Source organism: Primulina eburnea, chromosome 8 (assembly GCF_022965805.1).
Source record: "Primulina eburnea isolate SZY01 chromosome 8, ASM2296580v1, whole genome shotgun sequence".
NCBI lineage: Eukaryota > Viridiplantae > Streptophyta > Magnoliopsida > Lamiales > Gesneriaceae > Primulina > Primulina eburnea.
The window spans coordinates 14,465,110-14,537,198 of record NC_133108.1 but is presented as its reverse complement, the minus strand read 5'-3'; the positions used below and the strand labels follow the sequence as shown (position 1 = coordinate 14,537,198).

Genomic DNA, 72,089 nt, shown 5'->3' with positions numbered 1-72,089 from the left:
TCTGATCAATCTCAATCAATACTGAATCTGATCAATATAACTCAACTGATGTTTCGACGGCATAACAATACAATCTGAATAACCCCGTCAACTAAACATCACAAATATAATACTGGAACTCATAATCTGTATCCATACAATTCATAATCTGAATACTAACACAATTCTGATATAGAATCTCAGTCAATATCTTTCACAAATCATAACAATTACGTAACCAGTCTGTTCTTTAATCTGAATTCAATTCTACAATTTCTACGATAGTAGAAACGCCATATCTGATTCATATTCAGTTCTGACAATATCTCAAATTCAAAACATGTCTAAACGTAACAAAACTTACGTCCTTGTGTAGCTCGTAGCTAGAGGAACTCAGAACTGAAGTCGGATTTGAATTCTGATGGACGGATCTTCCACAATCGCCAATCTAAAAGGCGTAAGGATTTTCTATCAAAATCTTCGCCCCTTTCTCCATTTTTCTGATGAATTACGTGCCATTCATCTGTATATATACTGCATGCACAATCTGAAACGTGGCATCATTTTTCAAGCAACACGAATGACCGTGGGTGCGGTCATGACATGCACCGCGGGTGCGGTCGTGCAATGCCTATCCTGGCATTTCTCGAAAGCTCAGACCGCGGGTGCGATCCTTCCAATACCGCGGGAGCGGTAATGCTACGGGATTGCCACCGCGGGTGCGGTCTATCTTGCACCGCAGGTGCGGTGTGGCTACGGGCAAAATTCTCAACTTTCTGTCCAGGCACCGCGGGTGCGGTCTTGTCTGGTACCGCGGGTGCGGTGATGCTTCGACCTTTCTTGCAAAAATCCACAATTGCATGACCGTGGGTGCACTCATGTTCTGGGCGCGGGTGCGGTCTTGCAAACCCTATTTCCTCATGTTTTTCTTCCCTCATCGCATGTCATACATTCTCATATCTTCCAAGTCTTACGTTAAAGAAGATTAATAATCTTGGTTATCGATACTGTAATTCTTGGGCCTTACAGATATAATGATTCAAATTATATTTATAGTTACCATTGAAGAGAATCCTATAAATAGGTGAGAAGAGCAGTTGAGCAAAAAATCAATCGATTTATCTATTCTCAAACTTGTTGTTACCCTGTTGAATTTATAGCTCTTAATCAAGAATCGAAAAACTCACACTTATCTGATTTATTCATAGCATTTGAGGCTACCTTTCGAGCTTACAAGCACAAATCTTTGTATTGTTTATTTTGATCTTAACTAGATAAGTTGTGCTAAGTTCAGTCGAAGAACTGAGAGATATTTAGTAAACTAAGAATTTCAGTTTTGGCATTGTTAGGTCAAATTTGAAGTAGGTCTGTACAAGTCTTTTACCGATCAAAGTCTTTTAGTGCATATAATATCCTTGTGATAGAAGGGGTGACGTAAGAGTTATTTCATTCTCCGAAATCCATAAATCTTCGTGTTATTACTTCAGTTATTTATTCTATCTTTCAGTTAGTTTATTTCCGCAACTGTCATCAGTTAAACTGATTGTCATTGACTGACAAGATTCCTAATTTCAGTTTGTCACAGAACTGACACTTCATTCGAAAAGATTCAAAAATTGTGAGTGTTTATTCAACCCCCCTTCTAAATACTTCTCAACCTATTAACCGATCCTAACATAGGGGTTGAGATAAGGATTAATTGTTTAGGGTATTACTAGGATAAAAGTCAAAATTCGAGGTTTAATAAATAGAACTAAGTCACCATAGGTCGTTTTAAGATGCGATTTGCAAACGAGGATGCCCCAAAAATTTGAAGGTTGACGTGAACCACATGCATGCAAGATTATCAAATTTCTTATTTGTATTTATTAAATTTAGTAGGCATGTTTGCATATTTAAAATATGGTTTTCAACTAGAATGCATAAAACTGCGTTTTAAAGGTTATTCGAGATGCGATCGACGAACGGAGACCGGGGGCCCCCTATGAAGGAAAATATTTTATTAAATAATTATTTTTAATTGTTTAATATGTGCTGTATTTTAAATAAAATTTTGAATATGAGGTGTTTTGATGTGTTTTTACACGCCAAGACGTATTTTTAAACGGTATTCGATTTTTTATGAAAACATAAACTTTTCGAGAACTCGGCTAATATTTCAAGAATTTTCCTAAACAAAATAATTTAAATATTTACTAATAGGTTTAATGGGCCTATTATACTATGATAATGGGCCTAATCTTGCGCCATTTTTATATATCAAGTATTAAACCAAAAACCCTCCCCAAAACCCACCATAAACTCACGCCCTTTCACCCTAATACAAACTAGGACTCTCCATCAGCATCCAAGCCACACATCAAACGAAATTTTAAGGAGGAAACTCAAGTTTTTGAGGAAAAATTCATCAAACTTCTTCCCTTGTCTGTCCGTCATTGTCCCTCGCATCGCAATTTGTTTTCCTAGTGTGAAATATGCAAAGGCCCGTCTTAATCTCCTCTTTCTCATCTATCACACCATATTACATGATTGATGTATGTTTTCATGGAAAATATTGAAAGCGGACCGGTTACGGTGGCCGGAAGCGCAACGGAAGCACAAAAATCGAATTTTTGAGGAAAATTTTCGGCCACCATAGTATTGTGCAATATTTACAATAAAAACACATTCATAGTGTGTTTTAGAATTTTTTACCTATCAATCTTTAAAAGATTGATTGTGGCTCCAACTTTGTTGTCAAACAACAAAGCTCTTCAAGGCATGAGGATCTACAAGCTCCTCCTCCAAGTCCTTGAATCTTTCCTTCAAATTAGGCCCACCACCAACTAGGTAGATCCCCTCTTAATTTGCACTAGAAAACTAAGAGGATTTTTCAAAGAGAAGTATAGTGTTCCTCAACAAATTGAAGAACAAGAAAATGAAGAAAAATGGAGAGAATTTTCAAGAGAGTTTCGGCCATCTCATGTTGGAGGGGAAGGAGAATGAGTTAATTTTCTTGTCTTGGTTGTGAGAAAAGCAAAAAGCAAAAGGTGCATGCCTTGCATTATTTTAATAAAAAGTAATCTCCAACCCTTCACCTCCCATGCATGCATATAATATAGTTTTTAATCAAATTAAAAACTTTGGACTAAATTTAATTATCTCAAACATATTTGAGACTATTTAAACATTACTTGAATTTACCCAAGTCTCACTAGTTAAATAATTATTTTAATTGAGCTCTACAAGACTCAATATTATTTAATTAATTCAACACTTGAATTAATTTAATTATTTGGACTCTACTAGGTCCACTAGTGTCTAATTAATTCAACACTTGAATTAATTTAATTTAGTCCATAATAATGTTTATGAAAATCACAATTTTCAAATACATTATTCACTTGGCCAAATTTTAATTTTAGGAACACTTCCATAAATCAAAATTTACATTTCTCTCATAGAAGTCATACTTCTATTTTTCTTTGCACTTATAAACTCATTTATAAGTCGTTCAACACATTGAACTATTTTCTCCTTTATAGAAGTCATACTTCTAATTTTCTTTATGCTTATAAACTCCTTTATAAGCCGTTCAACACATTGAACTATTTTACTTCTCAACGGGATCTAGAAAGCTAGCACTTGTGTGGCCCTCAATGGTTCATTGATACGACTAGCCGTGGGTTCACATCTCCATGTGATTCGGACTAAACATGTCCTTATATGAGCATACCCCAATTGCTCCATTCTTACTTATCAACACCTTGATAACAAGAACGTCAGAACTCAAGTCTGATAGTACCCAACCAATCATGTTAAACGCCTAGCAGCATCGCTTACATGATTCCCTAGATATCAAATGATAGTGCCTGCAAGAACCATTCAATTATGGTTAGCGTACAGTACGGTCCCTTCAACTCATATATCCCGATCGATTCGACAACCATTGGTTTATCGAGAGTTGTCCATGAATCGATACTATGTGTCATGTTGTAGTTGCATCAATGGTGTAATCTATGAAACCCCTTTCATAATTACAACCATACTCTGGCCAGAGATTTCAACCTACATACACATGATAACACATAGGATATCCATACCCGAAGGTAAGCGGTGAATCCCCGACTACAATGCATCGACTCCTATGTGTTTCGACAGAACACCCAACCTTGCCACCTGATGATCCCATGAGAGTCGGTAAACAAGTCAAAGTGTAATTCTAGCACATAGAGTCTCAATGTTGTCCCGGGTCATAAGGACTAATTCTGTACCACCATAAACCAGGACTTTTCCACTCGATAAGTGAGAACCACTTGGAAAGTCCTTTTATGGAGGGTTGTTCAGTGCACTCTACAAGGAGCACCTATCTGCATGTTCGGACATCACAATGTCCCCTACCAATGAAACATGGTACTCACATCGCAGATACTAGTCTCTAACTCGAGCGGCCTATATCCTTCTTAGTGGCGGCTGAATCGACTAGGAACCGTTTAGAATATACAGTATTACAAATATGAGTTTCATGATACTCATCATATGAGCATCTCATATTCTTTCTACTATTTGTATATTCAAGGGCTTTATCTATGCAACTAGCATGGGTATACAGATAAAGATGTGCCAAAGTAATAATTTCAAATATTAATAAAACAAAGATTGCTTATACATAGAGTTTCATTGTGAACACTCGGTCAACACTTGGCTCGACGGGCACCTACTCTAACAATCTCCCACTTGCACTAGAGCCAACTACCCATATGCTTAAAACCCATTGATTCGCGATGCATGTCGAATAATGGTCCAGGTAAAGGCTTAGCTAGTGGATCAACAACATAATCTGCGGAGCCGACTTTGTCAATAGACACTTCTCTTCTTTCCACAATCTCTACGAGGATGTGGTACTTTCTCAATACATGTTTGGACTTCTGATGGGATCTTGGCTCCTCTGCTTGAGCTACAGCTCTCGTGTTGTCACACAACACCGGGACAGGAGCAACTCCATTAGGATTGACGTCCAACTCTTAGACGAAATTCCTTATCCAAACAGCCTCTCTTGCTGCATCTGATGCAGCAATGTATTCGGCCTCTGTGCTGGAATCCGTAATATTGTCTTGCTTGGAACTCTTTCAAGAGACAGCAGCACCGTTGAGCATGAATACAAAACTAGAGGTTGACTTCGAGTTATCGATATCGCTTTGGAAGCTAGTGTCGGTATAGCCTTCCAATTTCAGTTCTCTACCCCATAGACCAAGAACAACTTATTGGTCCTTCTCAACTACTTGAGGATGTCTTTCACAGCTTTCAGGTGTGGAAGACCAGGGTTCGATTGATATCCTTTCACTTCACATAGTGCAAACGCCACGTCAGGACGTGTAGATATCATCCCATACATGATATTACCAATTTCCGAAGCATACGGAATGCGTGTCATCGCCACTATCTCTGCATCTGTCTTGGGAGACAGACTTGGATAGGGACACGCCATGACACACTGGTAGATATCCTCTCATGGACTCATCCATCGAGAACCGCTTCACGATGGTATCAATGTATGTGGACTGGGTGAGACCAAGTCATCTTTTCGATCTATCTCTATAGATCTGCATCCCAATACAAAAGATGCTTCACCCAAGTCCTGCATCGAGAACTTACTCGCTAACCATATCTTAGTTGATTGCAAGCATTCCTACATCATTCCCAATGAGTAGAATGTCATCAACATAAAGCACCAGGAATGTCACAACACTCCCATTGACCTTCTTATACACACAGGGTCCCTCATGATTCTTAGTAAATCAAACTCTTTGATTGTACTATCGAATCTAAGGTTCCAACTCCTTGATGCCTGCTTCAGATCATAAATAGATCTCTGAAGTTTGCATACCATATGCTCACTTTCGATAGATGTAAACCCTTCAGGTTGAGACATGTAAATCACTTTCTTAAAATCCCCATTAAGAAAGACTGTCTTAACATCCATCTGCCATATCTCATAGTCATACCATGCAGCTATGGCTAGCAAAATCCTTATGGACTTGAACATTGCGACTGGGAAAAGGTTTCCTCAAGGTCAAATCCTTGTCTTTGAGTACATCCTTTTGCCACCAATCGCGCCTTGAAGGTCAATACCTTCCCATCCGCCCCAAGTCCCTATGGGAACAGTTCCCTCAGGTGGATCCACAAGATCCTACACTTGGTTCGAATGCATGGAATTCAACTCAGATTCCATTGCATCAAGCCACTTGGATGAATCGGCATCAGATAATGCTTCCTTGAAGGTCCTTGGATCACATCCATGGTTAGGCTCAACATGGCCCTCTTCAAGAAGCTGACCATACCTCATAGGTGGTCTCGAGACTTTCTCGTATCTGCTAGGAGCTTGTATCTCCTCTCTTGGCTCATCGGGCGTGGGTTCTATAATTGCGGGTTTCTCTCGAACTTCTTCGAGTTCTATCATCTCGCTTTTTTCTATCCAATAGAAAATCCTTTTCCAAAAAGGTTGCATTCCTAGAAACAAACACCTTTGTTTCTTGGGGATGATAGAAATGATATCCCACTAAGTAACATAAAATTGGATCAACAATCCAATTTATCTCCCACTACCTACTTTACATTAGCAGGGCTCCCCATATTCTAAGATAAGAATATTTGGGAGGCTTACCCATCCATATCTCATATGGTGTCTGCCTTTAAATGGACATTTAATGGAATATCTTTTAATTTTAAGTTATTGAGATCGTTTTCAAGTTCACCAGTACCAATCAAACATTCATTCATGTAAATGTTGCAAACACCTTTGCAAAATAAACAAGAATATCCATTTTTATCAGCATAGAAATGGAAACAATGTTTTTACAAAATTAGGTGCAAACAAAACATCTCATAAAATTAACTTAAACTATTGTTCAATAATAAGTAAACATCATCAATAGCCTTGGCAGCAACTCTTGCTCCATTGCCCATCCTCTAGAAGGTCACACCTTCCTTAAGCATTCTACTTCTTCCCATCACCTGTAACCCATTACAGAGATGTGAGTTACAACCGGTATCTAATACCCAAGAAGTAGAGTTAATTGAAACGTTTACTTAAATTTAGAACATACCGTTTCCAGAACACTTCTGGGCCAGATATTCCTTGCAATTTCGTCTCCAATGTCCAGGCTTCTTGCAGTGATGACAAACATCACTAGTCTTGTCAGCCCTAACTGGTGAGGCTGCCACAACGGGATTCGGAGATTGCCTCAACAAGGGCACGTTCTTCTCGGGACGTTGGAAAGAACTCTTCTTTCCCTTCCCATGTGGATCAATCTTCGTACTAGATGAAGAACCCACATAAAGAACCAACTTCTCTTTCTTGATGGTGGATTCAAACGTAACAAGCATGTTTACCAACTCCTCAAGGGTCGGTTCCATCTTGTTCATGTTGAAGTTCACCACAAAAGGATCAAATGAGCTAGGCAGCGATAACAGCAACACGTCGGTGGTCAACTCCGAAGGCAAGATCAGATCCATGCCAACGAGCTTGTCCACGAGCCCGATCACCTTTAGGCCATGCTCATGGACCGAGGCCCCATCTCGCAGGCGTAAAGTGATCAGCTCCTTGACGGTAGCATGCCTGAGAGGACGCGTTTGCTCTCCAAAGAGCTCCTTGAGGTGCAAATGAATGTCAGCAGCACTCTTTGCACCCTCAAAACGCCTCTGCAGCTCATCATTCATAGAAGTCAGCATATAACACCTGGCTATCAAGTCATGGTCACACCATTCCTTGTAAGCCTGCAATTCCTCAGGAGTGCAGTCAGTCGGAGCCTCAACAGGGGGCGACTGAGTCAGTGTATATGTTACCCTTTCCGAATTCAAGACTATTTTCAAATTTCTTAGCCAAGTGAGGTCATAAGGTCCAGTTAATATGTGTTTGCCGAGTATTATAGATATCGAATTGCGCATCGAAGACATTGTCGATTTGTACTGAAAAGTAAAAACAGATAAATGTTGATGACTATTTTAAATATTTAGTAAGATATGAAGTTTGGACTTTTACTTCATAAATATTTGCTCCCACTGTTTTGACATCTTTCACTACCCTCTAGTGAAAACGGGAAACTCCTTTCCTCAGTAGGTACGTAAGGTCCAATTAGCGAATTGTGATCCCGAATAATATCGGCCAATCACAATTCCTAAAAGGTAGTTTCCAATTGCATCGCCATGCAACCCTCTACGTATACTTTTGTCTCACGTTTGATTAGGACCCAATAATATGACGTCGTTCATCTTTACGTGTCAAGCCTAACCCATCGATATTGAACCTTAATGGACGGTCGCCATGAGTTCCCTCAATAATATGAGCCGAAATCATGGGAGTTCCACGTAGTTCACATCACTATGTCAATGGATGTCACAGCTTTCCGGTACCCAAGGCTCCCCCAATAATATGAGCCGAGCCCCGAGTACGGGTAGCGTTCAACATGCACCCATTGTCGATGGAAGACAAGGAAATTATAAACAATTTTATAATTCCCCTTTTCGGACTTGATATTAATTTTGAATCTTATTCAAAATGAGGGTTTTTAATTTTGAAAGGTCTCATCATTAATTTTATTTTAAAAGCTCGCCATGTTTGATCGTATGTTTGCCGGATTCATGCAACTTTGTTATTATAATAATAATAACGCACATACTCATTATTTATAACATATCATGCATATATTATAAATAGAAAAACAATACAAGGATGATCAATCGCCCCAAAACTAATGGCCAGTGTGAGCTAAACACGGGCCTAGGTCCAATCCTAGGGTAAATGCACGGGATGCAATGCAACTATTACATTTGCTTCCAATATTTACATGTCTTCGATCTTCATAATCATCATGGCCACCATCTTCCAATCTTGATCATCCACTATTCTAATATTTACAAATAAATATCCATGACACATAGGGATACATCTCATGGGGTGGGAACGGGCCATAAACCAAGCCCACTTTATAAATTGATAATTATTACAATCATTCAACATCAAATATCCTAGCATACACCTAGCAAATTGGGCTTGGGCTTTTGATCATCCTTCATGCACAATATCACATATCATACACCATCAATTAATTATCACTATAATTAATTGATCCAATATTATATATCTTGATCCAATCACTAACCGCCACAATTATAAATTAAATTAACAAAGTATACAAACACCTTTGTGTACTTTCAAATTAATTTATTTATAATCGAATTTCTTGTAAATCACAATTTACTATAAATAATTAAAGTCTCACTTCAATTATTTATTTTATGAGAAAATATATGCAACAATTGTAAATTTAAACTTAAGGGCCCAAAACTCATTTTTCACCAAAAATACTTTGGCCCATTTAAATTTCACAAAATATGTTGACCATCTAATGGCCCAACAACACAAGGCCCATGACACTAAGATTGTCCAAAACACTTTTGGAAAACCTAGTCGTCATCGCCGTCGCCGGAGCTCCGTCGCCGGATTCCGGCAACACAATTTTTTTTTTTTAAAAAAAAAAACTGTAACACTCGGGCTGCCCTTTGCTGCCCGAAATTCTCGGGCAGCCCCTCGGGCTGCCCGACAAAATATTTTTTTTTTGTTTTTGCTACAAAAATTTCGGCCCTTGTGTATCTTTGCAAGAAATATTTCTCAAGCGGTTAGAAATCGATCTCAACATAATATTATGTAAATATTACACAAAAACCATAACCTAAGCTCGGATACCACTTGAAAACGGACCGGTTACGGTGGCCGGAAGCGCAACGGAAGCAAAAAAATCGAATTTTTGAGGAAAATTTTCGGCCACCATAGTATTGTGCAATATTTACAATAAAAAACACATTCATAGGGTGTTTTAGAATTTTTTACCTATCAATCTTTAAAATATTGATTGTGGCTCCAACTTTGTTGTCAAACAACAAAGCTCTTCAAGGCATGAAGATCTACAAGCTCCTCCTCCAAGTCCTTGAATCTTTCCTTCAAATTAGGCCCACCACCAACTAGGTAGATCCCCTCTTAATTTGCACTAGAAAACTAAGAGGATTTTTCAAAGAGAAGTGTAGTGTTCCTCAACAAATTGAAGAACAAGAAAATGAAGAAAAATGGAGAGAATTTTCAAGAGAGTTTCGGCCATCTCATGTTGGAGGGGAAGGAGAATGAGTTAATTTTCTTGTCTTGGTTGTGAGAAAAGCAAAAAGCAAAAGGTGCATGCCTTGCATTATTTTAATAAAAAGTAATCTACAACCCTTCACCTCCCATGCATGCATATAATATAGTTTTTAATCAAATTAAAAACTTTGGACTAAATTTAATTATCTCAAACATATTTGAGACTATTTAAACATTACTTGAATTTACCCAAGTCCCACTAGTTAAATAATTATTTTAATTGAGCTCTACAAGACTCAATATTATTTAATTAATTCAACACTTGAATTAATTTAATTATTTGGACTCTACTAGGTCCACTAGTGTCTAATTAATTCAACACTTGAATTAATTTAATTTAGTCTATAATAATGTTTATGAAAATCACAATTTTCAAATACATTATTCACTTGGCCAAATTTTAATTTTAGGAACACTTCCATAAATCAAAATTTACATTTCTCTCATAGAAGTCATACTTCTATTTTTCTTTGCACTTATAAACTCATTTATAAGTCGTTCAACACATTGAACTATTTTCTCCTTTATAGAAGTCATACTTCTAATTTTCTTTATGCTTATAAACTCCTTTATAAGCCGTTCAACACATTGAACTATTTTACTTCTCAACGGGATCTAGAAAGCTAGCACTTGTGTGGCCCTCAATGGTTCATTGATACGACTAGCCGTGGGTTTACATCTCCATGTGATTCGGACTAAACATGTCCTTATATGAGCATACCCCAATTGCTCCATTCTTACTTATCAACACCTTGATAACAAGAACGTCAGAACTCAAGTCTGATAGTACCCAACCAATCATGTTAAACGCCTAACAGCATCGCTTACATGATTTCCTAGGTATCAAATGATAGTACCTGCAAGAACCATTCAATTATGGTTAGCGTACAGTACGGTCCCTTCAACTCATATATCCTGATCGATTCGACAACCATTGGTTTATCGAGAGTTGTCCATGAATCGATACTATGTGTCATGTTGTAGTTGCATCAATGGTGTAATCTATGAAACCCCTTTCATAATTACAACCATACTCTGGCCAGAGATTTCAACCTACATACACATGATAACACACAGGATATCCATACCCGAAGGTAAGCGGTGAATCCCCGACTACAATGCATCGACTCCTATGTGTTTCGACAGAACACCCAACCTTGCCACCTGATGACCCCATGAGAGTCGGTAAACAAGTCAAAGTGTAATTCTAGCACATAGAGTCTCAATGTTGTCCCGGGTCATAAGGACTAATTCTGTACCACCATAAACCAGGACTTTTCCACTCGATAAGTGAGAACCACTTGGAAAGTCCTTTTATGGAGGGTTGTTCAGTGCACTCTACAAGGAGCACATATCTGCATGTTCGGACATCACAATGTCCCCTACCAATGAAACATGGTACTCACATCGCAGATACTAGTCTCTAACTCGAGCGGCCTATATCCTTCTTAGTGGCGGCTGAATCGACTAGGAACCGTTTAGAATATACAGTATTACAAATATGAGTTTCATGATACTCATCATATGAGCATCTCATATTCTTTCTACTATTTGTATATTCAAGGGCTTTATCTATGCAACTAGCATGGGTATACAGATAAAGATGTGCCAAAGTAATAATTTCAAATATTAATAAAACAAAGATTGCTTATACATAGAGTTTCATTGTGAACACTCGGCCAACACTTGGCTCGACGGGCACCTACTCTAACAAATATGTTAGTATATTTTCGTTTTTATTCCATAGCATGTCAATAACTCATGTTTTTGTGATCCAAAACATATGATAACTTTTCACACAGGGGCTGCCATGGTAGGGGATTCATAGGGGACATTTTCTACTGGATTTAGAGTCCTTAAGGGCATGATCAAAGGCTGGACATGACCAAGTAGAATAAGAAACTTAATTAAGAGTCCTAGTGGGTGGGGACTCTTCGGCCAGGGTTTTTTTGTGAGCCATGGTCGTAGCTGCTCTTAGGTATGGCTAGGATTCCTACGAGGGTTGTATGTTGGTCCTAAGGTTGCGGCACAAGGAGTGGTGTGAGGGCTCGTGCTCCTGATTAATTTTTAATTATCAAACAACCATGATTTATTAGCGTAAACAGCGAAAACGAGTAAAAAATTTCCATTTTGGGCCAACAGAAATTTCGGCATGACCTCCCCGTAAATAGGACATACCAAAATTCCAAAAACACACAACAAAACATTTATACTTGAAAATAGAGTCTGTTAAAACAAACAGAATACCAATCCCACACAGAGCCAGCCAGGCTCAATCACACCAAATAGGATCTAACACTCAATAAAACAACCATACAAATACACGAGGCATCTCCTCCGTAAATGAATCAATATATAGTATAAATATCTGGGGACTCCCAACTCAAACCTACTCACTGGACTCCACTGGCAGACGCTTTACCAGCTGCATCAGAACCACCTGTATAACCTACTATGGAATCACAAAACAAACCACAGCAGTCCCGAGGGATAGAGGTCAAATCCCAGTACGAAGATCAAATAAATTATAGCATAAATAAATGACATGCAATGAAATCAATGCAATGCAATGCATGTTGGGTGCAAATAATCTCGGATATCAAATTGGATCCAAAGAAACGATAGCAACAACTGTGGCCACATGTTCCAGGGGTGTGACGTGTCAAATACGCCCTTGGCCCTGCACATCTGCCTCAAGGGTGTCAGTCTACAGAACTGCTCGGCCCGTCCTCTAGTCATCAGAGGTGTGACGCTTAAACGCCCTCGGCTCTGATGTCTAAATAACTCATACAAGAGTAAACAGAAATCTCGGAAACAACCACTACAAGAAATTATGAATTTAAAAACACTCAAATGACAACGGTTTTATCAGAAACTGTTGTCTTTTTGAATTTTTTCCTGTCAAAGACAACAGTTTTTTAAAAACCGTTGTCTTTTATGCGTCAACGACAACGGTTTTATGAAACCGTTGTCTATGGGCGTGATTTTTGGGTGAAAAGACAACGGTTTTCAAAACCGTTGTCTTTGTGCTGGTTTTAAATTTAGCTAAGACAACGGTTTTTGTTAAAACCGTTGTCGTTTATGGTTTACAACAATGGTTTCTAATAACCGTTGTATATGAGCGTGCTTTTATGTAGCTAAGACAACGGTTTTAAAACCGTTGTCTATTAACGTTAGTGAAAGAAAACGGTTTTTGTAGTTGCTACGACAACGGTATATAAAGTCGTTGTCTATGTACTTTTTTAGGGTCTAAGACAACGGTTTAAAAAAAACCGTTGTCGTAATACTAAAAAAAATAACTTTCAAAGCAACATTTTTATTTCTTTAACAACAGTGTTTAAAAAATCGTTGTTAAAAAAAACCAATTATCCCAACTTTAAAAAAACCGGATGACAACGTAATTCTCTCATTACAGTTTACACATTTAATAAGTTAAACAGGATCGAAGTCGCGTCGCTCGTTTTTCCCAAACCCTCTCCCGTCGCCCTCGTTTTTCCCAGCCGAATCAAAGCCGTCGTCCGTCCGTTCGCCGTCACCGAGGACTGGCGAAGGTAGCCCAGGTCCAGTCGACCTTGATTGCAACTGTAATCCGGAGTTTTGAGCAAGGCAAGGTCGTGAATCTTAGTCCTATTTTGGCGCGATTTGTCATCCCTTTGGGTAAGAATTTCACTTGATAATTTGGGTCATTTGAGGTTGTTTGAGATGTATTATAGTAGTTTTAAGTAGCTGCTGGATTTATGCTAGGAGTATGCTTTTAAGTTATGAGTATGAATTTATGTTATGAGTATGCCTTTTAAGTTACGAGTATGAATTTCACATTAGGATTGACGGATTTGGTTTTAATCTTTCTTTTCTGGTAAGGGTAGCCTTCTTATGCTTAAACGGATTAGTTCATCTTTCCATTCCGTGAGGCTCTTTTCAGAATTCAGTATGACAATGTTAAACAATGAATTTCATGCCACATAATAATGTCGGGGTAGTTAATGAAATGTTGTATATTTTAGTTTTTTAACGACTGGGTACTTTAAAGATAAATATAGTGCATGTTATTCCATGATATGAGGATCTAGTATTTTAGAGAAATTATGAAAATTTTAACTAAGAATTCTGTTTGTGTTGGTTAATGTGAATGGCGTGAAATTTAATTTTTAGAGTAGAAATTTAAAACGAGATAGTAATTCTTGATTTCAGAAGAAAAATCTTCAAAAATCTTTTTTTTTTCCTTTTAATTTAAAGAATGACTGGAGAATGACTTAATTGAGAATGATGGTTCATTTGAAAACGTTTCTAAGATGCTTGTTTCTTCTTCCTGCTTCTGGTTTATGTAGAGATGAATTAAACCACAGAAAATCGATCAACCAGCAGAAAGACGACTTGGGGACGATGACAACGGGTCATTAATGATTACACGAAACAAATCCTTAATGTCACAGCATAGAGGTGAATTTCATCTGCAGAAATCATTTGTGCACTAGGATTCATATAATATTACAGACGAAATATATTTCTCATTCCCACATTTCGCTGACTGATATAGATAATTTTTTTGTTGTTGATGGTTATTGTTATTTTGTTAGATTATGACAAGATAATAATATAAAGATATGTATTATATTAATTTTTTTTAGATAAAAAATTATTACTTTTTAATTGAGGTATCCATGAAAAATTATTACTTTTTAAGCTAAGAGTATTATTTTTTATTGTGAATATCGGTAGGGTCGATAGAGATTCGTGAGATCGTCTCTCAAGAAACTTACTTCTTTTAATATAAACATATTGATTGAATATAATGAAAATTGTAATTGATTATTGATTTGTCTATCTTTTATTGTGATTTATAACATATTATTGGTACGAAGGGGTAACAAAATGGGAATACTTGATTTTACAATATATTAATTGATGTTCTACCGATAACAATATTATAGTTATTTATAAATAGTTGTATGTGAAAATCATTATTTTATCATTTGAATGTTAATTTCTTTGGAATAGTTCAACCTGATTTCATAATGAAAATATAAAGAAATTTGTAATTAAAATCTGATATGATATTTGTCTCAATCTCAATTTACTTTGCAAATTAATATATTACAGACATGATGAACTAATTAACCAAAATCTTATGAAAACGACCTTAAAACTCTTTATGTGTGTGTATATATATAGATTTAATCATTATTTATTTATGTATATTTTAAGAGTGAACTACTTGAAAGAGCAGTGGAGCCCTGCATTAACTATTTCAAAGGTCACTTTTGCTTAATATAAAATAGCGACCCTCTTATGTTTAACAATCTGTTTAGACATGAAACATTTTGGTTAGTTGTCAGTTGCGGTTTTGTCATACTACATTCTTTAAGTCATCCTTTGGATCTAGATGCATTTCAAGTGTTCATGTATTTGCAGTTTGTGTTAGTTTGCATGTAGTCAAACAAACTTGCATCACTGATCCGTTAAAGTGGAAATATGATGTTTAAACATTTCTTTAATGCACTAGTGAGACGGTTAGAGATCTTCTAGAATCTGTAGTCTACATTTATTGAAATATACCAGCATCACCTCGGTTTATAACCTCATTTTCTTTCCTTTGTTATTCAGAACATGCTATTATAAAGTGCTGAAACCTACTGGATTTGTTCATGAGAATATTTTACAATTGCTAGAAAATGTACCTGTTGCAGGTCTTGCAAGAATGTGAACTACTTCCAGCCCCTTAGGTGTATGCTGATCTGGGAAGTTCGCAGGAGTCTAACTAGCCTACTTTGGGTAAGGAGTAGCTACATGAATTCAATCATTTACCAACTTATATAATATAAATATAAAGTTTAAAACAATTTTTGGTGTTTGTAACAAAATTCTCTTTATGTATACATGTGTGTGTATATATATATATTAAAAAAATAGGCTATCAATAAAAGATTTTTTTATATTATTTAAAATTGTTTTGAAGGGATTTGGCTCATTGTTAGCTGAGTAGTTGTACCGAGAATGAACAAAGAATGGATGTCAAAAGATAGGCTATCACATGAAATTGATGTTGGAGTAGAGTCTTTCTTGCAGTTTGCACTAAAAAATGCTATCCATTCTGATGCAATACCTTGTCCATGTGCAAGATGTGGTAATCTAAGGAAGAAAAATGTTGAAACTATCAGGGCACATTTGTATTGTAATGGTATGGATTTGACATATCATACATAGATATGGCATGGGGAATCTACGAAAGAGCACTCAATGACTTCTAATGATCGAGTAGGACAAGATGAACACAAATCATTTAGTGAGGAACCTATAGATATGGTTCATTGTGTATATGAAAGTTATGCTGAGAATCCAAGCCAATTCAGTAAGCTACATTAAGATGCAGATAAACCTTTATATCCTGGATGTGCTAAATTCACAAAGTTATCTGCAGTTGTAAAATTATTTAACTTGAAGGAAAAAAATAGTTGGAGTGATAAAAGTTTCACTGATCTACTTATTTTGTTTGGAGAAATGCTTCGAGATCACAATGAATTGCCTTCAACATTGTATGATGCAAAGAAAAGCTTACGCGCATTAGGGATGGACTATGTGAAAATTTATGCTTGTCCTAATGATTGTATCTTATACCGGAAGGAGTACGAAGATTTTTCAAATTGCCCTACTTGCGGTACGTCAAGGTGGAAGTTGGGCAACAAATCGAAGGTAAATGAAGGAATTCCTGGAAAGGTCTTGTGGTATTTCCCACCTATTCCAAGATTTCAAAGAATGTTTCGGAATAAGGTGATATCCAAGGAGTTAACTTGGCATGCTGATAAAATAATTCGTGATGAATACTTGCGTCATCCAGCTGATTCGCCCTCCTGGAAATTAGTTGATCGCATGTGGCCAGATTTTGCTTAGGAGCCAAGAAATCTTAGATTGGCTATATGAGCAGATGGGGTCAATCCTCATAGTTTGATGATTTCAGCATATAGTTGTAGGCCTGTTTTAATGAACATACAATCTTTCACCATCGTTGTGTATGAAGAGAAAATTTGTGATGCTCACTTTGTTGATATCTGTTCCTAGACAGCCGGGTAATGATATTGATGTTTACTTAGCACCTCTTATTGACGACTTAAAATGCTTATGGGATAAAGATGTTGAAGCGTATGATGCATATCGAGAAGAAAGTTTCTCTCTTAGAGTTGTTCTACTATGGACAATCAATTATTTTCCTGCATATGGGAACATGTCAGGATGTGTTGTGAAAGGGTATCATGCATGTCCTATTTGTGCAGAAGAAACATATTCGACAAGGTTGAAGCATTGTAGAAAAATTTCACATACAGGCCATAGAAGGTTTCTACCTTCAAGTCATCCTTATCGAAGACAAAAGAAGGCATTTAATGGGAAGCAAGAATTTAACCTCGCACCAAAACCATTGAGTGGCAATGAAATTTTAGAAAGAGTTCAAAGAATTAATTATCATTGTGGAAAATTCAGCAGAAAGCTTCAGTCAAAGAACTATGACGGGATAACATGCTGGAAAAAGAAATCAATATTCTTTGAACTTGAGTATTGGAAAGATCTACATGTTCAACATGTTCTTGATGTGATGCACATTGAAAAAAAATGTTTGTGAAAGTCTCATCGGTACGTTACTTGACGTTCCCGGAAAAACAAAGGATGGAGTAGCAACAAGATTAGATCTTTTGGAAATGAATTTAAGAACTGAATTGGCACCAAGGATTGGGGAGAAGAAAACGTTTTTGCCAGCAGCATGTTACACACTAAGTAAGGATGAGAAAAGAAGTATTTGCAATTCTTTGTCGGGAGTAAAGGTACCTGTAGGTTACTCATCCAATGTTAGAAACCTTGTGTCGATGAAGGATTTGAAACTTGTTGGCTTGAAGTCACACGACTATCACACTTTAATGCAACAATTGTGTGAGAACCCGAATTTCCAGCAAAAGCATTTCAGTAAGCAAATGAAAATTCCAGCAGAAGTTAGCAATTCCAGCATCAAGCTAACATTTCAGAAGTTGATATTTTCCAGCAGAGCAGACATGTAATTTCCAGCAGACAGAATCCAGCAGCGGAAGAGCGAGAAAGCAGCAGTAGCAGAAGAGCGAAGAAGCAGCAGACAGTTGCTGATTCAGCTTAGACTTTTAACTGAAGCATTAACATGGAATAAAGGCTGTTAATGGCAGATTATGGCCATTTATTTGGGAGGCTAACAGTCAGATTTTTGGCCTATAAATAGCACACTCAACTTCTGAATTGGTGTTACACAAATCTTGAGATTATAACTTGAAATTAGAGCTAAGATAGTGCATTTTCGAAGCTGTAAAATCCAGTAGCGAGGCAAGAAGATTTCCAGACTTCAACCGAAAACACTTTTAGCAAATTACGGTAAGTGGGCTTATATATAAATATATTGAAATCTGTTTGATAATTCCGTTTTAAAGTTCAGTTTTTGTATGTTTGATTTCTGATTTTGAAGCACTGAAACTCCCTAGTGAACTAATGGTAGGAATATATATTCTGAACATTTCTGAATTCTGATTCTGATTCTGGCCTCACCCCTTAGAGGAGAGAACATATAGGGGACTGATATCAGTTTAGCCATGAAATTCACTAACGTGCTCAGTGCTTACCAATTCTGATTTCTGTTCTGAAACCTGCAATTTCTGAATTCTGATTTCTGTTATGAAATACGAGTTTTTCTGTTTATTACTGTATTACGGTTTCTGTATTAAAATGATGTTCGAAAACTGGGAGTTATTTCCGCCCTTGCTTACTGAGTGACAATCATATCACTCACCCACCAAACCCATCTCAGATAAGGGTACTGAAGAAATGTTAGAAGAAGAAGAGCAGATCCAGTTCTAGGGCTGGTGAAGAAGACTGTTGTTCTCAGTTGACGTTTATTATATTCCGCTGCATCTGTTAAGATACTGTAATATTTGGTTTTACATTTCTGCTGTAAAACATTACTAATTGAGTTGTATCAGACATTGAATATTCAGTATAATGAATAAAAGACGGGTTTCTGAAATTCTGTACCTTTGAGGCTTGTTGTTTTCGAATGAATATTTGAGAGCAACACCGGTGTCAACCAACCCCCGTCCCGGGGCGTGACATTGAAGTGGTATCAGAGCAGAACCGGGTTTCATAATCTGGGGAGGAGGAACTAGAAATAATAAGTTCTTATAGACTTCTGAAAATAAGTTCTGAAAGTTTCTGAAATAAGCTACTGTAATAGACTACTGATATGATAGACTACTACGTACAGCTAGGAAAATCAGTAGAGAAGCAAATCAGAATACAGTAGCATGTCTAAAAAAAAAATATCAGTAGACCGAAACCAGTAGATGACTGAAAAAATCAGTAGGCCAAAACCAGTAGACGAAAAACAGTAGGATAAGACCAGTAGTCTGAAACCAGAACCAGTAGAAGGAAACCAGTAGATCTGAATGCCGAAGACTGGGTCAGTAGACTCGGAATGCAGCAGATAATGCTGGAAAAGTAGCAGACTGAATGCAGTAGCATCAGAATTGCAGTAGCAAGTGAATTCCAGTTGGCGCATGCAGTAGACTTCGCAAAATGGCATGGAAGTTGAGGTGTTTTTCGCGCAAACTTCAAACGGCCATAACTTTTGATCCAGGAGGAATTTTTACTATTAAAAGTAGGTGTTGGAAAGCTCTCGACGAGGAGAACCTAACCTAGAACCATTCATCTTTCTAGCACCACCGACGAACCCCAAAATCCTTCGTTTAGATAGTGATATCATCATTTTCGTAAAATTTTCCAACTTTTCGAAACTTTGAGGAATTTTCATTTCCAAATGGCTTAGTATTTTTATACCAAACTTGGTACCATTCATGTTCTTGATGTCAAGGATTTTTAGTAAATTTTTCACGTAATTCTGAGACCGAAAATTTTTGAGCTATTTCTTTTGTTAATTGTATAGGCAATACTGATTCTGTTCATTCCAGTATTTGTCTATAACTCGACCTATATTCTTGAGATCATTTCTGAGCCTTTACCCTTATGTTTTTGGATGTAGGATATGGCGGACCAAAGTAGCTACATTAAGAGCTTAGAGAGGAAGCTAGAAAAACTAAAAGGGAATAACTACTGCCTAAAGTTGGACAAAGATGAGTTAGAGCGTCAAGCAGAACATTTGAGGTGTGATGTTCAACGCTATGCTCATTATCTGCATGAGGCAGAAGAGAGGAGTAGGAAGGCTCAAGAAGAGTTTGAAACCTCCCAAGAGACTGTGGTGGAATTCATCGAGTTACGTGATACACTGCTTGAGAAGATCCAAATACTCAAGGATCAAAATCATCAACTCGTGCACCAGCACAATCAGTATGGTGAGCAGACTGATGCTCAAATTCATGAGTTGCAGAGTACTGTTGAAGTTCTTAGCGACCAGAATGCAGTTCTGCATGGTCATATTGAACATCTACAAGCAGTAATAGCCAACCATGAAGAAGAACCTGAAGAGGATCCAGAAGAGGAAGAAGGAGTTGAAGAGGATCATATGGATTTAGATTTGGGAGAAGTGATCGATTAGAACATTAGTAGTAGTCCTGTGACACTTGTCCCATTTACATTTCTGTTTCATTTTCAAAGTTCATTTGTAATCGCACTTTTTTGAAGAATCAATAAAAGATTATTTCTATCCATTGGTTCATATTTAATTTTGGAGCAACTACTCAATCATTGTTATTCTTTTGTTTGGTCTCTATTCTGTCATCAACCTTAGAACTTTCATAATTGTAGGAAATGGACGGAAGACCAGTAAGAAACAACCGCAACCCTCGCTACAACAACCGTAACAACAACCGCAACGATGAGAATGAACAACAACAACAACAACAGCCACCAGAAGTTGGCCTCAGCCAAGTGGATTTAATGGCGATAGCCACGATTGTGGCAACCACGTTACAAGGGTTGGTGAACCCTAATGCTAACCAGCCACCACCACCACCTCCAGCTCAGAATGGAACGAAGCAGCACTATGAGGCTCTCCGAAGAGCAAGAGTTCCAAACTTTGATGGAAGCATCGATCCAGAGGTTGGACAGAATTGGATGAAAGAGGTGGAAAATCATCTTCGACTACTTGAGGTTCCCCAAAGGATCAGAGTAGAGGTGATTACACCTTTTCTTGTGGATAAAGCTGCCAAATGGTGGGAAGGACTCTCACCAGCTATGATAGAGGCGGGACCTATCACTTGGCAAAGGTTCCGAGAAGCATTCCTGAGGCAGTACTTTCCGACAGCAGTTCGAGTGCAAAAGCTGTCAGAATTTGAAAGTTTGGTTCAAGAACCAAACATGACTGTGGTGGAGTATTCATCTAAGTTTCACTCATTGGGAACTTACTCCCCAACCATCATGAGAGATGAAGCCTTGAAGATGCATCGCTTCAAGAAGGGAATGAACAGCCGTATTCAATCTGCTATTGCAGTTATAGAACCCAACAGCTTTGAGGAATTTATGGGAGCCGCCATCAGGGCTGAGAATGACATGAAGAGGCGTGAAGCCGAGAACAAACTCAAACGTCCTCAGCCAAGCCAGTACCAATCGGGCCAGCAATTCAAGAGGCCTAGGTTTTTAAACAACCAATTTACCAATGCTCCATCCAAAGGAACCACTTCTTCTCAATCAAACAAAGAAGGAGTCAAGTGCCAAACTTGCGGATTCACACACACTGGTGAATGTCGTAGGAATTCTGGAGCTTGTTTCCGTTGCGGAAAGATGGACCATCGCATTGCTCAATGTCCTCTTCCAGATCCAAGGAATGGACCAGAAGGAGGATCAACTCCAAATAAGCCTAAGGAGAACAAGCCAAATGCTCGAGTCTATGCTATAACTCAAGAAGAGGCTGACAACTCCAATGATGTCGTAGCCGGTACCATTCTAATCAATAATATACCTGCCTATGTGTTATTTGATTGTGATGCTACGCATTCATTCATGTCTAAGAGATTTGCCAAGAGGTTAGGAGCTAAGCCTGATAACTTAGAAGAACCATATAGAGTAGCCACTCCTACGAATCGAATTTTAGAAACTCGCACTCTATATCGGGATATTAGTGTTCTCATAGAAGATCAGAAATTCAAGGCAAACCTGATTCAACTAAACATGGTGGAATTCGATGTAATTCTTGGAATGGATTGGTTAGCCAAGAATCATGCCTTAGTAGACTGTCATGGAAAGACGGTAACCATCCAAGCTCCACACCAAGAGCAAATTTTATTTCATGGCAAGACCAAAGAACGAAAACTCTTCTTTCTGCTTCTCAAACTTGGAAAGCCATGAAAATGGAGAAGAAGTTTACCTAGCCATGTTAAGCGAGGTAAAACAAGAAACTGCACCTACACTAGAAGAGATTCCGGTAGTGCAAGAATTTCCGGATGTCTTTCCTGAAGAACTCCCGGGCGAACTTCCTGATCGCGAAGTGGAATTTGAGATTAACCTAGTGCCCAATGCTACATCAATCTCAAAAGCACCATACCGAATGGCTCCAGCAGAGTTGAAAGAACTCAAAGGGCAACTTAAAGAGTTGTTGGATAAGAAGCAGATTCGACCAAGCGCGTCTCCGTGGGGAGCTCCTGTCTTATTTGTAAAGAAGAAGGACGGAAGCATGAGGATGTGTATCGATTACAGAGAGCTGAACAAGATCACAATCAAAAACAAGTATCCGCTTCCAAGGATAGATGACTTGTTTGACCAACTCAAAGGAGCTTCAGTCTTTTCCAAGCTCGACTTAAGGTCAGGCTACCACCAACTCAAGGTCAAGATGGACGATATTCCGAAGACAGCCTTCAGAACAAGGTATGGGCACTATGAGTTCACAGTGATGCCGTTAGGGTTAACAAACGCTCCGGCAATATTCGTGGATCTCATGAACAGAGTGTTCAAGCCATTTCTAGACAAGTTTGTTGTTGTATTCATCGACGATATTCTAGTATATTCATCAAGTGAAGAAGATCACAAAGAACATCTTCGTCTCACCCTCCAGAAGTTGAGAGAAAAGGAACTATACGCCAAGTTCAAGAAATGCGAATTCTGGCTAGAGAGCGTCGCATTCTTGGGACATATAATATCAGCAGCAGGAGTATCTGTGGACCCTAAGAAAGTGGAGGCAATCTTGGATTGGCCTAGACCAAAGAATTGTTAGAGTAGGTGCCCGTCGAGCCAAGTGTTGGCCGAGTGTTCACAATGAAACTCTATGAATAAGCAGTCTTTATTTTAATAATATTTGAAATTATTACTTTGGCAAATCTTTATCTGTATACCCATGCTAGCTGCATAGATAAAGCCCTTGAATATACAAATAGTAGAAAGAATATGAGATGCTCATATGATGAGTATCATGAAACTCATATTTGTAATACTGTATATTCTAAACGGTTCCTAGTCGATTCAGCCGCCACTAAGAAGGATATAGGCCGCTCGAGTTAGAGACTAGTATCTGCGATGTGAGTACCATGTTTCATTGGTAGGGGACATTGTGATGTCCGAACATGCAGATAGGTGCTCCTTGTAGAGTGCACTGAACAACCCTCCATAAAAGGACTTTCCAAGTGGTTCTCACTTATCGAGTGGAAAAGTCCTGGTTTATGGTTGTACAGAATTAGTCCTTATGACCCGGGACAACATTGAGACTCTATGTGCTAGAATTACAATTTGACTTGTTTACCGACTCTCATGGGGTCATCAGGTGGCAAGGTTGGGTGTTCTGTCGAAACACATAGGAGTCGATGCATTGTAGTCGGGGATTAACCGCTTACCTTCGGGTATGGATATCCTATGTGTTATCATGTGTATGTAGATCGAAATCTCTGGCCAGAGTATGGTTGTAATTATGAAAGGTGTTTCATAGATTACACCATCGATGCAACTACGACATGACACATAGTATCGATTCATTGACAACTCTCGATAAACCAATGGTTGTCGAATCGATCGGGATATATGAGTTGAAGGGACCGTACTGTACGCTAACCATAATTGAATGGTTCTTGCAGGCACTATCATGTGATACCTAGGGAATCACGTAAGCGATGCTGCTAGGCGTTTAACGTGATTGGTTGGGTACTATCAGACTTGAGTTCTGACGTTCTTACTATCAAGGAGTTGATAAGTAAGAATGGAGCAATTGGGGTATGCTCGAATAAGGACATGTTTAGTCCGAATCACATGGAGATGTGAACCCACGGCTAGTTGTATCAATGAACCATTGAGGGCCACACAAGTACTAGCTTTGTAAATCCCGATGAGAAGTAAAAATAGTTCAATGTGTTGAACGGCTTATAAAGGAGTTTATAAGCGTAAGGAAAATTAGAAGTATGACTTCTATAAAGGAGAAAATAGTTCAAAGTGTTGAACGGCTTATAAATGTGTTTATAAGTGTAAAGAAAAATAGAAGTATGACTTCTATGAGAGAAATGTAAATTTTGATTTATGGAAGTGTTCCTAAATTAAAATTTGGCCAAGTGACTAATGTTTTTTGAGAATTGTGATTTTCATAAACATTATTATGGACTAAATTAAATTAATTCAAGTGTTGAATTAATTAAACACTAGTGGGCCTAGTAGAGCCCAAATAATTAAATTAATTCAAGTGTTGGATTAATTAAATAATATTGAGTCTAGTAGAGCTCAATTAAAATAATTATTTAACTAGTGGGACTTGAGTAAATTCAAGTAATATTTAATTTGTCTCAAATATGTTTGAGATAATTAAATTTAGTCTATGGTTTTTTATTTGATAGAAAACTATATTATATGAATGCATGGGAGGTGAAGAGTTGGGGAATACTTTTGAATAAAATATTGGTTGGCATGCAACTTTTTGTATCAACTTTTTGCAACCCCAAGACTTGATTCTCCTCCCTCATTCTACACTCCTCATGGCCGAAACCTATCTCCATATTCTCTCCATTTTCTCTTCTTTTGTCTTCTTCAATTTGTTGGAGAAAACACACACTTCTCTTTGAAAAATCCTCACATTTTTCTAGTGCAAATTGTGAGGGGATCTACCTAGTTGGTGGTGGGCCTAATTTGAAGGAAAGATTCAAGGATTTGGAGGAGGAGCTTGTAGATCTTCATGCCTTGAAGAGCTTTGTTGTTTGACAACAAAGTTGGAGCCATAATCAACTTTTTAAAGTTGATAGGTAACACTTTCTTACACCCTATGAATGTCATTTTGTGTGTTATTGTATTTGTTGCACAAGGAAATGGGGTGGCCGAAATTTTGAGTAAAAATTTGATTTTTCAAACTTCCGTTGCGCTTCCGGCCACCGTAACCGGTCCGCTTTCAAGTGGTATCCGAGCTATGGTTACATTTTTGTGTAGCAAATACAATATATATTATGTTGAGATCGATTTCTAACCGCATGAGTGTATTTTTGCAACAAATTCAAGGCCACATTTGGGGATTTTTTCGGCAGCTTGTTGCTGCCCATTTCGGGCAGCCCAAGCTGCCCGAAGGGCTGCCCGAAACGGGCAGCAAGGGCAGCCCTAGGGGCTGCCCGAAACGCCCCATCCTTTTAATAAAAAAAAAAAAAAAATTTTTTAAGTTGGCCGGAATCCGGCGACGGAGCTCCGGCGACGGCGATGACGACTAGGGTTTTCAAAATGTGTTTTGAAATATCAAAGTGTCATGGGCCTTGAATTGTTGGGCCATTGGATGGCTAACATGTTTGTGATTTTAAATGGGCCAAAATGTTTTTGGTGAAAAATATGTTTTTGGGCCCTTAAGTTTAAAATTACAAAAGTTGCAAATTTTTCTCATGAAATAAATAATTTAAGTTGGACTTTAATTATTTATAGTAAATGGTGATTTACAAGAAATTCGGTTATAAATAAATTAATTTGAAAGTAGACAAAGGTGTTTGTATAATTTGTTAATTTAGTTTATAATCGTGGCGGTTAGTGATTGGATCAAGATATATAATATTGGATCAATTAATTGTTGTGATAATTAATTGATGGTGTATGATATGTGATATTATGCATGAAGGATGATCAAAAGCCCAAGCCCAATTTGCTAGGTGTATGCTAGGATATTTGTGTTGAATGATTGTAATAATTATCAATTTATCAAGTGGGCTTGGTTTATGGCCCGTTCCCACCCCATGAGATGTATCCCTATGTGCCATGGATATTTATTTGTAAATATTAGAATAGGGGAAGATCAAGATTGGAAGATGGTGGCCTTGGTGATTATGAAGATCGAAGACATGTAATATTGGATGCTAATGTAATAGTATAGTTGCATTGCATCCCGTGCATTTACCCTAGGATTGGACCTAGGCCCGTGTTTGGCTCACACAGGCCATTAGTTTTGGGGCGATTGATCATCCTTGTATTGTTTACTATTTATAATATATGCATGATATGTTATAAATAATGAGTATGTGTGTTATTATTATGATAATAACAAAGTTGCATGAATCCGGCAAACATACGATCAAACATGGCGAGCTTTTAAAATAAAATTAATGATGAGACCTTTCAAAATTAAAAACCCTCATTTTGAATAAGATTCAAAATTAATATCAAGCCCGAAAAGGGGAATTATAAATTTGTTTATAATTTCCTTGTCTTCCATCGACAATGGGTGCATGATGAACGCTACCCGTACTCGGGGCTCGGCTCATATTATTGGGGGGGCCCTGGGTGCCGGAAAGCTGTGACATCCATTGACATGGTGATGTGAACTACGTGGAACTCCCATGATTTCGGCTCATATTATTGAGGGAACTCATGGCGACCGTCCATTAAGGTTCAACATCGATGGGTAAGGCTTGACACGTGAAGATGAACGACGTCATATTATTGGGTCCTAATCAAACGTGAGACAAAAGTTTACGTAGAGGGTTGCATTGTGATGCAATTGGAAACTACCTTTTAGGAATTGTGATTGGCTGATATTATTCGGGATCATAATTCGCTAATTGGACCTTACGTACCTACTGAGGAAAGGAGTTTCCCGTTTTCACTAGAGGGTAGTGAAAAATGTCAAAACAGTGGGAGTAAATATTTATAAAGTTAAAGTCCATACTTTATATCTTACCAAATATTTTAAATAGTCATCAACATTTATCTGTTTTACTTTTCAGTACAAATTTTGACAATGTCTTCGATTCGCAATCCGATATCTGCAATACTCGACAAACACATGTTAACCGGACCTAATTACCTCACTTGGCTAAGAAACCTAAAAATCGTCTTGAATTCGGAAAGGGTAACATATACACTAACTCAGTCGCCCCCTGTTGAGGCTCCGACTGACTGCAATCCTGAGGAATTGCAGGCTTACAAGGAATGGTGTGACCATGACTTGATAGCCAGGTGTTATATGCTGACTTCTATGAACGATGAGCTTCAGAGGCGTTTTGAGGGTGCAAAGAGTGCTGCTTACATTCATTTGCATCTCAAAGAGCTCTTTGGTGAGCAAACACGACCTCTAAGGCATGCTACCGTCAAGGAGCTGATCACTTTGCGCATGCGAGATGGGGCCTCGGTCCATGAGCATGGCTTAAAGGTGATCGGGCTCGTGGACAAGCTCGTTGGCATGGATTTGATCTTGCCTTCGGAGTTGACCACGGACGTGTTGCTGTTATCGCTGCCTAGCTCATTTGATCCTTTTGTGGTGAACTTCAACATGAACAAGATGGAACCGACCCTTGAGGAGTTGGTAAACATGCTTGTTACCTTTGAGTCCACTATCAAGAAAGAGAAGTCGGTTCTTTATGTGGGTTCTTCATCTGGTACGAAGATTGATCCACATGGGAAGGGAAAGAAGAGTTCTTTCCAACGTCCCGAGAAGAACGTGCCCGTGTTGAGGCAATCTCCGAACCCTGTTGAGGCAGCCAGACCAGTTAAGGCTGACAAGACTAATGATGTATGTCATCACTGCAAGAAGCCTGGACATTGGAGGCGTAATTGCAAAGAATATCTTGCCCAGAAGTGTTCTGGAAACGGTATGTTCTAAATTTAAGTAAACATTTTAATTAACTCTACTTCTTGGGTATTAGATACCGGTTGTGACTCACATCTCTGTAATGGGTTACAGGTGATGGGAAGAAGTAGGAAGCTTAAGGAAGGTGTGACCTTCTTGAGGATGGGCAATGGAGCAAGAGTTGCTGCCAAGACCTTAAGAGATGTTTACTTATTGTTGAACAATAGTTTTAAGTTAATTAAGAGATGTTTTGTTTGTACCTGTTTGATGTAAAACATTGTTTCCATTTCTATTGTGATAAAAATGGATATTCTTGTTTATTTAGCAAAGGTGTTTGCAACATTTACAAGAATGAATGTTTAATTGGTACTTGAGAACTTGAAAACGATCTCTATAACTTAAAAGTAAAAGATATTCTACTAAATGTCCATTCAAAGGCAGATACCATATGAGATATGGATGGGTAAGCCTCCCAAATATTCTTATCTTAGAATATGGGGAGCCCTGCTTATGTGAAGGAGGTAGTGGGAGATAAATTGGATTGTTGATCCATTTTATGTTACTTTGTGGGATATCCAAGGAATTAAGTTGGATATCATTTCTATCATCCCCAAGAAACAAAAGTGTTTGTTTCTAGGAATGCAACCTTTTTGGAAAAGGATTTTCTATTGGATAGAAAAAGGGAGATGATAGAACTCGAAGAGGTTCGAGAGAAACCCACAATTATAGAACCCACACCCGATGAGCCAAGAGAGGAGATACAAGCTCCTAGCAGATACGAGAAAGTCTCGAGACCACCTATGAGGTATGGTCAGCTTCTTGAAGAAGGCCATGATGAGCCTAACCATGGATGTGATCCATGGACCTTCAAGGAAGCGTTATCTGATGCCAATTCATCCAAGTGACTTGAAGAAATGGAATCTGAGATGAATTCCATGCATTCGAACCAAGTGTAGGATCTTGTGGATCCACCTGTGGGAACTGTTCCCATAGGGACTTGGGGCGGATGGGAAGGTATTGACTTTCAAGGCGCGATTGGTGGCAAAAGGATGTACTCAAAGACAAGGAGTTGACTTTGAGGAAACCTTTTCCCAGTCGTAATGTTCAAGTCCATAAGGATTTTGCTAGCCATAGCTGCATGGTATGACTATGAGATATGGCAGATGGATGTTAAGACAGTCTTTCTTAATGGGGATTTTAAGAAAGTGATTTACATGTCTCAACCTGAAGGGTTTACATCTATCGGAAGTGAGCATATGGTATGTAAACTTCAGAGATCTATTTATGATCTAAAGCAGGCATCAAGGAGTTGGAACCTTAGATTCGATAGTACAATCAAAGAGTTTGATTTACTAAGAATCATGAGGGACCCTATGTGTATAAGAAGGTCAGTGGGAGTGTTGTGACATTCCTGGTGTTATATGTTGATAACATTCTACTCATTGGGAATGATGTAGGAATGTTGCAATCAACAAAGATATGGTTAGCGAGTAAGTTCTCGATGAAGGACTTGGGTGAAGTATCTTTTGTATTGGGATACAGATCTATTGAGATAGATCGAAAAGATGGCTTGGTCTCACCCAGTCCACATACATGATACCATCGTGAAGCGGTTCTCGATGGATGCGTCCTTGAGAGGACATCTACCAATGTGTCATGGCGTGTCCCTATCCAAGTCTGTCTCCTGAGACTGATGCAGAGATAGTGACGATGACACGCATTCCGTATGCTTCGGCAATTGGTAACATCATGTATGGGATGATATCTACACGTCCTGACGTGGCGTTTTCACTATGTGTAGTGAAAAGATATCAATCGAACCCCGGTCTTGCACAACTAGAAAGCTGTGAAAGACATCCTCAAGTTGTGAGAAGGACCAATAAGTTGTTCTTGGTCTATGGGGTAGAGAACTGAAATTGGAAGGCTATACCGACTCTAGCTTCCAAAGCGATATCGATAACTCGAAGTCAACCTCTAGTTTCGTATTCATGCTCAACGGTGCTGCTGTCTCTTGGAAGAGTTCCAAGCAAGACAATATTACGGATTCCAGCACAGAGGCCGAATACATTGCTGCATCAGATGCAGCAAGAGAGGCTGTTTGGATAAGGAATTTCGTCCAAGAGTTGGACGTCATTCCTAATGGAATTGCTCCTATCCCGGTGTTGTGTGACAACACGGGAGCTATAGCTCAAGCAAAGGAGCCAAGGTCTCATCAGAAATCCAAACTAGTATTGAGAAAGTACCACATCCTCGGAGAGATTGTGGAAAGAAGAGTAGTGTCTATTGACAAAGTCGGCTCCACAGATTATGTTGTTGATCCACTAGCTAAGCCTTTACCTGGACCATTGTTCGACAAGCATCGCGAATCAATGGGTTTTAAGCATAAGGGTAGTTGGCTCTAGTGCAAGTGGGAGATTGTTAGAGTAGGTGCCCGTCGAGCCAAGTGTTGGCCGAGTGTTCACAATGAAACTCTATGAATAAGCAGTCTTTATTTTAATAATATTTGAAATTATTACTTTGGCAAATCTTTATCTGTATACCCATGCTAGCTGCATAGATAAAGCCCTTGAATATACAAATAGTAGAAAGAATATGAGATGCTCATATGATGAGTATCATGAAACTCATATTTGTAATACTGTATATTCTAAACGGTTCCTAGTCGATTCAGCCGCCACTAAGAAGGATATAGGCCGCTCGAGTTAGAGACTAGTATCTGCGATGTGAGTACCATGTTTCATTGGTAGGGGACATTGTGATGTCCGAACATGCAGATAGGTGCTCCTTGTAGAGTGCACTGAACAACCCTCCATAAAAGGACTTTCCAAGTGGTTCTCACTTATCGAGTGGAAAAGTCCTGGTTTATGGTTGTACAGAATTAGTCCTTATGACCCGGGACAACATTGAGACTCTATGTGCTAGAATTACAATTTGACTTGTTTACCGACTCTCATGGGGTCATCAGGTGGCAAGGTTGGGTGTTCTGTCGAAACACATAGGAGTCGATGCATTATAGTCGGGGATTCACCGCTTACCTTCGGGTATGGATATCCTATGTGTTATCATGTGTATGTAGATCGAAATCTCTGGCCAGAGTATGGTTGTAATTATGAAAGGTGTTTCATAGATTACACCATCGATGCAACTACGACATGACACATAGTATCGATTCATTGACAACTCTCGATAAACCAATGGTTGTCGAATCGATCGGGATATATGAGTTGAAGGGACCGTACTGTACGCTAACCATAATTGAATGGTTCTTTCAGGCACTATCATGTGATACCTAGGGAATCACGTAAGCGATGCTGCTAGGCGTTTAACGTGATTGGTTGGGTACTATCAGACTTGAGTTCTGACGTTCTTACTATCAAGGAGTTGATAAGTAAGAATGGAGCAATTGGGGTATGCTCGAATAAGGACATGTTTAGTCCGAATCACATGGAAATGTGAACCCACGGCTAGTTGTATCAATGAACCATTGAGGGCCACACAAGTACTAGCTTTGTAAATCCCGATGAGAAGTAAAAATAGTTCAATGTGTTGAACGGCTTATAAAGGAGTTTATAAGCGTAAGGAAAATTAGAAGTATGACTTCTATAAAGGAGAAAATAGTTCAAAGTGTTGAACGGCTTATAAATGTGTTTATAAGTGTAAAGAAAAATAGAAGTATGACTTCTATGAGAGAAATGTAAATTTTGATTTATGGAAGTGTTCCTAAATTAAAATTTGGCCAAGTGACTAATGTTTTTTGAGAATTGTGATTTTCATAAACATTATTATGGACTAAATTAAATTAATTCAAGTGTTGAATTAATTAAACACTAGTGGGCCTAGTAGAGCCCAAATAATTAAATTAATTCAAGTGTTGGATTAATTAAATAATATTGAGTCTAGTAGAGCTCAATTAAAATAATTATTTAACTAGTGGGACTTGAGTAAATTCAAGTAATATTTAATTTGTCTCAAATATGTTTGAGATAATTAAATTTAGTCTATGGTTTTTTATTTGATAGAAAACTATATTATATGAATGCATGGGAGGTGAAGAGTTGGGGAATACTTTTGAATAAAATATTGGTTGGCATGCAACTTTTGTATCAACTTTTTGCAACCCCAAGACTTGATTCTCCTCCCTCATTCTACACTCCTCATGGCCGAAACCTATCTCCATATTCTCTCCATTTTCTCTTCTTTTGTCTTCTTCAATTTGTTGGAGAAAACACACACTTCTCTTTGAAAAATCCTCACATTTTTCTAGTGCAAATTGTGAGGGGATCTACCTAGTTGGTGGTGGGCCTAATTTGAAGGAAAGATTCAAGGATTTGGAGGAGGAGCTTGTAGATCTTCATGCCTTGAAGAGCTTTGTTGTTTGACAACAAAGTTGGAGCCATAATCAACTTTTTAAAGTTGATAGGTAACACTTTCTTACACCCTATGAATGTCATTTTGTGTGTTATTGTATTTGTTGCACAAGGAAATGGGGTGGCCGAAATTTTGAGTAAAAATTTGATTTTTCAAACTTCCGTTGCGCTTCCGGCCACCGTAACCGGTCCGCTTTCAAGAATGTGACAGAGGTACGAAGCTTCTTGGGATTAGCAGGCTATTATCGAAAATTTGTTGAAGGATTTTCCTCAATAGTCATACCTCTCACCAAGCTCACACAGAAGAACTCTAAGTTTCAATGGAGTGAAAAATGTGAGCAAAGCTTCGAGACTTTGAAGAAGAAGCTTACATCCACATCAGTGGTAGTTTTACCTATGGAAGGTAAGGACTACACCGTCTACAGTGATGCATCCAAAGAAGGTTTAGGATGTGTACTCATGCAGGAGGGAAGGGTGATTGCATACGCATCAAGGCAGTTGAAGCCATATGAACAAAATTACCCAACGCATGACCTCGAACTAGCTGCAGTGGTATTCGCACTAAAGATTTGGAGACATTATCTTTATGGAGCCAAGTGTGAGAGTTTCACCGATCACCAAAGTCTCAAATATTTGTTCACACAAAAAGAACTAAATATGAGACAAAGACGATGGATCGAACTCATGAAGGATTACGACTTGACAATAAGCTACCATCCAGGCAAAGCCAACAAAGTAGCAGATGCTTTAAGTCGAAAGAATATGAGTAAGGTGATCCTGATATCACTTTCAGCACAACCATGTCTTCGAGAGACAATCAAGATGAGTCAAGATAGAGATTCCGCTTTGGTGAAACTAAAAGAGCAAGTTAAAGAAGGGAAATCACCAGGTTTCGAGACGGATGACAAAGGAATCTTGTGGATGAAAGGTCGATTGTGCCTACCAGACATCGATAACCTTCGACAAGAAGTAATGTCTGAGGCACATAAATCGAAATTTTCAATCCATCCTGGCAGTACCAAGATGTACAGAGATTTGAAGAAAATTTTTTGGTGGAGTGGAATGAAGAAAGACGTGGCAATATTTGTTTCCAAGTGTCACGTGTGCCAGCAAGTCAAAGCAGAACACCAAAGACCTGGTGGGCTTCTTCAACCATTAGAAATCCCGGAATGGAAATAGGAACATATTTCCATGGATTTTGTAGTTGGTTTACCAAAGTCGAGACAAAGTCATGACGGAATATGGGTAATCGTGGATAGATTCACAAAATCTGCACATTTCTTACCTGTCCGCATGAATTATAATTTGGACAAGCTAGCCACATTGTACATGAATGAGATCGTACGATTGCATGGAGTTCCAGCTAGCATACTGTCAGACAGAGATCCGAGGTTTACATCCCGCTTTTGGAAGAGCTTTCAACAAGCTATGGGAACAAAAATCACTCTTAGCACGGCCTATCATCCTCAGACCGATGGCCAAACAGAGCGGACAATTCAAACTCTAGAAGATATGCTGAGAGCATGTGCTCTAGACTTCAGTGATAATTGGAGTGAACATCTGCCCTTAATCGAGTTCGCGTATAATAATAGTTACCACAGCAGCATTGGAATGGCACCATACGAAGCTCTGTATGGACGAAAGTGTCGATCACCACTGTATTGGAATGAGGTAGGGGAAAAAGCCATTGTTGGACCCGAAATGATCCAAGAAACAGTGGATAAAGTTGTCCGTGATCAAGGAGAAATTGAAAGCTGCACAAGATCGACAGAAAAGCTGGGCTGACCTTAAAAGAAGACCCGTGGAATTCGAAGTCGGAGAAAAGGCATATGTGAAAGTGTCACCCATGAAGGGTGTAATTCGATTCAATAAGGCTGGGAAACTGAATCCCAGATACGTCGGACCATTCGAAATTCTTGAGAAAGTGGGAACACTTGCTTATAGATTAGCACTTCCACCCGACATGTCAAGAATTCACAATGTATTCCACGTCTCGCAGCTGAGGAGATATATTCCTCACCCAAGTCACATTCTGGAAGCTGGACCACTTCTGGCCGAGAGTAATCTAAATGAAGAGCTGAAATATGAAGAGATTCCGATTCGAATTGTGGATCACAAAGACCAAGTACTGAGGCGACGAATTATTCCATATGTCAAGGTACAATGGTCCAACCACAACGAAAGAGAAGCTACTTGGGAGTTGGAAGAAAAAATGCGAACACAATATCCCTATCTCTTTGAAGATCAAGTATAGCCAAGTTTCGAGGACGAAACTTTTCATAAGGAGGGAGGGATGTGAGAACCCGAATTTCCAGCAAAAGCATTTCAGTAAACAAATGAAAATTTCAGCAGAAGCTAGCAATTCCAGCATCAAGCTAATATTTCAGAAGTTGATATTTTCCAGCAGAGCAGACATGTAATTTCCAGCAGACAGAATCCAGCAGCGGAAGAGCGAGAAAGCAGCAGCAGCAGAAGAGCGAAGAAGCAGCAGACAGTTACTGATTCAGCTTAGACTTGTAACTGAAGCATTAACATGGAATAAAGGCTGTTAATGGCAGATTATGGCCATTTATTTGGGAGGCTAACAGTCAGATTTTTGGCCTATAAATAGCACACTCAACTCCGGAATTGGTGTTACACAAATCTTGATACTATAACTTGAAATTAGAGCTAAGAGAGTGCATTTTCGAAGCTGTAAAATCCAGTAGCGAGGCAAGAAGATTTCCAGACTTCAACCGAAAACACTTTTAGCAAATTACGGTAAGTGGGCTTATATATATATATATATTGAAATCTGTTTGATAATTCCGTTTTAAAGTTCAGTTTCTATATGTTTGATTTCTGATTTTGAAGCACTGAAACTCCCTAGTGAACTAATGGTATGAATATATATTCTGAACATTTCTGAATTCTGATTCTGATTCTGGCCTCACCCCTTAGAGGAGAGAACATATAGGGGACTGATATCAGTTTAGCCATGAAATTCACTAACGTGCTCAGTGCTTACCAATTCTGATTTCTGTTCTGAAACCTGCAATTTCTGAATTCTGATTTCTGTTATGAAATACGAGTTTTTCTGTTTATTATTGTATTACGGTTTCTGTATTAAAATGATGTTCGAAAACTGGGAGTTATTCCCGCCCCTGCTTACTGAGTGACAATCATATCACTCACCCACCAAACCCATCTCAGATAAGAGTACTGAAGAAATGTTAGAAGAAGAAGAGCAGATCCAGTTCTGGGGCTGGTGAAGAAGACTGTTTTTCTCAGTTGACGTTTATTATATTCCGCTGCATCTGTTAAGATACTGTAATATTTGGTTTTACATTTCCGCTGTAAAACATTACTAATTGAGTTGTATCAGACATTGAATATTCAGTATTATGAATAAAAGACGAGTTTCTGAAATTCTGTACCTTTGAGGCTTGTTGTTTTCGAATGAATATTGGAGAGCAACGCCGGGCCAACCCCCGTCCCAGGGTGTGACAAATTGCTTCCAGTGGCCATCCGCGGTGTCTTGCCAAAACATGTCAGAGACACTATCACCCGGCTGTGTTTCTTCTTCAATGTGTTATATAGTAAAGTGATAGACGTCTTAAAGTTGGATGACTTGCAAAGAGAGATCGTGTTGATATTGTGTTCACTTGAAAAGTACTTCCTCCCTTCATTTTTTGATGTAATGAATCATTTAACTGTTCATCTTGTGCGGGAGGTCAAATTGTGTGGACCGATTTGGTATAGGCACATGTACCCATTTGAAAGATTCATGAAGATTTTTAAAGGTTATGTTCGCAATCTCAATCGGCCTGAAGGGTGTATAGCCGAATTTTACATTGCTGAAGAGGGTGTCGAATTTTGTTCAGATTATCTCTCTAATGTCCACACAATTGGGATACAATCAAGGCATCGAGAAGTAGAACTTACTAAGCCTTTATCGGCAGCAGTTTTGCACTTGACTAGTCATGATGAGCTGCAACAAGCACATCGTCATGTATTGACAAATGATGTTGAGATTGATCCTTATGTCGAGTAAGATATCTGACCTATCAATTCTTTCAAGAACTTTGCATACATTCTATTGGTTTATCTATTGCAAATTATTTCGTTAGGGAACACATGGTGGATTTGAAATCAAGATTTCCTCATAAATCCAAGTCCAAAAAGTTGTTACAAGATGAGCATAACCGAACGTTTACTAACTGGTTTCGTGATACTGTAAGTTCAAAAATACTATATATTAACATGCATACAACTCTTGGTATCTTACGTAAAATCTAAATTTATGGCATTGTGAAATACAGGTTGCACATTTAATTGACCATTCTACCCATGAAATATCAGAAAGATTGAAGTGGATGGCGCGTGGACCTAGCAACAAAGTGTTAAAGTATTCTAGTTATCTGATTGATGGGGTTACATATACTACAAAAGAACGTGATGACATACGAGTAACTCAAAACTCTGGAGTAAGCTTAGTCACAAAGACAATGCAAGTTGCCAGTGCAAAGGATAGAAACCCAATTGTTTCAGACATGGTTTTTTATGGAGTTATTGAAGAAATATGGAAACTCGATTACCACAAATTTCAAATTCCAATGTTCAAATGTAATTGGGTGGAGAATAATAAGGGTATTAAATTAGATGATCTTGGTTTCACATTGGTAAATTTGAAAAGAATTGGATTCAAATCCGACTCTTTTATCTTGGGAAGTCAAGCAAAGCAAGTATTTTACATTGAAGATCCTGAAGATCCTGAATGAAGTATTGTACTTGCAACTCCTACTAGAGAGTCATTTGAACATGTCAATGTTGATGAATTGGAAGACACGTTAATTCACTATGAATCTTTTACCAGAGGGTTACCATCAATGGGTGTTGACGGAGCATTCGACAATGAACCATCATGCCTTTGTGAAGATTGTGATGGGACTTGGGTCGACAATGTTTAACCAAGGATATTTTACTTTTGAATATGTAAAGATTGTGATGGGACTTGGGTAGACAATATTGAAGTTATACTTTTATTTATCTTTGTTTACGTTGAATTTCTATTGAAGATGAATTTCTTATCCTATTTTTTGTTGTATATATTGTGTATTTATTTCTATAGTGATATGTGTTTTTCGCTTTTTTGTTGAACAGGTTAAATCTGGACTATGACATCCTTTAGAAAGCTTAAAATTGGGTCTCATGATGATGACACAATTCATGAACCGAGCAAGAGATTAGGACAACCTGCAGTGATTGGAAAGGGCAAAGAAAAAATTGCATCTACTTCAACTGACAAGAGTTTTGATGGAAAGGAAATGTTGGGATCTACAGACACTGAAACAACAGGAACATCTAGAGGTCGTACACATCTAGATAAGCTTTCTAGGCAGAGGGTTCAGGGAATTCGAAAGGAGGTAAGATTCAATCTGCTTGGACAACCAGTAGGAGAAGTTGCTGCTGAAATGCAGAGTTATATTGGTGTGCTTGCTCGAGAAAAAGTTAAGATAACTTACAATACATGGAAGCAAGTTCCAAGTAAAGTGAAAGAATTGATATGGGAATCTGTTAATGTAAGTTCTATTGTTTTTTCACAAGTAATATTCATATTGTTAATATATATTTTATGTTATGTAATTCTTTTTAATGTATTTCCAATTTTGATGGTTTTGTAACGCCCCGAAAATTCGAAGGTCCACGTAAACCACATGCGCAAGTTATTAAATTCTTTGTGTATTTTAATTAAATGTTTAATTGCATGAATTAATTATGTGGTGCATATTGACATGTTTAAAAATATGTTTTCCTACATGGTTGCATTAAAATGTATTTTTAAAAGGTTATTCGAGTTGCGATCGAGGAACGGAGACCGATGGCTGAAAATAGAAAAATCCTTTTATTAAATAATTATTTTTAATTATTTAAATTGAGGGGATGCTTTTTCTTATTTTTAAAAATATGGGGTTTTGAGGTGATTTTATACGTCGGGACGTAATTTTTATCGGTGTTGGATTTTCAACAAAAATACGAACCTATGGGCAACCCGGCTAATAAACTCACAAAATTATGTAAACAAAACTATTTTTAAATTTCTAATTAACCACTAATGGGCCTAAATTGCCTACTTAATGGGCCTAAGCCTAATTAGTGATTAATTAACTATAAAATATGTTAAACCCTCCCCATTATCACCATAATCCCCACGCCTACAATCTGAATTCTCACCAAAAATATCTCATACTCTACACGACACACACCTCAAGGTTGATAGAAAAATTCAAAAGCTTTAAGGGAGTTCAACCCAAGGTCGTTCGTCGCCGTTCTTCGCAATCGTCAACGAATAATCGTGCGTTTAAACACAAAGGCACGCCATATTCTCCTTTTACTCATCTTTCACACCATATTATGTGTTTGATACATGATTGCATGAAAAGCATGATACAACTTTTATATTTTCGTTTTTATGGTTATACATGCACAAAACAAGAGTTTTTCTTTTTTAAAACTCTTCATAATGATGCACAAAGGGGCTGCCATGGTAGGGTTACTTGAAGGGATGTTTTTCCACATGTTTAAGGGTCCCTAGGTGTATGTTTAAAGGCTGAAAAAAATAGAGAAAGAATAAAAACGAAAATAGACTCCTTAAGAGAAAGTACTCTTCGACTAAGAGTGTTTGAGGGTCACGGCCGCTAGATGCGTTTAGGGAGGGTCCACTAGACTTAATTGGGCTGCATAGGAGGGATGGGTAGAGGCTGGACATGGTGGTTAAGGGCTAGAGGCGAAGCTAGCCTAAGTTCGAATCATATTAGGACTAGGACTCTTGTGCAGAAAAATTCAGTAGCTTCCTAGGCATATTAAATGGACTTATGGGCTGGTATTTGGTTGTATATGGGTTAGTTAGATGTTATTAAGCTTTGGTTCAAGTTTGGTAAAGTTTGGTTAAGTTTCGAGTCCATACGAGTCAAAACTGGGAAGTACGTCTAAGTTTAAAAACGAATAGAGAAACACCTAGATTTAAGCTTAATAAAATTATAAAAAATATATTTAAGCTCAAATAATTATTAGAAGTCTAAGTTTTTAATTTGGGAATTTTATAGTAAGGTTTGGTTTAATTCGTGATTAAAATGCATTAATACGTTATATTTAAAGATTAATTTAAAAGTCGTTGAATTACGCTAAATAAAATATGAGAAAATTCATGTAAGCTTAATTAATTATTTGGGACATGTTAGAGTCAATGAAATTAAGAAAATGTCAAAAACGTGAAATTTTACGTCTAGGGGTAAAACGGTCTTTTTACAACTAAAAATTAGTAAACGTCATGGCAGTGTCCTGAATGCGGTTTATGTGATAATATGATTATTTTCAATGGTTATGTATGTTTATGAATTTTTATATGTGTAAATATGATTTTTAAATGTTCATGAATTATTAAGGATTAAATTGGACATGTAAAAGATATGTTGCATGTTTGATTTCAAAATAAAATGATATTATATGCATTTTTTTATTAAGTGATGAAAACATGTTGAAGGACGTGAAGGAAATGTGACTACTACATGTTGGAAATATCGTGAGGGTTATGGTCCCAGTGGGAGCCCGACGATCGTGTTTCCTTGGATACGGATACGAATACGAATAGGTGATACGAATACGAATATGTTAATACGTAGGCCAAGGACCAGTTGACCGGTGAGAGTGTTGCTGGTGTCCCCGCCGCCCAGTACTGTGGTTTTTTTAGATGGATCCATCGCCCAATACGTTTAAGAATACGAGTCACAATCACGATCTGAATTCAACAAACACGAACATGAATATGAATATGGATATGCATACGAATATGAATATAAATATGTTTATGTTTTTATGAAAATGTTTTTGTGACACCCCGATCCTCTTTTAAAATAAATACGCAGCGGAAATAAAATTTTCTCTTTAAAATATACGGAAGGAGTTTCAAAATACATTTCATCAAATATCTTTACAAAATAAATACATGATCATTTAAATGACATAACAAAAACAAAACATCATTCCTATGATCATGCCAAAATCCTCCTTCCAACGGTGTATGCATATGACCCCCGATCTACAGTCAACGTCCCGAGGCACCACTCTGATCTGCATCACATGAAAATAACTGAAATGAGAATAAATCTCAGCAAGTGGAACTCTTATATAACAATGAACAATAACTCTGTAAAACATCTCTTTGAAATCATAAATACCATCAACTCTGAACTGTAAACTCTGAATATCAATAACATAGCAATAGCATAAAAATATGATGGTATTTCTCTTTTGCTCTGGGGATTGATATCAATAGTATCTCTGCTCTGGGGTGCTCGTATCCCAAATCGATATAAATACCGATAACTCTGAGGGATATAAGCCTATAGGCGATGATCATCTAATATTGCATGCAATCTCTGACTATGTATTTATCAATCCGAAAACATTTAAACTCTTCTCTGGTTTTAACAATCACTTTGAACTCTATATATCTCTTTGTATTCCCTTTAATCAATAATGAGACATACAATGCCTCCAATACATATAACAATACATACTATGGATCAAATGAAAGGGAATAACACAATAAACTCTTTGAAACACATACATATATAATCATGTGAGCAAAAGGAATGAATTTCCACTTACAAACCACAACAAACACCTCAACTTAGCTCTTGATCACCACCTACAACAAATAATCCACAAATAACACCAATATCAACTAAATATCCAAGATTACAAGCTAAATAATCCATAAATCCACATAAACAACCAACCTAAACAACTCTTAATTTACAACCTTAACAGAATCGCACCAAAAGCTTACCCAAGCTTTCTAGCACCAAGGAGAACGTCGATCTCAAGTCGAAATTCCAAACAAACGCCTGAATCGAAGATAGGAATGGAAAGAAATGACTAAAAACCCTAGAAATGAGAGGATTTCGAAATGAAAAGAGGAAAGAATGAAGTCAAATCCATCAAAAAGGTACTATAAATCTCGACCATACCTCTACTGTTCATCACCGCGGGTGCGCCAACACAAAGGCCGCGGGTGCGCTGAGCTTTCGGCAGTCCACAAAATTCCTGAACCACAGATACCGCGGGTGCGGCACTGCAAGCACCGCGATTGCGCTACACACCGCGGGTGCGGTCACTGCATCACCGCGGGTGCGGTGATGCTACGGCCCTCCAACACAAAAACTGCACAGTACACCGCAGGGGCACTCCAGTTAAGAGCGCGGGTGCACTCAAGCCACGGCCAAGCACTATTCCCATGCAACTAAAATCGATCCGGAACTCTGAAACGAACAACCAACATCAACTAACACCTCAAGAACAATATACTAAACATACTATAGCCCATAAACACAACTCTAAACCTCTAATCAAATAACAAACGAAACTTATATCGTACCGTACACCGGGCTCGGCTATTACAATCTCCCCCCCTTAAGGGAATTTCGTCCGCGAAATTGACGTCACGGCACGAACAACTCAGGATACTTCTCTCTTATCTCCTCCTCTGGTTCCCACGTAGCCTCCTCTAACAAATGGTTCCTCCAAAGAACTTTGACAATGCCGATCTCTTTGTTCCTCAGAACTCTAACTGTGCGATCCAAAATCTGAATCGGAATCTCTTGATATGTCAAATTCGGCGTCAAGTCCAATGGCTCATGGCGAAGAACATGGGAAGGATCTGCAACATACTTCCTGAGCATCGAAACGTGAAACACATTATGAACTCTGTCAAGATCTGGAGGTAGGGCTAATCTGTAGGCTCGATCGCCAACTCTGTCCAATATCTCGAATGGACCAATAAATCTAGGACTCAACTTGCCCTTCTTGCCAAATCGCATCACACCCTTGAGAGGTGCTATCTTCAGAAACACGTGGTCGCCAACCTCGAACTGCAAAGGTCTGCGACGAACATCTGCATAGCTCTTCTGTCTGGACTGGGCAGTCTTCATCCTTTCTCTGATAACAGCAACAACATCAGCAGTCTGCTGGACCAACTCTGGTCCCAACATCTTCCTCTCACCAACCTCGTCCCAATACAAGGGAGACCTGCACTTCCTGCCATAAAGTGCCTCATACGGTGCCATGCCAATCGTCGCCTGGTAGCTATTATTATAAGTGAACTCAGCCAAAGGCAATAAAGAATCCCAGCTACTTGGAAAGTCTATAGTACAAGCTCTGAGCAAACTCTTCCAAAACTCTGAAGTAAATCTGGGGTCACGATCAGACACGATCGACACAGGGACACCATGAAGTCTGACAATCTCTGCTATGTAGTCCTCGGCATACTGGTTGATCGAATACGTCGTCTTGACTGGAAGAAAGTGCGCTGACTTAGTCAATCTATCAACGATAACCCAAATAGAATTGAAACCTCTCCGCACTCTGGGAAGACCAGTCACGAAATCCATCGTAATATGCTCCCACTTCCACTGAGGAATCGGCAACGACAACAATGTCCCAGCAGGTCTCTGGTGCTCAATCTTCACCTGCTGACAAGTAAGGCACTGAGAAATGAACACGGCAACATCCTTCTTCATACCTGGCCACCAGTAGAGTCGACGAAGATCCTGATACATCTTCGTACTGCCTGGATGAATCGAATACGGCGCGGTATGAGCCTCTGTCAGAATATCTCTACGAATATCATCGCCAACAGGAACACAAATACGACCTCTGAAAGTCACCAAACCATCACCATTCAAGGCGAATTCTGAATTACCTCTAATCTCTGCTCTATCTCTCAACTCTGTCAACTGAACATCAGTCGACTGCTCTCTACGGATCCTGTCCGTCAATGAAGATCGAATAACTAACGCTGAAAGACGAGCAATGGTGCCTGGAATCACCAGATCAATATCCTCTCTCTGCAAATCCATTAGCAACGGTCTCTGAATCAAAGAACTCAATGAAACACTCGACTTGCGGCTTAAAGCATCAGCCACAACATTCGCCTTCCCTGGGTGATAACTGATAGTCACATCGTAATCCTTGACAAGCTCTAACCACCTCCTCTGTCGCATATTGAGCTCTTTCTGCGAGAACAGATACTTCAAACTCTTGTGGTCTGTGAAGATCTCACACTTTTCGCCATACAGATAATGTCTCCAAATCTTAAGGGCGAAAACCACAGCTGCTAGCTCCAAATCGTGCGTCGGATAATTCTTCTCATAATCCTTCAACTGGCGAGAAGCATAGGCAATGACCTTACCTCTCTGCATCAACACTGCACCGAGACCCTTCTTCGACGCATCGGTAAAGACAACAAAGTCCTCTGAACCACTGGGCAATGCGAGAATAGGAGCTGACGTCAATCTATCCTTCAACTCCTGAAATGCTCTCTGGCAATCTATAGACCACTCGAACTTCACAGTCTTCCTTGTCAGATTGGACAATGGCAGGGCAATCTTGGAAAAATCCGAAATGAAACGACGATAATAACCCGCCAAACCAAGGAAACTGCGTACCTCTGAAACAATCGTAGGAATAGGCCACTTCTGAATCGCCTCTATCTTCATCGGATCAACAGCAATGCCATCCCTCGAAACGACATGGCCTAGAAAAGAAATCTGATCCAGCCAAAACTCACACTTCTTCAACTTAGCAAACAACCTCCGCTCTCTCAGCAACTGGAGAACAACTCTGAGATGCTCTGAATGAAGCTCTCTGGTCTTGGAATAGATCAAGATATCGTCGATAAAGACAATGACGAAGCTATCCAAATACGGCTTGAACACACGGTTCATCAGGTCCATGAAAACAGAAGGGGCATTGGTCAAACCAAAAGACATCACGAGAAACTCATAGTGACCATACCTGGTCCTGAAAGCCGTCTTAGGGATATCAGACTCCCTAACCTTCAACTGATAGTAGCCAGACCGAAGATCAATCTTAGAGAAAACAGTGGCACCCTGGAGTTGGTCAAATAGATCGTCAATCCGTGGCAACGGATACTTGTTCTTGATCGTCACTTTGTTGAGCTCTCTGTAATCGATACACAGACGCAAAGACCCGTCCTTCTTCTTAACAAATAGAACCGGAGCTCCCCAAGGCGAAGAACTCGGACGAATAAAACCCTTATCTAGAAGATCCTGCAACTGCGTCTTCAACTCTTTCATCTCAGTAGGAGCCATCCTATACGGAGCCTTAGAAATAGGAACCGTACCTAGAGCAAGATCAATAACAAACTCTACATCTCTATCCGGCGGCAAACCCGGAACATCATCCTCAAACACATCCGCAAACTCCCTCACCACATCAATATCATCAATATTCAACTTAATCAGTCTATCCATATCCACAACAGATGCTAGAAAAACATCACAACCTCTACACAATAGCCTCTCAGCATCAAGACACGAAATAAAAGGAAGGACCAGCGAAGTACCTGAGCTGGCGAGAACTCCTCCCTGGCCATCATCTTCCTTAGTCATCGAAAAGATACGACCCTGCACCTTCTCCTGGCTAGCTCCCTTAGGACAATCTCTGGAAATATGGCCTGGCATGCCACAACGATAGCAAGAACGAGTGCCAAATCTACACTCTCCACGATGAGGTCTGCCACACTTGGGACACAAAGATCTCTCAGAATCAGACGGAGCAACTGGCACTGACGGTGGCCTAGGACTCTGATCCACCTTGCCCTTCCCCTTGAATCGATCTCTGCCACGCTGACCTGAACTCTAGCCTCTTTGAACACTAGCCTGGTGCCTCGCCTGTCTCTCCCTGGCGATATCCTTCTCGTCCTGCTCTGCTAGCAACGCCTTGGACACAATCTCCTTGAAAGTCACAGCCTTGGACATATTGATATCACGCCTGATCTCCGCTCTAAGGCCTCGAATGAAGTGAGCGCCTTTATCTTTATCACTAGTAGCAATGTACGGAGCAAAAAGGCAACCCTCCTCGAACCTGAGAATATACTCGTCCACATTCAAGCTCCCCTGACGAAGCTCCAAGAACTCTGTAACCTTCCTCGCTCGCAGTGCATCAGGAAAGTACTTGGCGTAGAAAAGCTCAGTAAACTCAGACCACTTCAAAGTAGAAACATCAATGCCAACCTTGGTCGCATTCCACCACAAACGTGCAGCTTTAACCAGCATGAAAACAGCACAACTGATACGGTCTCTGTCCTCATAGTGGAGATGATCAAAAATCGCCTCCAAAGCCTTGACCCACTCTACTGCAGCTAAAGGATCGGAGCTGCCTGGAAATTCGGGTGGATCCATCCTCTTAAACGCAGAAAAGATAGCATCAGAACCAACTGCTACTGGAGCAACCTGCCCCCTACCTTGGCCTCTGCCCTGGCCTGCTCCTTGCAGTCTAAGCAACTGCTGGATCTGCTCACTGTGAACCTTAGCCTGCTTGTAGTGACCCGTTCCTCGGAAAAAGACTAGAATCTCACAGAAACGACTGAAATGCTATGGAACTCTCTGAATTGGCGAGTCACAAATGAAGCCTCGCGCCTCTATTTATAGCCAATGTTCGGACGATCCGAACCATTTCGGAAGCTCCGATCCGGCACACTTCGGACGGTCCGAACTCTGATCGGACGATCCGATCCTTGCATGACTTCCACGAGTACAGCCACCTGTCTCGGACGATCCGAACCCCAATCGGATGATCCGAACCTTACCACGTGTCCAGAACCCTTCCACGTGTCCAGCCACCTGTCTCGGACGGTCCGACACATGGCTCGGACGATCCGAACTCATCGGACGATCCGAACTTGTTCGGTCCTTCCGATCCCACCGAAAATATAATTAATCCGATAATTAACTCAAATTAGGAATCGGGTTACTACATTCTCCCCTCCTTAAAAGATTTCGTCCTCGAAATCAAGTTTATAGGATGAACAAAACTGAAATAACAACATTGTTATTACATCTCAATTGTTGCCAAACACAACTGATAATTGGATTACAACGGAAAACATACATACATCCATAGTACAACTACAGTACAACTCAAAAGAGCTCTGGATGCTCCGAACGCATACGACTCTCTAGCTCCCAAGTGGCTTCTTCAGTGCCTCTATGCTGCCACTGAACTAAGACAAGAGGAATGATCTTATTCCGCAACACCTTATCTTTGCGATCGAGAATCTGAACTGGTCGCTCCACGTAAGACAAATCCGATTCAAGTTGAACTTCAGATGGATGTAAAATGTGTGATTCATCTGCCACATATCGTCGCAAAAGGGATACGTGAAACACGTCATGAATCCCAGACAGATACGGAGGTAATGCTAACCTGTAAGCCAAATCTCCCACACATTCCAGAATCTCAAAAGGACCAATAAATCTCGGAGATAGCTTACCCTTGAGACCAAATCTCAAAATCCTGCGAAAAGGCGAAACTCGGAGAAACACTTTCTCACCTGGCTGAAAATAAAGAGGTCGCCGCTTGGTGTTCGCATAACTAGCCTGTCGATCCTGGGCAATTTTAATCCGCTTCTTGATTACTCCAACTTTATCAATAGCCTGCTGGACTAACTCCGGTCCCTCAACATGTCGTTCCCCAACTTCATCCCAGAATAATGGAGTACGACAACGTCGCCCATACAACGCCTCAAATGGTGCCATACCAATACTACGATGGTAGCTGTTGTTGTACGCGAACTCAATCAAAGGCAAATGATCCTGCCAAGCGGGTCCGAAATCCATAACACAGGCTCGCAACATATCCTCAAGCGTACGGATAGTCCTCTCTGACTGACCGTCAGTCTCCGGATGATAAGCAGTACTCAGACTCAGTGAAGTGCCCAATGCTGACTGGAAACTACCCCAAAATCGTGAGGTAAAACGAGGATCCCTGTCACTAACAATACTGACTGGCACTCCATGCAAACGTACAATCTCTTGAATGTACAAGCGAGCCATCCGATCGAAAGTGAAGTCACGGTTATAAGGCAGAAAATGAGCAGACTTGGTGAGTCGATCCACCACTACCCAAATAGCATCACTATTCCTCGAAGACAATGGCAAGTGAGTAATGAAATCCATCGTGATATGCTCCCACTTCCATTCAGGAATAGGTAGATTCAACAATAATCCTCCAGGTCGACGGTGCTCTGCCTTAACCTGCTGACAAACAAGACATTTGGAAACAAACTGATAAACAATGCGCTTCATCCCTTTCCACCAAAATCGTGTCCTCAAGTCTTTATACATCTTATTGCTTCCTGGATGGACACTCAACTTGCTTCGATGAGCCTGAGACAAGATCTCTTCCCTCAAATTATCATCCTCTGGTACTACAACCCGATTAGACAAACATAGAAGACCATTAGACTGATAATGGAAACCGCTATCTCCACCCGCTAAACGAGCTAATCTCTGAGTCTTCAGATCAGACATCTGAGCATCTCGAATCCGAGCGAACAAAGCTGGCTCAGATAAAATGGTAGCAACACGAATGCTCTCCATACCTTTCCGATGTTTGAAGTTAAATCCCAACGAACAACAATCCTGAATAGTACTAATCATAGCACTGGTCCGAAGTGCAGAGGCTCTCACCTTACGACTAAGAGCATCGGCTGTGAGATTCGCAGAGCCTGGATGGTACTTGATCTCGCAGTCATAATCTTTCAGTAGATCCATCCAACGACGTTGTCTCATGTTCAACTCAGCCTGAGTGAACAGATACTTCAGACTCTTGTGATCAGTAAAGATTTCAAACTTAACCCCGTACAAGTAATGACGCCAGATCTTCAGTGCGAACACTATAGCTGCCAACTCTAGATCATGAATAGGGTACTTCTCCTCGTGAGATTTCAGCTGCCTGGAAGCGTAAGCGATCACATGACCATTCTGTGTCAACACACACCCTAAGCCTTGAAAAGAGGCATCGGTGTAAACACTGAAACCATCAGATCCTGACGGTAACGCCAAAACAGGTGCAGAAGTCAGAAGTCGACGAAGCTCTCTGAAACTATCTTCGCACTCAGATGACCACTCAAATGGAACATCCTTCCGAGTAAGTTGCGTCAAAGGTCTAGCTACCTGGGAGAAATTCACGATGAAGCGACGATAATACCCTGCCAGACCTAGAAAACTACGGATCTCGGCCACCGTCGTAGGACGTGACCAATTCAGCACTGCTTCAATCTTGCTGGGATCCACAGAAATTCCTTCCTTGGAAATCACATGACCAAGGAATACTACACGATCAATCCAGAACTCGCACTTACTCAGCTTAGCATACAATTGCTTCTCGCGAAGAATCTGCAACACAATCCTCAAGTGCTGGACATGCTCCTCCACACTGTGAGAATAAATCAAGATATCGTCGATGAAAACCACAACGAACTGATCTAGAAAATCACGAAAGACTCGGTTCATCAGATCCATGAACACCGCTGGCGCATTCGTCAATCCGAATGGCATAACTAGAAACTCGTAATGCCCGTAACGAGTACGAAATGCAGTCTTGGAAATATCATCATCTCTGACTCTCATCTGATGATAACCCGATCGCAAGTCAATCTTGGAGTAAACAGAGGTACCCTGAAGCTGATCGAACAAGTCATCGATACGAGGTAATGGATACTTGTTTTTGATCGTCACACGATTCAGCTGGCGATAATCAATACACAATCGCATCGATCCATCCTTCTTCTTGACAAACAAAACTGGAGCTCCCCAAGGTGAAACACTCGGGCGAATATAACCTTTATCAAGAAGATCCTGCAATTGCTGCTTCAGTTCCCTCATCTCTGACGGCGCAAGACGATAAGGGGCACGAGAAATCGGTGCAGTCCCTGGCATTAACTCAATGCCAAACTCCACCTCTCTAACCGGAGGAAAACCAGGAATCTCATCTGGAAAAACATCAGGAAATTCACAAACCACTGGAATATCCTCTATACCAACACTACCTGTGGACGTATCAATCGCATAGATGAGGTAGCCTTCCCCGCCCGCCTCTAAAGCACGACAGGCTTTCAGAGCAGATACCACTGGCATCGGAGGTCGCGCTCCCTCACCATAGAAAAACCAACTAGAGCTCTCAGTCGTACGGAACTGAACAAGCTTCTGGTAACAATCCACAGTAGCTCGGTAGGTAGTCAAAATGTCTATACCCAAAATACAATCAAAGTCTTCCATCTCCAGAATCATAAGATTCGCAGTCAACTCGTTACCCTCAAAATCTAAAGAACAACCCATCACTAGACGCTTGGCTAAAACCGAATGACCCATCGGGGTAGAAACAGAAAGAATAACGTCTAGAGAAACATACGGTAACTTATGACGCTTAACAAATCGTCCTGGTCACCCCAACGACCTACACTTCCCTGACTACTCTCATCACCAAAGTGGTCAGCCATCGCTACAAGATAGAATAGGGAAAATGGTAAAATGGTCAACGGAAATCCCAAAACAGAATCTATATCCCAAAATCGTAAGCATGCTCTGATACCATAAATGTAGTGACCCGTTCCTCGGAAAAAGACTAGAATCTCACAGAAACGACTGAAATGCTATGGAACTCTCTGAATTGGCGAGTCACAAATGAAGCCTCGCGCCTCTATTTATAGCCAATGTTCGGACGATCCGAACCATTTCGGAAGCTTCGATCCGGCACACTTCGGACGGTCCGAACTCTGATCGGACGATCCGATCCTTGCATGACTTCCACGAGTACAGCCACCTGTCTCGGACGATCCGAACCCCAATCGGATGATCCGAACCTTACCACGTGTCCAGAACCCTTCCACGTGTCCAGCCACCTGTCTCGGACGGTCCGACACATGGCTCGGACGATCCGAACTCATCGGACGATCCGAACTCATCGGACGATCAGAACTTGTTCGGTCCTTCCGATCCCACCGAAAATATAATTAATCCGATAATTAACTCAAATTAGGAATCGGGTTACTACACTGCTCCTTCAGTAACTTGCCGAACTCGTCGACAACTCTCGAGGACGAACTATCCTCCCCCTCTGACGCCTTACGCTTAGGAGGCATCCTCTACTCTACAATGCTCACAAGACACCAATCAATACAAAACAATAGATAGATGCAAAGAAAACATACCCGGACAGTTGAAAGTAGACGAAGTCATATGCATTGGTCCGAAGAAAACACCGCTCTGATACCACTAAATGTGACACCCCGATCCTCTTTTAAAATAAATACGCAGCGGAAATAAAATTTTCTCTTTAAAATATACGGAAGGAGTTTCAAAATACATTTCATCAAATATCTTTACAAAATAAATACATGATCATTTAAATGACATAACAAAAACAAAACATCATTCCTATGATCATGCCAAAATCCTCCTTCCAACGGTGTATGCATATGACCCCCGATCTACAGTCAACGTCCCGAGGCACCACTCTGATCTGCATCACATGAAAATAACTGAAATGAGAATAAATCTCAGCAAGTGGAACTCTTATATAACAATGAACAATAACTCTGTAAAACATCTCTTTGAAATCATAAATACCATCAACTCTGAACTGTAAACTCTGAAATCAATAACATAGCAATAGCATAAAAATATGATGGTATTTCTCTTTTGCTCTGGGGATTGATATCAATAGTATCTCTGCTCTGGGGTGCTCGTATCCCAAATCGATATAAATACCGATAACTCTGAGGGATATAAGCCTATAGGCGAAGATCATCTAATATTGCATGCAATCTCTGACTATGTATTTATCAATCCGAAAATATTTAAACTCTTCTCTGGTTTTAACAATCACTTTGAACTCTATATATCTCTTTGTATTCCCTTTAATCAATAATGAGACATACAATGCCTCCAATACATATAACAATACATACTATGGATCAAATGAAAGGGAATAACACAATAAACTCTTTGAAACACATACATATATAATCATGTGAGCAAAAGGAATGAATTTCCACTTACAAACCACAACAAACACCTCAACTTAGCTCTTGATCACCACCTACAACAAATAATCCACAAATAACACCAATATCAACTAAATATCCAAGATTACAAGCTAAATAATCCATAAATCCACATAAACAACCAACCTAAACAACTCTTAATTTACAACCTTAACAGAATCGCACCAAAAGCTTACCCAAGCTTCCTAGCACCAAGGAGAACGTCGATCTCAAGTCGAAATTCCAAACAAACGCCTGAATCGAAGATAGGAATGGAAATAAATGACTAAAAACCCTAGAAATGAGAGGATTTCGAAATGAAAAGAGGAAAGAATGAAGTCAAATCCATCAAAAAGGTACTATAAATCTCGACCATACCTCTACTGTTCATCACCGTGGGTGCGCCAACACAAAGGCCGCGGGTGCGCTGAGCTTTCGGCAGTCCACAAAATTCCTGAACCACAGATACCGCGGGTGCGGCACTGCAAGCACCGCGGGTGCGCTACACACCGCGGGTGCGGTCACTGCATCACCGCGGGTGCGGTGATGCTACGGCCCTCCAACACAAAAACTGCACAGTACACCGCGGGGGCACTCCAGTTAAGAGCGTGGGTGCACTCAAGCCACGGCCAAGCACTATTCCCATGCAACTAAAATCGATCCGGAACTCTGAAACGAACAACCAACATCAACTAACACCTCAAGAACAATATACTAAACATACTATAGCCCATAAACACAACTCTAAACCTCTAATCAAATAACAAACGAAACTTATATCGTACCGTACACCGGGCTCGGCTATTACAGTTTTTATGCATCATGAAAATGTTTACGAAAATGTTTATGTTTTTGCATCTTCATGAAAATGATATTTTAAGTACAAGTATTTTTCACTGTTATATGTTAACTGTATTACGTATTACTCGTTATCAAGGATATGACGTGTTGAGTCTTTAAACTCACTAGGTATGATTGATGCAGGTGATATTGATTATGAATATGATAATGGAGGTCTTAATGGTTGATCTGACTGGACTGGAGGTGCAAATAACCCGAGGACCGACGCTAGTTTTCCGCACTAGTTATTATTTATGATTTTAAGTAATGTTAAAGACATTTTTTACGTCTTTTATTTATGTTATGGGAGATTTTTGAGAGGTTATAGTATGGGCTATACTTTTCAAATAATGTTTTTAGGTTGGTAAATGTTTGACGATTTTATGCTTTAAAATATTTTCCTTTGGATTTTTAAATGGCAGTTGGATGTTTATTTTTAAAATGATGTGGTTCGGCCGATGCTAAGTGAGGTTTAAAATAAAAAAAAAATTCTAGCACATTTTAAGAAAACGATTAAGCAGACGTTTCAGGTTTTTACAGTGGACATTTGATGTTCCCCCAAGCTGGAAAAAGGGATGTTTAAGTTCGGCAAATAATAAGTGGCGTCAATTTAAATCACATCTCACTCAAACATACATTTCGAACAAGGTTTATAAACCAGAGGAGTTGTTTCAACCACCTACTGGCTATGGTCTTGCACGAGATGACTGGATTTCTTTTGTCATGACTCGCATGTTTGATAAATTCATTGTAAGTATTTTTTTTGTTTTTTTGAAAATAAGTCCACCATGAATTATTTAACGAATTAAAAAATATTTGATATATGTAATTCTTCACTTTGACTAGGAACTAAGTGATCAACAGAAGGAAAGAAGGAAGAAGAGCGTATACCATCATCGCCTTTCTCGTAAGGGCTATGCAAGATTTGCTGAAGAAATAGTAAGTATATTTCAACATTTGTGCCGCCCAAGAATTGACTGTTGCATTCCTTCGCATGAATACTTGTAACATGGGTGTCTGTTTTGTTTTTCTAGCATGTGATATATATCATTGCATTTGCTGTTTTTTTTCAACATTTAACATATTTGACAAATACCATTTGATGGTTCTTGTATGTAGCCAAGTGAATTGTGTGACGATGATGATATCAATAGAGCTATTATTTGGAAAAAAGGGCGAGTGAATAAAGAAGGGGATTTTGATGGCCAGGAGTTGCAAATAACAGTAGAAAAGATTGTGAGCAAACTATACATAAAAATCAATTATTTTATTTTATTGAAACCTTTTAAAGTAATTAATATTTTCAAGTGAATGACAGGATGATTACATACAACAAAAGCGTGAGGGGAAACTTGAAATAAAATAGACAAAAAAGGATATTCTCACGAAAGCACTCAATTCAGATGAACATGGTGGACGTGTGAGAGCTGTTGGAGGTCACATCACTCCAACATTATATTTCAATGTTGGTAGAAGTTGGAAGACTGAGGATGTTGATAGAAAGCTAATGATTGAGCAAAAAAAAGAGTTGATCGAGGCTAGAAAATTAATTCAAGAGCAAGATACACGCATTCAAAAACTTGAAGCAATTGTCTACAAAAAAGGTGCATGGGACAGTGAGATTGATGACAAAGGAAGTTGTTCGGTAAAATTGCATCAAGTGAATGAAAATGAAATGAAAATTGACAAGTATTTCCCCAATAATGAAGATTTGAATGACGTCGAAATAAAAGTTGTGGAAAAATCTGTTGCTTTACAGGTATATAATTTGTTGTGGTTATATAGTACTTAATATTTTTTAACTAAAGAGTTAGTACAATTCATTGACATAACTATTTGTCTTTTAGGGTCAAGCGGTTATTTTGACATTAGATTCTAGCACGAACATTGTTGCATATGGAACAGTTGTTGAGGTCAATGGAGCTAATAACATGCTTCATGGTGTTCATTACCTCAAAATTGCATGCGTGTATCCATTGATGAGGCAATGCAAAAATCAGCACTTTTGCCAGTTCCGATTCCCAATGAATGTGAAAATGTTGGGGATGCCGTAGGAACACACGTTGCTTGGCCAAATCATTTGATAATGCTACGACAAGAGGTACAAATATGCTTCTATTTCAAAGTAAATGTCTGTCAAATTCTCTAGTATTGCACCTATCTAACATGTTTACAATACAATTATCAGAAGCGTCAAAGGAACAAAACCGTCAGTTTCGAAAGAAACCAGACTTTGTCATCAAATGTGCCAAGATCAGTGCGCATGGTGTATTGTTATTGTAAGATAGCCCTTGAAAATGGAAGGAAATTAGCATTTATTTTAGATTATGAAGTATTTGCAGATGATTATGAAGTTAACTTGCACTTTGAGGACATCAGTACTTTGTATCACTTGGAGCCAATTTATGGAAATTGTATATTTGTCTACATTTGGTAAGTCTTCGTTTAACTTAAGTTTTTTTGTTCTTTTCTTATATTATTATATAAGATGCATATAATTTGTTAGTTTAGTATGTAGTGTAGTTTTGATTTTCTTTTAATTGAAATGACAGGCATCTTTATAAAAAGATGGCGAAAGAAAACAAGATTGAAAAATTCAGATTCGTTAATCCACACAGCATCCCAAATTTGCAAAAAAAATATACACGACAAAACAGGTAAAACTGAAAGGTTGAACAAGAGGGCGAGTTCTTTAGCGGATAGGCTAAGTGGTGCAGCAATGGATCTAGTGGTTTTGGTTCCAAGTTGTTGTGGGTAAGTAAGATTCTAATATAATTTTCAATTGTTTTTTTAGTGAATTACATACACTTATTATGTTCGTCTGTAGTTTTCATTGGACTCTCACCGTCATCGAGCCTTATAAGGAAATTGTTTATTTGGTGGATTCCCTAAGTCACCGCATTCGCGATTAGGATTGGAAATATGTTGTGGAAATGTGAGTTCATATTCCATATTAATGATGCATTTCATTTAATGAAAAAACACTCATATATCAACTATGTTCAAGGTTAATGAAGGGCGTTGAGATTGTTTAACTCAACTAAGGGAAGGAAAGGAAGAAAACGTGTGCAATGGGAAGTCATAAAGGTATGTGTAATTCTCATTCGAGCTAATTTTTTTATGTGTATATTTTTCATTAACAATTTGACATTTTTTAACATAGGCTCCTATGCAACCGGATGCAAAACAATGTGGTTATTATGTTATGAGATTCATGAGGCAGATTACTGAAGAAGTTACAACTCTTGAAGGGGATTCACTAAGATCGATAATAATATTATCTTTGTTATATAAAATAATTACAAGTTATCTAGCTACTTATCATTTTGAAATTTCATTAAGTTGTGTGTTTTTTTTTTACTAATATACTTTTTGAGTGTGTTCATAGTTCACAAAAACGGAGTATTCTATGGAAGAAATTGATGAGGTGTGCACAGAGCTGGCCGAATGCATACAGGATCATATTTATGAATAGGTAGGAGACGAGTTCATCTTAATTGAAAAAATACAGCTCATATTGAACGGATTTGGACATTATTTTTATAATTTTTAACATGTTTACGGGCTGTTTCAGACATAGTCATTTTGCACATGGTTTAGCTTCTAAGTTGGGTGAAATTCTTGTTTCTACTTTAAGATTTCAAAAGTGATATTATTTTGGTTTCTTGCATTTTTCCTTTCAGTTTGTGGATCAGGAATACAAATGATACTAGATGGACATGTGATTTTTTTTGTGTTTGTTGGTTCATGACATGTGGATCTCTTCATTAATTTCGGCATATGTTGAAAGAATGTGGTAATTATAGGTGGAATGGGGTGTCCAAGAATAAACAAAACCGAGGACGTGAGCGATAAGAACGCCCAGTACAAAAGTATGAGTATACAGACCTATATGAAATGCACATGCTATGATCATGATACCGGGGTAGTCAAGAAACAGGAGTCACAAAAGGATTTCAACAATGCTCAGTCTAGAGGCGCCAAGTGGATAGTGCCGCGCGATCCAACCTCTGGGTCACTGCATCCACTACAAGACAGACGTGGACCTAAAATGTCCCGGACCACCGAAGCCCTCCCGACCCGTCGGCCACTGTGTACTCTCGGTTTCCATGCGTCCACAAGACAGGGCTGAGCGGCCCCAAGATATAGCTTATCTCGAAAGAGATACAGCTCAACAGTAAAGGCTATCTCGAAGAAGATACGGCTCAACATGAAATGCAACGTGCAGTAATAAACGTGACATAATAGCATGCATCATATGACATATATCAATGCACCACATAATCATGCAACACATATAAGAATGTAAGGTGTGATGTATGGTCTGGCTGTGTAGGAGATAGGTGTGGTGTATGGTCGTATTTAAATTTATTTCGAATATATATATATATATATAAATATATATATATATATATATATTGTTGTTGTGTGTTTTTATATTTTCTGGTATGTCCTACTTGCGTGGAGGTTATGCCAAAATTTTTCTAGGCCCTGAGGTCCGTTTTTAAACTTGTCTATTGCATATTGTTCTCAATTCATGGCTTATTGTCTTCTAACAAGACTTTTTGCTTTTTTATACATAACTTGTTCTATATGTACGTTTTAATGCTAAGTTGTTCATGTGTTGAAATTTAACAATCATTAAAATAATGTGGTTTTATTTTCACAGGCACTGTAATGATGTTTTGGAAGCTGCACCAGCAGAGAAGTCATTCCAACAAGCTATATGAGATATTTTGGAGTTGATATGTGCAAGTCTTGGTTGTAGGGTATTTCTATTTTTGTGAACTTGACTAAAAGTTTTTGGAATAGGGTTACATATTTTTTTAATTGTTGGTTTTGTAGATTACACGTCTATGAATGACATATTTCTGTTTGTGATCAAGTATATATATATATATATATATATATATATATATATATATATATATATATATATATATATATATATATTATATGTTAATGTTTGAATTGATTTTATATAAGGGTTAATTGATATATATTTCACACCCAATTTTTTTAATTGATTAAAATATACAACGGTTTGGTAATATATAAGACAACAGTTTAAAAACGATTAAATCAAATCCAAAGACAACAGATTTAAAATGTCGTAAAACTGTTGTATATTGCAGCGAAAGACATCGGTTTAAAAACATTGGGAAACTGTTGTCGAATGCGATAAAAGACAACGGTTACAAACAGTTCTCGTTTCTATAAGACAATGGTTTTTAAGAGCCACGACAACGGTTTATTATCGTTGAATTTATACACCGACAACAACTGTTCTTCACCGTTGTCTTTGTGCGCACACTTTCACAACAGGGCGTTTAACAACGGTTTTACAAGACCTACGATAACTGTTTTTCACCGTCGTCTTTTATGTCTACGACAACGGTTTTTCACCATTGTCTTTGCACGAACCTTTAACCACAGGAGCTTCTACAATGGATTTGCAAGACATACGACAACGGTTTTTCACCGTCGTCTTTGACGTCTACGACAACGGTTTTTCACCGTTGTCTTTGAGCTCACCCTTTTAACCACAGGGACGACGGTTTTTCAAGACATACAACAACGGTTTTTCACCGTCGTCTTTGACGTCTACGACAACGATATTTCATCGTTGTCTTTGAGCGCACCCTATAACCACAAGGGCTTTAACAACGGTTTTTCAAGACACACAACAACGGTTTTTCCCCGTTGTATTTGACGTCTACGACAACGTTTTTCACCGTTGTCTTTGAGCGTACCCTTTAACCACAGGGGCTTTAACAACGGTTTTTCAAGACATACAACAAAAGTTTTTCACCGTTGTCTTTATCCTTTTTTTTTTGTAGTGAACGGAGTCATGGCTCGATATGAATGCGTGCTCATCAATGCATATAAATCCACAGATTATTCCAATATACTTATAAACTCACGTTTATTTTTAAAAAATGAGGAATAATCTTAAAATACACCCAAACAGCACAAAGAGCACATAAGCACATAATTCTCATAAAATCCATCATTAAATTACACGTTGTTATAGACGCTGTAAAGAATCGATCAATCCATACCTTAATCTTCAAATTAAATTACCACTATTGTTTATGAAGTCCTTGGAGCTTCCTGGCTATTAAAATCTGTGGCAAATAATTTATTTCCAACAAATAAAGATTCAAATCTTAGCGAAAAACTAGTTACTAATCCCAGCTTGGACCTAAGCTTGGTTTTAAGATCATAACTCAACCAAAACTTAACCAAAACACACTTAACATACATGGCTGTAATCCTAACTCAAAATCCCATATTTCATCATAAGACATCATAAATAAATTCAATAATGACGACACTGGAAAACACCCAAAACCATAAAACCATGATAAATGAGTTGTGTGACAGATCCAGGTTTGACACCTATGATTATACAATTCATATCTAACACATCATTGACTCAAATCTATATACGTCAATTTGAGATGAAAGAAAACTCAAATATCTAAGTTTTCCTAGAAGAAACAATTTCTAGAATCCTTTTAGATAAATCCCAGAATTATCAAGAAGACGCTACTACCAACGCAATTCGCAGACATCAGTCTGTACCTGAGCAGTTTCGAACAAATGAGTATAACGATTTCAATTCTTAATTGAATTTAACGATTCTTATATCAATACGAAGACAACACATAGCTCCATAACTCTTATTTTAATCACAAGTCCAGAATCCGAGTGCATAAATATCATGAACTCGTAATACAGTAACTAATCTACGCAGCTCCAACAGAGAATTCCCTTTTGACACATTTTGGTAGAAATATCATATCAAATTCATTTTTAGTTGGAATTCCATTTCGTCTATTGCTAAACAAAGCTAACACATAGATCTATAAGTTCTATTTGAACCACAAGTCAAGATTCGTAGTGCAGACCACACAAAAACCCGAAAATCTAAAGCCAAAACATGCAACTCGAAAACAGAAACCAACTTCTTCCATGGACAAAAATTTAAAACCTAGGCTTAGTGATTACCTTCAAAAGCTTCCCTAGAACTGAAACAAATCTAGAATCAACCTCTTCACATAATAAGGAACCAATAAAAGGGACAAGCACAAAGCTGGAGAAAAAAAAAAACGAAGCAATAGCTCGGGAGCTGAGCAGATGAGCTAGAAAGAAAAAGAAATGGATGAAATGAGAAGAAATGAGAAGATTTAAGGAGAAAATGGATTGGGCTTGGGGGATAATGGGATTCTTTCTATACACATATCCATTTACATGAATTTAATGATTTAGTCCAAATGCTAGAATGTGACCCGGTCCAAAAATTTACAACTCACGTGTGCTATTAAACATCGATATGTATATAATGCCAATATTTTCTAATACATATTTTTAACACATAAGTATAATTATTTGTCTTAATTATTTTAAATTTATCACTTTAAAATAATTATTTCTAATTCTTACCAAATACTGAATAATTAAATTCGGGTTCTCACATTCTCTCCTTCTAATAAAAAATTTAGTCCTCGAAATCTAGCATACACCACTTACGCAAAGTGGTTAAAATATTTAACACTGATAATACATAGGAAAATATAAGAACATGGAGTTATTCATCATAATTTCAAACAAGTGAGGCCAATCTTGACGCATTCTAGCTTCTAACTCCCATGTAGCTTCTTCTATCCCATATCTACTCCACTGCACCAAAATCAAAGGAATCGTCTTGTTCCTGAGTTGCTTCTCTTTGCGATCAAGAATTTGAACTGGATGCTCAACATAACTTAGGGAACTATGTACCTACACATCCTCGGTACTCAAAACATGAAATGGATCTGGCTCGTACTTCCGCAGCATAGATACATGAAACACATCGTGTATCGCAAAAAAACTCTGCTGCAAGTCCAAACGATAAGCCAAAGTGCCAATCCTCTCAACAATTGCATACAGACCAATATAACGTGGAGCTAACTTCCCATTACGTCCAAATCTCATAGTACCACGAAACGGTCATACTTTCAAGAAAACATAATTTCCAACCCGGAACTCTAAAGGCCGACGCATTTTATTTGCATAACTTGCTTGACGATCCTGGGCTGCTTTCATTATTTTCCTGATCGATTCAACTTTATCTTTAATTTCTTGTAAAAACTCTGGTTTAGACATCTGTCGTTCTCCTACATCTTCCCAAAAAATCAGAGATCTGCACTTTCTGCCATATAAAGCTTCAAATGGTGCCATACCGATCGTTGTCTGAAAACTATTGTTGTAAGAGAATTCGACCAGAGACAATGATTCTTGCAAACTACCCCTGAAATCCATTACAACTGCTCGTAACTTATCCTCTAGAGTCTTGATGGTTCTTTCTGACTGACAATCTGTTTGGGGATGATAAGCACTGCTCATGGCTAACTTTGAACCCAAAGCTGATTGCAAACTACTCGAAAATTTTGAAGTAAACCTTGGATCACGGTCTGATACTATGGTTACTGGCACACCATGAAATCTTACCACATGATCAATGTACAATTTAGCCATTTTCATGAAAGTATAAGTACGTTCATATGGAATAAAATGAGCTGATTTAGACAATCTATCAACAATCACCCAAATTGCATCACAACCACGATTAGAACGAGATATGTGTGTCACGAAATCCATAGCAATGTGCTCCCAATTGCAATGTGGTACTTCAAGACTATGTAACATACCGCAAGGTCTCATTCTTTCATCTTTAACCTGTTGGCAAGTTAAACATTTAGCCATGAAATCAGAAATTTCCTTCTTCATACCTTCCCACCAATAATGAGCTCTCAAAGTATGATACATCTTTCGATTTCCTGAATGAATGTTATGTCGACTACAATGTGCTTCACGTAGTATAGCTTCTTTCAGATCTATCAAATTAGTAACCTCAAGTCTCCCATTAAAGCGCACATTACCATCTGAAGCAATCTGACTGATCTGTTTGAGACAATTCTTTCAATCAATGAATATGCAGATCAATTCTCTGTGATGTTTTAATTCTTCTTATTATATGTGGCTCGAATTTGATCGATGAAACTATAAAGTAATATCCACTTGTTTGATAAGTCCATCATGATGTTCACAAATGCTCGTGAACTTTAGAAATATTCAGAGATGTCAGCATTGTTAGAGTAGGTGCACGTCGAGCCAAGTGTTGGCCGAGTGTTCACAATGAAACTCTATGTATAAACAGGCTTTATTTTAATAATATTTGAAATTATTATTTTGGCACATCTTTATCTGTATACCCATGCTAGTTGCATAGATAAAGCCCTTGAGTATACAAATAGTAAAAAGAATATGAGATGCTCATATGATGAGTATCATGAAACTCATATCTGGAATACTGTATATATTCTAAACAGTTCCTAGTCGATTCAACCGCCTCTAAGAAGGATATAGGCCGCTCGAGTTCGAGACTAGTATCTGCGATGTGAGTACCATGTTTCATTAGTAGGGGACATTGTGATATCCGAGCATGCAGATAGGTGCTCCTGGTAGAGTGCACTGAACAACCCTCCATAAAGGACTTTCCAAGTGGTTCTCACTTATCGAGTGGAAACGTCCTAGTTTATGGTTGTACACCATTAGTCCTTATGACCCGGGACAACATTGAGACTCTATGTGCTAGCATTACACTTTGACTTGTTTACCGACTCTCAAGGGGTCATCAGGTGGCAAGGTTGGGTGTTTTGTCGAAACATATAGGAGTCGATGCATTGTAGTCGGGGATTCACAGCTTACCTTCGGGTATGGATATCCTATGCGTATGTAGTAGGAAATCTGATCAGAATATTGTGGTAATTATGAAAGGGGTTTCATAGATTACACCATCGATGCAACTACAACATGACACATAGTATCGATTCATTGACAACTCTCGATAAACCAATGGTTGTCGAATCGGTCGGGATATATGAGTTGAAGGGACCGTACTGTACGCTAACCATAATTGAATGGTTCCTGCAGGCACTATCATTTGATACCTAGGGAATCATGTAAGCGATGCTACTAGGCGTTTAACATGATTGGTTGGGTACTATGAGCCACGGCTAGTTGTATCAATGAACCATTGAGAGCCACACAAGTACTAGCTTTCTAGATCCTGTTGAGAAGTAAAATAGTTCAATGTGTTGAACGGCTTATAAAGGAGTTTATAAGCGTAAAATAAAATAGAAGTTTGACTTCTATGAGGGAAATGTAACTTTTAATTTGTGGAAGTGTTCCTAAATTAAAAGTTGGCCAAATAAATAATGTATTTGAAAATTGTGATTTTCATAAACATTATTATGGACTAAATTAAATTAATTCAAGTGTTGAATTAATTAAACACTAGTGGGCCTAGTAGAGTCCAAATAATTAAATTAATTCAAGTGTTGAATTAATTAAATCATATTGGGTCTTGAAGAGCCCAATATTAAAACAATTATTCAACTAGTGACTTGAGAAAATTCAAGTAATGTTTAATTAGTCTCAAATTTGTCTGAGATAATTAAATTAAGTCCATGGATTTTTAATTGTTAAAAATCAAATAACATTACATGCATGGGAGGTGAAGGGTTGGAGACTACCTTTTTCAATCTCCAAGGCTTGGCATGCTAAAAGGTGTTTTAGCTTTTTACACTACCAAGACTAGTCTCCCTCCCCTTCATTCCAACACACAATGGCCGAAATTTTGGGGCAATTCTCCTTCAAAATTTTTCTCTCTTTTCTTCTTCATTAGTTGAGGAAAGAAAACTCTTCTCAAAGAAAAATGCCATACATTTTCTAGTGCAAGTGTGAGATGGATCTTTTAAGTTTGGTGGTGGGCTTGATTTTGAAGAAAGGAGTCCAAGGAGGCTTGTAGATTGTCTTGACTTTGAAGAGCTTAGTTGCTTGACAACTAAGTTGGTGCCAAACATCAATCTCAAGATATTGATAGGTAAAAATTCTAAAACACCCTATGTATGACATGTTTCGTGCTTTTCGTATTTGCTACACACTATAGGCTTAGGGTGCTCGATTTTCTTGTTGAAAAGCAAATTTTTAAAACTTCCGTTGCGTATTCAGTCACCTTAATCGATCCTCTTTCAAGTGGTATCATGAGCTAAGGGTACTAGTTTGTGTAGCATATACATGATATTATATTGAGATCGATTTCTAACCGCATGAGTTGAATTTTTTGCAACAAAATCAAGGCCAATGAAAGGGCGTTTTTGGGCAGCATGTTGCTGCTGCCCGAGGGGCTGCCTGAAGCCCTCTATTTAAAATTAAAAAAAATTGTAAGTTGGCCGGAATCCGACGACGGAGCTCCGGCGACGGTGATGACGACTAGAGTTTCCAAAATTGTTTTGGATTATCAAAGTGTCATGGGCCTTGAAGTTGTTGGGCCATTAGATGGCTAACACATTTGTGAAATTTAAATGGGCCAAAATATTTTTGTTGAAAAATAATTTTATTGGCCCTTAAGTTTAAATTTACAAAAGTTGCAAATATTTTCTCATGAAATAAATAATTGAAGTTGGACTTTAATTATTTATAGTAAATGGTGATTTACAAGAAATTCTGTTATAAATAAATTAATTAGAAAGTAGACAAAGGAGTTTGTATACTTTGTTAATTTAGTTTATAATCGTGGCGGTTAGTGATTGGATCAAGATATATAATATTGGATCAATTAATTATTGTGATAATTAATCGATAGTATATGATATGTGATATTATGCATGAAGAATTATCAAAAGCCCAAGCCTAATTTGCTTGGTGTATGCTAGGATATTTTGTGTTGAATGATTGTAATAATTATCAAATTTAAAGTGGGCTTGGTTTATGGCCCGTTCCCACCCCCCATGAGATGTATCCCTATTTGCCATGGATATTTATTTGTAAATATTAGTATAGTAGAAGATCAAGATTGAAAGATGTCGGCCTTGATGATTATGAAGATCGAAGACATGTAAATATTGGAAGCTTATGTAACAGTTGCATTTGCATCCCTTGCATTTCCCTAGGATTGGACCTAGGCCCGTGCTTAGCTCACACGGGCCATTAGTATTTAGGCGATTGATCATCCTTGTTTCGTTTACTGTTTATAATATATGTGTGTTATGTTATAAATAATGAGTATGTGTGTTATTATTATGATAATAACAAAGTTGCATGAATCCGGAAAACATACGATCAAACATGGCGAGCTTATAAATAAAATTAATGATGAGACCTTTCAAAATTAAAAACTCTCATTTTGAATAAGATTCAAAATTAATATCAAGCCCGAAAAGGGGAATTATAAATTTGTTCATAACTTCCATGTCTTCCATCGACAATGGGTGCATGATGAACGCTACCCGTGCTCGGGGCTCGGCTCATATTATTGGGGGGCCCTGGGTGCTGGAAAGGTGTGACATCCATTGACATGGTGATGTGAACTACGTGGAACTCTCATGATTTCGGCTCATATTATTGAGGGAACTCATGGCGACCGTCCATTAAGGTTCAACATCGATGGGTAAGGCTTGACACGTAAAGATAAACGACGTCATATAATTGGGTCCTAATCAAGCGTGAGACAAAAGTTTACGTAGAGGGTTGCATGGTGATACAATTGAAAACTACCTTTTAGGAATTGTGATTGGCTGATATTATTCGAGATCATAATTTGCTAATTGGACTTTGCGTACCTACTGAGGAAAAGAGTTTCCCGTTTTCACTAGAGGGTAGTGAAAGATGTCAAAATAGTGGGAGTAAAAATTTATGAAGTAAAAGTCCATACTTTATATCTTACTAAATATTTTAAAATAGTCATTAACATTTATCTGTTATACTTTTCAATACTTTTTGAAAATATCTTCGATTCGCAATTCGCTATATGTAATACTCGACAAACACGTATTAACCAGACCTAATTACCTCAATTGGCTAAGAAATCTGAAAATCGTCTTGAATTCGGAAAGGATAGCGTATACACTTAACTAAGTTGTGCCCTGTTGAGGCTCCGACTTACTGCACTCCTAAGGAATTGCAGACTTACAAGGAATGGTGTGACCATGACTTGAAAGCCAAGTGTTATATGCAGGCTTCTATGAAAGATGAGAAGTCGGTTCTTTATGTGGGCTCTTCATCTGGTACGAAGACTGGTCCACCTAGGAAGGGAAAGAAGCGTTCTTTCCAGCGTCCCAAGAAGAACGTGCCCTTGAAGAGGCTAGCTCCGAGTCCCGTTGTGGCAGCCACACCAGTCAAGGCTGACAAGACTGCTGATATTTGTCATCACTGCAAGAAGCCTGGACATTGGAGGCGTAACTGCAGAGAATATCTTGCCCAGAAAGGTTCTGGAAATGGTATGTTCTACATTGAAGTAAACATTTTAAATAATTCTACTTCTTGGGTATTTGTACCGGCTGTGGCTCACATCTCTGTAATGAGTTACAGGTGATGGGAAGAAGTAGAAGGCTTAGGAAAGGTGAGACCTTCTTGAGGATGGACAATGGAGCAAGAGTTGCTGCCAAGGCCAAAGGAGATGTTGACTTGCTGTTGAACAATGATTTTAAGTTGATTTCAAGAGATGTTTTGTTTGTACATGATTTGGTGAAAAACATTGTTTCCATTTATGTGCTTGATAAAAATGGATATTCTTGTTTATTTAGCAAATTTGTTTGCAATATTTACAAGAATGAATGTTTAATTGGTTCTGGAGAACTTGAAAATGATCTCTATAACTTAAAATTGAAAGATATTCCACTAAACAATGTCCAAGCAATAACAACAACTAACAAGCGAAAACAAGATACTCTAAATTCGGCACAATTATGGCATGCTCAATTAGACATTTTTCCCTAAGAAGGATGAACAAGCTAGTGGGAGTAGGCATGTTTGATATGTCTGATATTAATGCTCTCACGACTTGTGAATCCTGTCTGAAAGGAAAGATGACCAAAATTCCCTTTAATGGCTGTGTGGAGCGAGCCAAAGGGTTATTGGATTTGATCCATACCGATGTGTCCGGTCCGCTTAGCATCACCACTAAGCATAGACATGCCTACTTCATCACCTTTACCGATGACTTTTCGAGGTATGGGTATGTGTATTTGATGAAATACAAGTCTGAAGCCTTTGAAAGGCTCAAAGAATTCAGAAGTGAAGTAGAGAAACAGTTGGGACGAAGCATCAAGAGAATTCGATCGGATCAAGGTGGTGAGTACTTGAGTTCCGAGTTCCAAGAGTATCTTAGGGAGAATGGGATTCTCTTGCAGTGGACTCCGCCTGCTACACCACAGTTGAATGGTGTTTCGGAACGTCGTAACCGGACTTTGATGGACATGGTTCGGTCTATGATGGGGTTCACGGAGTTGCCGCCATCCTTTTGGGGATATGCGCTTGAGACAGCGGCACTGTTGTTGAACAATGTCCATTCAAAGGCAGTTGACAAGACACCATATGAGATATGGATGGGTAAGCCTCCCAAATATTCTTATCTTAGAATATGGGGGTGCCCTGCTTATGTGAATCAGGTAGTGGGAGATAAATTGGATAGTCGATCAATTTTATGTTACTTTGTGGGATATCCAAGGAATTCTGTTGGATATTTCTTCTATCATCCCCAAGAAACAAAGGTGTTTGTTTCTAGGAATGCAACCTTTTTGGAAAAGGAATTTCTATTGGATAGAAAAGGGAGATGATAGAACTCGAAGAGGTTCGAGAAACACCCATAATTATAGAACCCACACCCGAAGGGCCAAGAGAGGAGATACAAGCTCCTAGAAGATCTGAGAGAGTCTCGAGACCACCTATGAGGTATGGTCTGCTTCTTGAAGAGAGCCATGATGAGCCTAACCATGGATGTGATCCAAGAACCTTCAAGGAAGAATTATCTGATGCCGATTCATCCAAGTGGCTTGAATCAATGGAATCTCAGATGAATTCCATGCATTCGAACCAAGTGTGGAATCTCGTGGATCCACCTGAGGGAATTGTTTCCATAGGGTGTAAATGGATTTACAAGAGGAAACTTGGGGCGGATGGGAATGTATTAACCTTCAAGGCGCGATTGGTAGCAAAAGGATGTACTCAAAGACAAGGAGTTAACTTTGAGGAAACCTTTTCTCCAGTTGCAATGTTCAAGTACATAAGGATATTGCTAGCCATAGCTGCATGGTATGACTATGAGATATGGCAGATGGATGTCAAAACATCCTTTCTTAATGGGGATATTAAGGAAGAGATTTACATGTGTCAACCTGAAGGGTTTACATCTGTCGGAAGTGAGCATATGGTATGCAAACTTCAAAGATCTATTTATGGTCTAAAGAAGGCATCTAGGAGTTGGAACCTCATATTCGACAGTACAATCAAAGAGTTTGATTTTACTAAGAATCATGAGGAACCCTGTGTGTATAAGAAGGTTAGTGGGAGTGCTGTGACATTCCTGGTGCTATATGTTGATGACATTCTACTCATTGGGATGATGTAGGAATGTTGCAATCAACTAAGATATGGTTAGTGAGTAATTTCTCGATGCAGGAATTGGGTGAAGCATCTTTTGTATTGGGAATACAGATCTATAGAGATAGATCAAAAAGATTTCTTGGTCTCACCCAGTCCACATACATTGATACCATCGTGAAGCGGTTCTCGATGGATGAGTCCAAGAGAGGACATCTACCAATGTTTCATGGCGTGTCCCTATCCAAATCTATGTCTCCCAAGACTGATGCAGAGATAACGGCGATGACAAGCATTCCTTATGCATCTGCGATTGGTAACATCATGTATGGGATGATATCTACACGTCTTGACGTGGCTTTCACACTAAGTGTAGTGAGTAGATATCAATCAAACCCTCATCTTCCACATTGGAAAGCTGTGAAAGAAATCCTCAAGTATTTGAGAAGGACCAATAAGTTTTTCTTGGTCTATGGGGTGGAGAACTGAAATTGGAAGGCTATATCGACTCTAGCTTCCAATGCGATATCGATGACTCAAAGTCAACCTCTGGGTTCGTATTCAAGCTCAATGGTGCTGTTGTCTCTTGGAAGAGTTCCAAGCAAGACAATATTGCGGATTCCACCACTGAGGCCGAATACATTGCTGCATCAGATGCAGAAAAAAGAGTCTGTTTGGATAAGGAATTTTGTCCAAGAGTTGGGCGTCATTCTTAATAGAGTTGCTCATGTCCCGGTGTTGTATGACAACACGGGAGCCATTGCTCAAGCAAAGGAGCCGAGGTCTCATCAGAAGTCCAAAAATGTATTGAGAAAGTACCACATCCTCCGAGTGATTGTGGAAAGAGGAGAAGTGTCGATCGACAAAGTCGGCTCCGCAGATAATGTTGCTGATCCACTAGCTAAGCCTTTACCTGGACCATAATTAGAGAAGCATCGCGAATCGATGGGTTTGAAGCATATGGGTAGTTGGCTCTAGTGCAAGTGGGAGATTGTTAGAGTAGGTGCACGTCGAGCCAAGTGTTGGCCGAGTGTTCACAATGAAACTCTATGTATAAACAGTCTTTATTTTAATAATATTTGAAATTATTATTTTGGCACATCTTTATCTGTATACCCATGCTAGTTGCATAGATAAAGCCATTGAATATACAAATAGTAGAAAGAATATGAGATGCTCATATGATGAGTATCATGAAACTCATATTTGGAATATTGTATATTCTAAACAGTTCCTAGTCGATTCAGCCGTCGCTAAGAAGGATATAGGCCGCTCGAGTTCGAGACTAGTATGTACGATGTGAGTACCATGTTTCATTGGTAGTTGACATTGTGATGTCCGAGCATGCAGATAGGTGCTCCTGGTAGAGTGCACTGAACAACCCTCCATAAAGGACTTTCCAAGTGGTTCTCACTTATCGAGTGGAAACGTCCTAGTTTATGGTTGTACACCATTAGTCCTTATGACCTGGGACAACATTGAGACTCTATGAGCTAGCATTACACTTTGACTTGTTTACCGAGTCTCAAGGGGTCATCAGGTGGCAAGGTTGGTTGTTTTGTCGAAACATATAGGAGTCGATGCATTGTATTCGGGGATTCACCGCTTACCTTCGGGTATGGATATCCTATGTGTATGTAGTATGAAATCTCTGATCAGAGTATGGAGGTAATTATGAAAGGGGTTTCATAGATTACACCATCGATGCAACTACAACATGACACATAGTATCGATTCATTGACAACTCTCGATAAACCAATGGTTGTCAAATCGGTCGGGATATATGAGTTGAAGGGACCGTACTGTACGCTAACCATAATTGAATGGTTCTTGCAGGCACTATCATTTGATACCTAGGGAATCATGTAAGCGATGCTGCTAGGCGTTTAACATGATTGGTTGGGTACTATCAGACGTGAGTTCTTACATTCTTGTTATCAAGGAGTTGATAAGTAAGAATGTAGCAATTGGGGTATGCTCATGTAAGGACATGTTTAGTCCGAATCACATGGAGATGTGAACCCACGGCTAGTTGTATTAATGAACCATTGAGGGCCACACAAGTACTAGCTTTCTAGATCCCGTTGAGAAGTAAAATAGTTCAATGTGTTGAACGGTTTATAAGCGTAAAATAAAATAGAAGTATGACTTCTATGAGGGAAATGTAACTTTTAATTTGTGGAAGTGTTCCTAAATTAAAAGTTGGCCAAATAAATAATGTATTTGAAAATTGTGATTTTCATAAACATAATTATGGACTAAATTAAATTAATTCAAGTGTTAAATTAATTAAACACTAGTGGGCCTAGTAGAGTTCAAATAATTAAATTAATTCAAGTGTTGAATTAATTAAATCATATTGGGTCATGTAGAGCCCAATAGTAAAATAATTATTCAACTAGTGACTTGAGTAAATTCAAGTAATGTTTAATTAGTCTCAAATTTGTCTGAGATAATTAAATTAAGTCCATGGATTTTTAATTGCTAAAAATCAAATAACATTGCATGCATGGGAGGTGAAGGGTTGGAGACTACCTTTTTCAATCTTCAAGGCTTGGCATGCTAAAAGGTGTTTTAGCTTTTTACACTACCAAGACTAGTCTCCCTCCCCTTCATTCCAACACACAATGGCCGAAATTTTGGGGCAATTCTCCTTCAAAATTTTTCTCTCTTTTCTTCTTCAATAGTTGAGGAAAGAAAACTCTTCTCAAAGAAAAATGCCATACATTTTCTAGTGCAAGTGTAAGGTGGATCTTTTAAGTTTGGTGGTGGACTTGATTTTGAAGAAAGGATTCCAAGGAGGCTTGTAGATTGTCTTGCCTTTGAAGATCTTAGTTGCTTGACAACTAAGTTGGTGCCAAACATCAATCTCAAGAGATTGATAGGTAAAAATTCTAAAACACCCTATGTATGACATATTTCGTGTTTTTCGTATTTGTTACACACTATAGGCTTAGGGTGCTCGGTTTTCTTGTTGAAAACAAATTTTTAAAACTTCCGTTGCGTATTCGGGCACCTTAATCGATCTTCTTTCAAGCATAGCGTTTTGAGCTTTCCTGCTAAGTGCATCTGCAACTAGATTCATTCGCCCTAGTTGATACTGAATCTCACAATCAAAGTCTTTAAGCAACTCCATCCATCGATGTTATCTCATATTCAAGTCAGACTGTGTGAAAAGATATTTAAGGCTCTTGTGATCAGAATAAATTACAAACTGTTCACCGTACAGATAATGACGCCATATTTTGTATGCAAACACAATGGACAGTCAATTCTAAATCATGAACTGGATATCGAACCTCATGTGGCTTCAAATGTCGAGATGCATATGCAATCACTCGCATATTTTGCATTAAAACATATCACAGTCCATTCAGAGCAGCATTTGTACACACAACAAATCCACCTGAGCTTGAAGGTAAAGCTAACACTGGAGCTGTTGTCAACTTTTCATTCAAAGTCTGAAAACTTGATTCACATTCTGCAGTCCACACAAAACGTCGATCTTTTTGCGTTAATTGAGTCTTAGGCCTTGCAATTATGGGAAATCTTTCGATAAAACGCCTATAATAACCTGCTAATCCCAAAAAGCTGCGAATCTCATAAACATTTGTTGGGGTTGGAAATTAATAACAGCTTCGACTTTACTGGGATCCACTGAAACTCCCTAAGAGGATATAACATGACCCAGAAATACTACTCTGTCCAACCAAAGTTCACACTTAGAAAATTTAGCATATAATTGTGATGCTCTGAGTGTTTGGAGGTGATATGATCGATTAACGTATCAAGAGTGTTTAGAAGGGGGGGTTGAATAAACACTCACAATTAAAACTGATCTTTTCGAATTTTGAGTTTAGTTTGGTGACAAACTGATTCTCGGAATCTTGCTGGTCAATGATAATTAGTTAAACTAAAGTAGTTGCGGAAAGTAACTGACTGAAAGATAGAATACAAAACTGAAATAAAATACACAAGGATTGTTTCTGGATGTTCGGAGATTTCAATTACTTCTACATCACCCCTTCTATCTCAAGGATAGGATTTCCACTAAAAGACTTTGATCGAATACAAGATTTGTATTGACCCACTTCATTTTGAACTTATCACTGCCAAAAGCTGAAACTCTTAGTATTACAAAATGTTCTCAGTGCGTAATTGATCTTAGCACTATCGAATTTAACGATTATTACAAAGTGCTAGTGACCTCAAATTTTAGCCTTGACTGCTACGAATAAACCAAGTAAGAGTGAGCTAAGATTTTGGCAGAGTAATATTAAGCTTTGAATAGAGTGATCTTCTTCTTTATTCAGCTGTTCTTCTATCATATTTATAAGCTTCCCTTCAAACGGTAACTCGAGATATATTTGAATCTTTGTATCCGTTGATTTCCACTTCATTATTCCTTGGTCATTGTTTGCTTCATTTATTGTAATGCGGCGTCTTAACTGCAATGTGTTGTT

The 72,089-nt window shown here is 38.6% G+C and overlaps 2 protein-coding genes across 3 annotated transcripts; both read left to right on the top strand.

Moving 5' to 3' along the window:
• The first annotated feature begins 36,553 nt into the window (after positions 1 to 36,553).
• On the top strand, positions 36,554 to 37,285 carry LOC140837806 (uncharacterized). Its single transcript, XM_073203911.1, has 2 exons — positions 36,554 to 36,682; positions 36,769 to 37,285. The coding sequence occupies exons 1-2, from the start codon at positions 36,584 to 36,586 to the stop codon at positions 37,225 to 37,227; spliced, it is 558 nt and encodes a 185-aa protein (XP_073060012.1). The 5' UTR covers positions 36,554 to 36,583; the 3' UTR covers positions 37,228 to 37,285.
• A 131-nt stretch (positions 37,286 to 37,416) lies between these two features.
• Positions 37,417 to 55,751, top strand: LOC140837805 (uncharacterized). Of its 2 annotated transcripts, XR_012119465.1 has the most exons (9): positions 37,417 to 37,872; positions 52,737 to 52,946; positions 53,043 to 53,135; positions 53,316 to 54,297; positions 54,385 to 54,629; positions 54,749 to 54,950; positions 55,024 to 55,120; positions 55,204 to 55,283; positions 55,360 to 55,751. XR_012119465.1 is itself a non-coding variant. In XM_073203909.1 (5 exons), the coding sequence occupies exons 1-5, from the start codon at positions 37,624 to 37,626 to the stop codon at positions 53,560 to 53,562; spliced, it is 873 nt and encodes a 290-aa protein (XP_073060010.1). In that variant the 5' UTR covers positions 37,417 to 37,623; the 3' UTR covers positions 53,563 to 53,931. The 2 variants fall into 2 exon arrangements, 1 of the variants encoding a protein (XP_073060010.1); XM_073203909.1 differs by lacking the exons at positions 54,385 to 54,629; positions 54,749 to 54,950; positions 55,024 to 55,120; positions 55,204 to 55,283; positions 55,360 to 55,751 and having other exon boundaries at positions 37,417 to 38,028; positions 53,316 to 53,432; positions 53,515 to 53,931.
• Positions 55,752 to 72,089: the final 16,338 nt, after the last annotated feature.

What these genes read in the sequence shown, in the direction of transcription:
- LOC140837806 (XM_073203911.1), top strand. Translation starts at nt 36,584, where the DNA reads ATGGTGGATTTGAAATCAAGATTTCCTCATAAATCCAAGTCCAAAAAG. An exon ending in CTAACTGGTTTCGTGATACT is followed by an intron (nt 36,683 to 36,768) that starts GTAAGTTCAAAA and finishes TGTGAAATACAG; the next exon opens with GTTGCACATTTAATTGACCA.
- LOC140837805 (XM_073203909.1), top strand. Translation starts at nt 37,624, where the DNA reads ATGACATCCTTTAGAAAGCTTAAAATTGGGTCTCATGATGATGACACA. An exon ending in CAAGATTTGCTGAAGAAATA is followed by an intron (nt 53,136 to 53,315) that starts GTAAGTATATTT and finishes TCTTGTATGTAG; the next exon opens with CCAAGTGAATTGTGTGACGA. An exon ending in AAATAACAGTAGAAAAGATT is followed by an intron (nt 53,433 to 53,514) that starts GTGAGCAAACTA and finishes AGTGAATGACAG; the next exon opens with GATGATTACATACAACAAAA.